This window comes from Sinocyclocheilus anshuiensis, unplaced genomic scaffold (genome assembly GCF_001515605.1).
Source record: "Sinocyclocheilus anshuiensis isolate Anshui unplaced genomic scaffold, SAMN03320099.WGS_v1.1 scaffold936, whole genome shotgun sequence".
NCBI classification, from domain to species: domain Eukaryota; kingdom Metazoa; phylum Chordata; class Actinopteri; order Cypriniformes; family Cyprinidae; genus Sinocyclocheilus; species Sinocyclocheilus anshuiensis.
This window is the reverse complement of record NW_015552621.1, coordinates 1008077-1080165: the sequence shown is the minus strand read 5'-3', so window position 1 is coordinate 1080165 and position 72089 is coordinate 1008077. Positions and strand designations below refer to the sequence as shown.

Genomic DNA, 72089 nt, shown 5'->3' with positions numbered 1-72089 from the left:
CTTGTACTGAGGCCCCGTTCCAACAAAGGTGTGGTTTGTTACAAACTCAAAAAAAAAGAAAAAGATACATGAGAGGGGATTACTGGGTGTTCTCTTGACCCTTCAAGGCCCTGGAGAAGAAAATGTTTTAAATTTTTACCAGCTGGACAAGTCTAGTTCACACACAGGGAGTAAGTGCAAGTGCTGGACATGCTCTAAAAACATGGGAATAACATATGAGTATTACTGCAGTGTGGCCATCGACATGTTTGCAACATTCAGACCATAAATCACTTTCTTTGGATTACACGCCATTATCAGCAGAACAGAAAACCCCCAGACACCATGCATGCATACAGACACTGACCTTAACCAGATTAAATCTATATGCCATGTTAAATCATTTACACTCGAGTCCAAATCAAGATTCGCGATATTGCTTGAAACAGCGTTTTTTCCTATTGAAAGATAGGCTATTTTTCATTTACAGCAGGAGATCGAGAAATGTGGGCTGTGTGCTGTTTGCTAAACATATCATCAAATCTTGTAAAGCCTGCTTAATATTTAAAGTCCTGGCTATCCGGGCTAATGGCACAGGGCAAGAATAAGCTATTAAAAAGTCAATAGTTTTATTAAGACAAATGATGGCATATAGAGAAGAGGTTATTCTGATTAGTGTGGTTCATGCTTTTTAAAGGGGCAGATGTAAAATAGGCTTCTTTATCAGAAGAGCATCAGAAGTGTGCATTTTAATCAGATTTCTCACTTTTGTCTCACTTGACAAACAAATCTCTTTCAAATCAGATCTTCTAAACAATGAAATATCAAGTTAGATGCATTGTATTGTGGGATACCATATCGATCGGTCATCTGGAAATTACATAAATACCAAAAAATGCACAGTTTGTATAGTGGGCATAGTATGCATTGTAGAAGAGCTTTCAAGGGTGCATTTCCGATTTCTCTTCAGAAATACTAGCTTACTACGTACTGGATACTACACAACATATACTGTATTCTGCCTACTATTTATACATTAAAAAAATTATACAAAAGGTAACACATTATATATATATACACTCATAAATTTAATTTGTCTCATCGGAAATGGAAAGTCAAGTCAAGTCAGGAAAGTCAAGACCGATGTAATACTGCACGGTCATCTGGAAATTCCAAACATACATACTATGCATTGTAGAAACGGTAAGACAGGTATGGTAGTACACTATTTCGAACACTGCTGGTCTTCCCAAACTTTAAAAATTTAGGCTGCTAACACACCAACAAGTTCTGAGTATAAGCAAAGTGCAAACAGAGTCGTGCAGACACTTTGGCAGCAATAAAACTGCATTCAGATGAATAATGTGACTTTTAAACACAATAAATTAGTATTTTGACTATGTTTCATGAGTCCATCCAAGCTACTGAGACTAAAAGAGCATGAATCACTCAGCTGTGTCTCCTACAGTGAGCAAGCTTGATTCAACATGTAGCCAAAGCTGTAGACCTAACAGCACATTAGCATCTCCAAAATCTTATGACGATGATGTAGGCGTTAATTGCTTTGACACTCTAAATCTGGCAATAATCCTTATTAAACTCAACTTGCATGTGATTTAAAGAGCACACAAGCACATCTGGCTCACATCAGAGGTCATCATCTGCCAGAAACACAACCGGCTGCTAAAACATGAGGCGTTGCATGAGAATTTCAACACGGCAATCTAGAACACTAAACCAACATACATTTTTCCAAAACGTATTCTTTTTCAGTATATTTAAATCAAAAGTGAATTGACTGATTTAATTCAGAAGCGTTATTTTACCTATTTAATAGAGAAAAGCTATCTATATTAAAGAGAGAATGGTGTCAGATGACTTTCAACACTACAACACTATCCAGGCAGACCACTTTCACTGCACTCTTGTCTTTCTTCACTCTATTTTTGCTGTTTACACAATCTTTATGCAGAGAAAGTCTTGGAGGGCCATTACAAATATTCAAAACAAAACAGGCCTTTCATGTCTTTCTACTTTGGTCTTTTTCCACTGAAATACATGCTCGCATGCACTCTGACACACTGACAGGCGGCAGGAATCAATGCTGTGGTTGACCTCCATGGCCAGTGGTTTGGTTCACTGAGTGTGAGGCTCCACAACAAAGAGTAGTGAACTCAGCAGCCCTGACCTTCCATACCTCTCCTCCTCACATCTGGCCAGCCAAGCAGGCAACACGAAAACACTACAAATAGACACAAAACAACCCACTTTTCACTGACATGAGCACGGCTTTAATTGAGGTAGGGACTACCTGATGTACTCCACAACAGAGTTTTTCAAATTGATATAACAAGAGTCTCTGGAGCAGTGAAGACGCATTGAATTTTAATTATGGAAAAAAAAAATCAAGAAGAATGTCCATATTAAAAATATGCTTTAGGGTTCAAAGATACAGATTAGTACATTCTCATAAAAAAGTGCAAACTAAGGATAAGCATTTTAGTAATCTGTCTATTCAAGTACTCGGCTGATAAATCAAAAACGTAATCAGATCAGATGCCTTACCTAATCCTCAAAGAAGGGAATGGGTATAATATAGAATCATCACCATCAACTAGCATAGCTAATGCTAACATCCTTGAAGAGAAGAAAAAAGTTTCAGATGGCATAGGCTCTTAAGCATGTGTTGACAATAGGAGCTTCGACAGAAATGTGCAGGAATTCCTTCTTAACCTTAAAGTGGATTATTTCTGGCCAGCAAAGAAGTATGAGGCACTCTAGGAAGGCCCACTTGATAAAACTTGAAAGCAATTGAAAAAGACCCATCAAAGAAATACTCAAATGAATCGAGAGGACATGTTCTTTGGAATTTCAATTTAGAGAAACCTTGATGCCTTCAACTCTACTGATTACATGCCTTACTGTTGTTTTGTGTACATAAAAGGTATATCAGCCATGGTGCGCTAAAGTAGACATTGTAACTTTGTAACTTATAAAACAATATAGCTAAGTGGGTCTGTGGTGGATTTGCTCCCATCAGAAAATGATACGATCCCCCTGTAGGCACAGGGCCTAATTTTAAAATAGAAAAAGTACACACGTAACATTTAATCAGTATATTCCCAATAATTACTTACTTTGATGAAAAACAGCATCATTAAGCCATAAAAAATACATTAAAATAATACTTATGGTACAACAAAATTATTCAACAAAAAATAATAATGATGATGACTACATTATTCATAAGTGTTTTTAAAAGGCAACTTGGGCCATGTTCTGTATTTCTGGATCCACTGATGGCCCACATCTGCATGGCTTGTCAGTTCTCTGACGGTCTGTGTGAGGTGGATGAAAGCCATGACCAAATAAACTGACAGAGCCAAACCTTTCCCTCCATTCACCTGCTCTCCTCTCAGCCTGAACCTACAGTCTCTCTCCAGTGTGCCTCTGTTTCAGTGCAAGAGTATTTGTATCAAATCACCAAATACACACATTGAGAAAGACTAGACCTCACAGACAAACTCTCTTGTACTGTCATTTGCTTGGATTCAGACCAGTGCCCAACTGCCCATTAAGACTGGATAGACAGGGGGAAGAATGAAATTAGCACCCATATCCCAATACATTTATATAACCTCACCACTTGTTGGTATACTCAAAAAAGGTACAAAACTGTCACTGGGGCGATACCTTTTCAAAAGGTACATATTTTTTTTTTTTTTTTTTTTTTTTTTTTTTTTTTAATATGGACGTTTTCTGTCTAAATGCTCTATATGCTCACATGTGTATTTTTCTCTTAGTTCCTCTCTATATAAGGCCCCTTGGACTCGTGTAATGGTGTATGGACTTGGTCATAAGGTGCGGCGAAATGAAATTGGTATCTCAAAAGTACATATTAGTACCCTTTGAAAAGGTACCGCCCCAGTGACAGCTTTTGTACTTTTTTTGCGGAAAGTGTAGGGTTGCACGATTAATGAAAATAAAACCATATTTATTATATGGCTTAGTGCAATTATCAAATTGCAAAGGCTGAAATTAAAGTTAAAGTTTAAATTAAAGTTTAGTTTTTCAGAGCTTGATAGTTTAATATTTAAAAATGAAGAAATTAAGATTAAAATTGAGTATTGTCATTTTATAGTTGTACCGTAAAATAAAATTATTATTATTATTATTATTGTCTTATTTTGTATTTATATGTACTTTATATTTAGCTAAATTATTTGTTGTCATTTTGACATATAATTTGCATCGCAAACCAGGAGATAATAATAATAATAATTTTATCAGAAATATATATAAATAAACAAATAAATAAAAGTTTCTCAATAAGATCTCAAATGTGACAATTAAAATAATAATTATAATAATAATTATAACAATGATATTAATAATAATCATCATTCCAGTAGTCTCACATAGTCTCCTCTATAGTTTTATCAAGAGCTCAATGTCTCCAAACTGCAATCTTCAATCAAAATTAAGAGTTTTCAATATGAACTCAAATATATCATCATGCAAGCTATGTTATCAATATTAATTTTGCACCCACTATTATTTTTGCTAGGAATTTTACACAAAAATCCAACATTACGTCATTACATAAACAAGAACTCAGCGCTCTGTAAAGATCTCTATAAAAGCTATGAAAGAGCATCTTCTAAGCAATACAATTTTAAGGTTGCCACATCCTCTGCAGAGAAAGGAAAGACAGAATGAGATTATCGATGTTTGCATTCTTAAGTTTAAAGCAGCTCTTCAATTATACCAACTTAATATGTGTAGCATATGCTACGACATGCCTTAATACCTCTCTGCAACATAAAAACACATCTAGTGCCATTAAAGCGGATTCAGCTGCATACGACCCAGTTTACTGCACAGCCTGCTGTTTTGTAGCATTTCAAACATTCAATTATGCTAATGTGAAGGTGTTAGTGCACAATGCTGAAAACATATCATTATTTAAGCCAACTTGGGTAAAGAGCAGTACTCCTGGATCAGAGAAGCGAATGTCATTTCTCTGACGTAATGAACAAAATGCGCTGGAACACACAGGGTGCTTAGTTTGAAGTAGTTTGAAAGCCTCTTGTATACCAAGTGCATGCATTCACTGTGGGGTTTTTTAATGAGTTCCTCTCCTTTTTTGCTCATTCTGAAGGCACTGACAGGCACTGAATGCGGGCAAAATTGCTCTGGCAGGAGCCGATCCAGCTCTTGCCTTTCGTTCATTATTTGTTTCAGATCAGAGAGAGATGTGGAGAGTCTATAGATCACAGTGTAAGCTCTACATATGCGTCCCTCTATCTCCAAGGCACACAGACACAGAGAGAGAGAGCGCAATTTACTAAGGCTTCTCTGAAGGATCAACATCACTTCAAAGAGGCCCTGGCTGAGTGTGGTTCCGCGTACGCCAGTGTGGGTAAACATGAGGAGATCACAAGCCCTCTAATAGCAGCCTGGATCTGAAGAGGTCCCCACCTTCTGCCTGCCTTTTAAATGTCTTACGAGCTTGAGACACAGAAAGCCTCCGCTCTCAAGTACTTATGTGCACTATTACTCTGAGTGCAGGCAAAATGCTCGTGCAAACACATAAGAATCATTGATAATACATTTTGTTAAACATACATTATGACTTATACGGAGATGAGTCGGCATCGATTTTTCACATACAGGTAAATATATTAAATTGATTAATGGCAACAGTGAGACTTTCAGAATACTGAAAATAATGTATCAGTTTCCACAAAAAATATTAAGCAGTTCAACTGTTATCAACTCTGATAATAAGAAATGTTTCTTAAAAATGATTTTAAAAATATAAGAAATTAAGTAAGAAAATAAAAGTTCTTTAATGGCTGCTGAAAATACAGCTTTGCCATCCCAGGAATAAATTACATTTTAAAATATATTATTTTTATTTATTTATTGTATTTTACATTTTAATAATATTTCACAATATTGCTGTTTTACTTTGTTTTTGATCAAACAAATGCAGTCTTGAGGACCATAGGAAAATTCTTTCAAAAACATTTTTAAAATCTTACAAAAACCAAACTTTTGAACAGTAGTATACAGAATATATGCATTAGTAGTGTATAAATACACTATACATACACGCATACAAAAAAATTTATATTTTCTAGCCTGTATTTCATATGGTGGTATTACATTTTCTACTGAGACATCACCATTTCTACAGTATAATAATCCATAAACTAAATAAAATTACAATCATATTATAGTATATTCCTCTCTCTCAGTTTTCAATTGTGTGCCAGTGATTTACTTTTTTGCATGTTTACAGAGGCCGACCCCTGGCCTATAGGCCTTCTTAAAAAGTCTATTTTCAACAAAATGAGTATATGTTGTAATGTAATGTTTAATAACTGTAGGCCTAATGTTTTTTAAATTTGTTTGGGCAAGTCTATCACAAGTGATTTCCTCACTGATTAGTTTAATTAAACCATCAAACAGTGGCTTAGATGCATATGTTGTGAGAAACAAAACCCTTGCTTGGATTAATAGCTGTAGATGTGATGTTTTTTTTTTTTTTTAATTAATGCCACCTGATGCACTTGATACATCCCTGAAAGGAAGTGTTGTAAATAAACCTCCACTTTAAAGCCAAATAAATACAAAATTTAAGTGGAGAGATTAGTTTAAATCCAGCAAAAACAATGATCTGATAACACTTGCCTTTTGTTTCTTGTGTTATCCTGAGAAGCATTTGGAAATCCTGATTCTTGATGCTCTCAGTTGCACTATAACCTTGTAAGAATCCAAAATGAGATGAACAACAGACCTCAGAGTGGGTAGCAAAGCATCCCTCCATTACATACATCAAGCTTCTCAACACCTAAAGACTCAAGAACACTGACATCTATTGGTTCAGGGGTTTAACTGCATGTGCTTAGGAAAAACACCATCTACATTTCTATCCAGAGACACTTCTTTTTGTTTTTGTGGGGTCACCACCCATACATACATACATTTATTTATTTATTTATTTATTTATTTTTAGTGAATAAGGATGCATTAAACTGATCAAATTTGACAGTTAAAAACAGTTATAATGTTACAAAAAAATTTAAACAAATGTTGTTCTTTTGAAGACAAAAATATTAAGCCGCTCAACTCTTTTTTTACATTGATAATAAGAAGAAATGTTTCTTGACCACCAAAGCCTAACGATTTCTGAAGGATCACGTGACAGTGAAGACTGAATAGGAATAAATTACATTTTAAAATAACTTAAAATGGAAAAGCAGTTATTTTATAATAATGTCACAATATTGCTATTTTTACTGTATTTTTGACCAAATAAAGGCAGCACTGGTAACCATAATAGACTTTGTTCAAACACATTAAATAATCTTACAGCACAAGACTTTGGAACGATGTAACTATGTATCTTTTTTTTTTTTTTTTTTTTTTCAAAATGGAACCTCCATAATCTGGCATAACATTTTACATTCAAAGAAAAAAAATGTGGTGGGACTTGATTTTATTCACTGGGACTTCTCTAGATGAAAAGTGGATACTACAAGAGTGGAGCCAGCTGGTGGAAAAAAGTAAGTGGGATTTGTCAGTTCAGAAAAAAGGATGCCTGAAGTATAGGCTAATGACAAGTACACCAATGACAACTGATATGCATATTTCAGATGCATCCTTCGGTAAAGTAAACCAATATAAACTGCAGATGAAAAATAGGCCCATTCAGAATGAGAAAAAGCAGAATTTACAATTACAGGTTTGTCAGAAGTTTGCTTCATTGACATTGATCTCCATCTGTGGGCTTTTTACACCAGTGGCTCGAAGTGAGGCACTAAAGCCATGGTCGTTCTTGAACATGACACCATCTATCCCTCCCTCCCAGCTGTGAGTGCCCCTCAGTGAGGGTACTATGGCCCTGGCAAAAGCCCCACCAGATGTTCCAGCTCTCCAGGGACTGATGGCAGGGACTCCAATGAGGATAAGCAAATTGTCATTAGAGTCATTATGGCAAACGGGGCTTCATTTCCAAAGGCAGGTCACAAAGTTTGCGCTATGCTTTGTCTCACATGCCCAGAGTGGGCGTTGATGGATCTGTTGCCCATGAAAACAGAAGGCCAAAATGTCCTCCACTGCTGTGCTGGACTCGCTGTGATACTGTATATAGGGCTCTGAACATAAACAAAGCATTGTGAATGCATTTCACACTTTTCCCTTTCTCTTTCACTTACTTTGTTTGTCTTTTTCTAGTTATTGATTAGTCCTTTGCTTATTAGCCTGCCTCACACAGAGTCAGTAACTGAAGCTTTTTTAAAGTCAACATGAAATAAAAATTCACCTTATCTATTTTCTAAATGCATATTATTGGTCTTGTTGTGAAAAATTCATCCCCGGTTATTTTTTTTAATTCATTAATTAATATATTAATATATTTATTTATTTTTTTTACATTTTGACCTCAAAATCCAATCTTCTCTAGTGACTAGTCTGCTTAAAACCCACCCTTGCAAGCTTGCATTTATCTGCCTCCGTTTTTGAGTGCAACACCCACATCTCAACATCCAACCCGCAACTGATCCAATGAACAACCGATTTTTTTTCTTTTTCGATAATCCATTATACTCAGATACACATGAAAGAATGAAAAGTTCTGTTTCTACTTCAGTTTCATCATGATTTTAAGACCAAGTGCAAGACACATGGTCATTGACAATGAAACAACTGATGATAAATCATCCAGATTTCAAATCAGAAATCAGTGTCTAACAAGCACTGACGTCAAGCACATGCTGCAAGTTGGCGACAATTTGGAGCATTTTATAGCAAAATAAAAGCACTAAAATGTAAGATACTTCAGTACTTCTCATGTGAATCGCACAGGAGACTTAACTGACAGTTAACTGGCAGTGTAAATTTGGCAGTAAGGTTTCTGCCTACATTTTGGAACAGCTTTCAAATCTGGAGTGTGTCTTTTGCCAAATTTGACTGCAAAGGTGGCACAGAAGCGATTCTGAAGTGGCATTTAGGTGTCTTTACCCAGACTGTTTAATACTGCTCAGAAGTGGCTTAAATGCATTTACACAATGATTACAACTGTTATACTAGGGGATTATATGTGTCAGAGCAGGCATAATTTAGTCTGGCTTTCATGCAGCATTGCATCCTTACAATGAATTTTGAGCAGGCACAGAGCAGCCTTAACTTAGCTATGTAAAGATACCTTATGATGTCTTAAAATGCTGTCCAGGTAGGCAGCTCACCAGGGTTTGGTAGAGAACTGATGTTTGCTGAATCACCCACCAAAACCATATACTTTCTTTCTCAGACTACTTTAATCTCTTTTTAAGCCATCTGTTGTTGGTTGACAATAGGTTTTTGTTTGTTTGTGTAATATGCTGATTTGGTGCTCAAGAAACATTTCTTATTATCATCATTGTTAAAAACAGTTGTGCTGCTATTTTTGTGATACTTTTTTTTTGGTCAGTTTAATGTGCCCATCCTGAACACAACAAAATAAAATAATTAGGTGTTATCAGCACAGCTCCTCTTCTGTCCTCCCCTGCTCCATCACTCTGCAATCTCTGCATTTATTATCAAAGCACAGCAGATAAGAACAAACACAAAGCAGTTTGTTGCCACCTGACACGGTTTCCAATGGAGGAGATGAGAGGAATACTTATCTTGTGGGCTGGATGAGATAAAAAAGAGAATATTCCTAGAGGAGATCAATAATGGTTATTCAGTCCAGGGTATACCATTGAAAGCAATGACACTGTCCCAAGCCACTGCTGCGGGATATTGATTTCAATTTCTTTTTAACTTAGTGATGGATATGGGACAAGCTGATAGAAAGGTATTGGTTGGATAATTACTAACATCTATTAAATCATCATTGTTAAAAACAGTTGTGCTGCTATTTTTGTGATACTTTTTTTTTGGTCAGTTTAATGTGCCCATCCTGAACACAACAAAATAAAATAAAACCACATGTAAATTATGTGTGAAGTCAAAAGCCAGCAATGTTGTATTAGATACAATATATGACTTAGAAAGATGAGGAACTTAATTAGGCTATCTAAAACAAAAATCTTACTTCTGAATTTCTCCTGTGATGTTCCATGGGGGAAAAAGTCATATAAAGGTTTAATTAATTAATTTATTTATTTTTTTTAAGGATTCCTAATATTCTTGTGTACGAATTTCTTTTAGGATAAATCATATGCCATGCATCTACACCAAAATTCACAATTCCATGCTCGGCGGATTAACTATTTGTTTGTTCTTTTTGTGATGTATTTGGGCAGGTGAGTAGAGGAGCAGCAACAGATGGTGTTTATGAAGATAATCACCGACAGCCTCATCTGAATGCGTGTCAGACCAACACTCGCCTTTTGTGGAGAGAGAAACAGGTAACCATGACTGCTTTGACTGCAGTACATCAGGGACTTGGATAATCAGTCCATCCCCAGCATCATTTTGCATCAGTTAGATAGACGGAGTGAAGCAATCGAGAAGCGATTGGTTCTTGAACGTGAGCATACAGTCGCGCCATTAAAAATAGAAGGTAAAGATCTGCCCTTCAGGAGTGCAACTATCAAACACCTGCCTGTCAAGCAGCTAATCTCCTCGCCTCATTGGCTTGGCTTGGCTGTTAATAATTCAGTAACCGAAAGATTAATTGTTGCTCATTCAATTAACTTAGCCTCTTTTTAGTAGTTTTATCATTCTAGTAAATGCAAATGCACTCCATGACTGAGGGGCACAATGAGCTGCATGCTGAGTTCAATGCAGTCTGTCACAAACAAGTTCCTTGTAGTACTGGTGACAGAACAATGAGTTCATGAATTTGTTTTGTCTGGAGATTGAAGAATTCATTATATCTTATATGCATTTGTTAGAATTTGTGTTTTTACACATCAACCCTCAAAAGTCTCTCTTAACATATCACCATGTTAAACTTTCAGCAACACAGTGAAGATTAACTTAAATCATGAGCTGAACATTATATGCAGATCTAACATATAACAAATGGGTTGATATTCCCTCAAGTTTATATGTTAAAGTTTCACTTATTTATAACCTGTTGTTAAGAACTGGTCTATTTTGTAAACATTCTACAGCATATACATAGAGTCTCTTACTCTATGATACAGCTACATCCTTCATAACCCAATTAAATTCTGACATGAATACATTAGGGTGAATCTCATGAAAACATGCCCTGGTCACATTTCACCCCAAAATGAAGGGGAAAAAATGCATAATTATAGTTGCATAAACAGAGAAAAATGCCTATTTTCAGGACCATTAAGATTTTTTTCATTGTGACATTATTTTCATGACAATTAAGGATTTCTCCCCTCAAATTCCCAGTATGTGTGCAGACATTTTATTTCTGCATTTTTTGTTAATTAATGTATTTATTATAATTCTCATTGTTTTTAAAGGTGATTCTCATTAGATACAATTTACTGTAATACAATTATTTTTGTATTATAATTTATTTGATTAAATCTGCATAAATTGGCAATACAGACAATATTACCATGAGCTTTAAATAACTATATAATACTTATATAATTGTTTTCTTTCTTTCTTTTGACTTTGAGATGAAATATATTCTGGACATATTCATGCTCCCAATTTTTATTTTTTGGGCATATTCTATGGAATTTGTGAGGGTTTAATTGCGGTAATACACTCCAAATACATCAGGATTAATAAAGGCTAATTGTAATGCATGTTTTTATTTATTTATTATTTTTATAATTCCCATTATACTCAAAGGTGATTTTTATTAGATTTTACTGTAATACAATTATTTTTATATTACATTTGATTTGATTGAATCTACATAAATTGTCAGTGCCACAAATATTACCGTGATGTTTAAATAATTATATAATTTCTTATTTTGTTCTTTTAAATTTGGGGTGAAATATGTTCTGTACATATTCATGTTACCACTAATTCTTTTTTATTTTACATATTCTTAAGTATCTGTGAGGGTATAATTGAAGTAATACATTTCAAATATATCAAGATTTATAAAAGCTAATTGTAATGCGTGTTTTTATTTACTTTTATGATTCCCATTATTCTTAATGGTGACTCTCATTAGATTCAATTTGCTGTGATACAATTATTTTTATATTCAATTTGATTTGATTAAATCTGCATAAATTGGCAGTACAGCAAATATTACTTTGATGTTTATATATACTGAAAAAGACTCTTTGAAAATTATGGAAACATTGTAATATGGAAACATACGCTGTGTGTTCATCAAGATACTAGTATGTTTTAGCATGCCTTGCTCATATTCAGTGCCTTAGGAATAAAGTATGCATGTTTACGATGACCTGTCAACAACACATCAGTGGCCTTTTCTGCTACCAGAGAACACCCTGGGATTTTCAAGAGCAAACTTCATTTTCTTACACAGTTTGACAGCGTAATCACTTGATTGAAGAAAATCTCACTTCACTGTGGGTGATGCATAAAATAAGGCACTACAGCTCTCTTTCCTCCCCCTCACATACTGTATTCTGCAGCAGACCCAGTGCAGCCTGAGCGTTGAGGTTTTTTAGGTTTTGGCTTATACGCTTTGGGTATTAAGTTCCAAATTCTATACAGCTGGAGAAGGGAAACCATCTCATCTACCTCCCTTGGTTCCCCCTAAATAACATTAAAAATATCCCACACCACTCCCTGCCTCCACTCCACACACTATTCAGGGCTTAAGCAATCGTCCATCCTGGAAGGTAGAAAAGATTTGGAGGTCATACGGTTAGTATGGCTCTCATAGAGAGTGAAAGCGTGAATGAAAGAAAGAAACTGAACAAGTGGGAACGAGAAAGCATGGAAAAACAAGGGGATAGATTGCAGGCAGGCAGGTGCAATCCACACGCATATGAGGTGGCAATTAGGGAGCGTGGGGCCCTGTGTGGGGCGAGGGGAACATCTGTGCCTGTACCAGCCCACACAAAAGAGGCGGAGGGCCTCTCCACTCTCTCCATTCCCAAAGACCAGCCAGGCCTTCTCCAAATAGGCCAGTCTCAATCACACAGACTAATTTAGAGCACTCAGCCCCACAGCTCATTAGCATCTGAAAACCTGCAAGGCAGAGTGCATCATGGGTAACTCAACAATACACTACATTTGACTATATATGCTGTGTCAAGTCCTCTTTTTCTCAGTCTGTGGTGTATTTTATTATAAAGAAAGAACTACTTTGCAGAACTTGGTCAGTATGTACAGTTTTCACAAACGGTTATGACACGTTTCCACAATTAATAACATCATAAATCTAAAGTTTTTTATATTTAATTTTTTTTTATGAAATATTTATTTATAACTGTCACACCATCATGGACTCTGTTTGTGTTTTGCATTGTTTCCCGCTCCTTTTTAGTTGTCATGGTTATTCATTTGATTTCATCATTATGCTCAGGTGTGTGTTTCTGTTCAGTTTGAGTTCAGTGTCGGGTCTTAAGTTAATGTAGAGTTGTGTTGGACTGGTTCTCTTTGTGGATTCTGCCTTGTGGATTATGAAAGTCTGTTGGAACTTTATCTTCGTCTTTGCGCACTTGATCACCAAACACACTAGTGACAGAAGACCCGACCCAAAAAAGTAAACAAGTAGTGGCGTGCCTTAATCTTGTTTTATTTTGAGGAGCATGTGGATGAATTCCTGGGTCTCGCACATCAGACCACCTTCCCGGACGACTGCCTTTGCTCGTTCCTGCACGCTGGTCTGAATACCGCCACACGAGTGCAGTTGTTCAGGGAGGGTCCTTGAGGGAGATTTTGTAAAAAGTCCCAGTGCTGTTGGACTACAGTGAAACCTACTCTTAACACGATGCTCATCCAATCAGATTCAAATACCGAAACTAACTGTTATGGATGGATGGATGGATAGATAGATATTTCTTAAATGTTATCTTAAATGTACATTTTCTATTCAGAGATCGTGTTTGCTCAGTTCTTCTTGAATTTATGGTGTGTTGGGGGATTCTGTTGTATCACATTTAAAACCAGGGTCCCTTTGTGGAAACCTGAAAAGTAGATAGATCTGATAATCAGTACTGATATATGATGAGAAACACTTAAAATATAACCAGTGCAGTCCACTTGGTTTTTGACATTGAGGTAGATATTTGCAGACATAACAATGCATTATGCATATTTCTCTGGTAATGTGTTCCTAGGGAGAAAGGTTTATGTGGATAGAGGATGAATTCTCTTTTATATATGTAGCCCTTAACAGCATAAAATAGCAAACAGTAACTAAAACATTAAAAAGCTCTTTCAAACTACTGACACCAGAGCACAAAAACAAACAATTATGTAATAAGAATCTAAGGCCTTTATCATAAAACATGCATACATAGATTATGTTACCTAATAAGTCAGAAAAGTAAACTGTAGACTCTATAGTATCACACAACACATCTCATTTGGGAAAACAGTGTCTTTTTTGTATACAAGCTTGTTCGTGTGATTCCAGATGATGACTATTTGCTCTTCCAAATTTTAAAAAACATTAACCAAGATACTGCATTGCATTAGACTACTGTGTATACAGGTGCATCTCAATAAATTAGAATGTCGTGGAAACGAGCCAAAATCATCACAATTAAAAGAACCAAAGACTTAAACTACTTCAGTCTGTGTGCATTGAATTTATTTAATACACGAGTTTCACAATTTGAGTTGAACTACTGAAATAAATTAACTTTTCCACAACATTCTAATTTATTGAGATGCACCTGTATGTAGTGGTTAAAAAGATCAATATGATCAGTTGAAATCAAAATCAATTTGATTGAACTGCATCAATGTGATCGTTTGAAATGTTACAGAATCAGTGTGATTGAACTGCAATATAAAAAAAGAAGAGGAGTTAAAATGTATATGATTTCTGCAATAGAATGGGGTTGGCACAGTTGAGTTTATTGTTGTTCTGAATTCTGCTGATTAACTGGAAATAACATAATTGAAGTGTAATTCAAGGAATGTCCAGTTTGGTGAGATCAAAAGCTGCAAGTAGTAGCTTACACGAACAATGCTGTGCGTCACAGTCAATACAGCTCGAGGCGCAGACAGCAGCATGAGTCCGTGTCTTCTTCACTTTTAGCTCACTGTGACACACACATTGTGACCACACCATGAGAATCATGTGAGGTCATGGTGACATCATTGTGAGATCAAATTGTTGACTGGGTAATGTCTTATTTCCCCCTTTCCAGGGGTGCAACATTTTGGAGGGCCCAGAAAGGATCGATGGTCCCTGGTCCTGCTGATCGATGTAGTGTCATATGGCAACATCCCACCTTGCAACCACGATAGGAGTTCGGTGGTGTGCAGTAGTCTCATAACTGGACAGGCAGAAGTGCGAGTAATCTGAGGTTCCTCACCCAACCAGGAGAGCTGCAAGTTCTTCTCAACCAAGTAGACATTCTGCTTTATACTGACACTGACCACTTATTCACAACCAACATGAACACACTGGAGGACTTGAAATGTGAAGTAGTTGGGACACTTTATACACTCAACAGTGATCATCTGATTGCAGTATGTGACTTTCTAGGTATTGTTGGTATACAAAGTGAAAATGTTTTGGGAAAAAGTCGCTCATTTCTAATTGCACATATTGTAAAGCATAATGAAAGAGAAGAGGCAGATGAACTCGAGGACCAGGGTATGTCTTTTCTCCTTGACCTTAAAGACAAAATCACTGAAATTCAGTTGTCAATTCAAAACACAGTAGAATCACAACAAAAGGAAGTGCATGTAGCTCAGATGTCAAAGCAAGAAAATTTTCGAAAACAGATTAAAGCACTCTAATTAGCTTTACATTTATCATTACAGCCAAAAGAGGGTGAATCAAACCAGGAAGTACAGACAGTGAGTCAAAAAGATCAGACATTTCAGAGCAGTGTCTCAATGAAAGATCTTACCCAATCACTTCTCTGGCAAAGGGAGTTCAAAATATCTGGTCAGATTGGGGAATCGGAGCAGAAAGATAAACTTCGTTTTTCCAGCTTGGCCCATCAAATTGAAAATGGAATAAAGAAGAATGTCCCTGAACAAGAAATAGTCCATGCAGTCATGAAAGCCATGGCACCTGGCATGCAGCTACGCAGCTACCTATAGAGCAAAGCAAACTATTCTATTTGCATCACAGGAAGCTGAGTCTAGTCCCAAATATGACCCCATTCTAGTGCAAAATATGTTTCTGCATACAGTTCTTACCGGCCTGCAGAATGATTACATCAGAGGGGATCTCAAGCCATACCTGCAACAAACAGACACTGTTGTAAGAGAAATTGAACCTTACATGCATGACTGAGACAAAGAGAGACAAAACAAAAAGAAAACTGCAGTCCAGCATCGTCCAATTGTGGTGCATTCAGCAGAATGCAACAATGTCTCAGCTCATGCAGAAAAGAAAGGGAAAACATAACTTCAGGAAAATAAAACTAAACATAACCCTGATTTGCTAAATTAACTCAAAAATCAGACATGGCACTATTAAAAAGCCTCAGCGATGAAGTTTCACAGATCAGAGAGTCGATTCAGTTGCCTCAGGCAGCTGCGGAACAGGGCCTGTCCTCGCCAGGTTTCCGAAACATTGCTTCAGCTACCCAGCCCGAATGCCCATACACTGGGTACTGGCCCAATTAAAGTCCAGGACAGAGAGGGAGAACAGCTCAGTTCCAGCAAGGATTTGCATCACGCGGTCTTTTTACCCAGATGAGGAGTCATCGAAGAAGATGCTTCAACTGTCAGCAGAGTGACACTGACAATTATTGTACCCACTGCTATAAATGTGGAAGCAGTGAGCATTTCTTGCAGGCTGTGGTATGAAGGGAGGTGGCCATAATTTAAGAGTATGCACATCCTGCCGCAAAGCTCTTTATTGCTCCAAGTTATGACAGGTTCGTCACTGGGGTTGCCAGCAGAAAGGGCATAAAGATGTGAAAGAATTAAGTGCCAAAATTAGAACAAATTCAAACAAAACACAAAGTGTGGCCACTTTAGTGGTAAAACAGTGTCTTATTGACTTTGATATCCATGGAGTAAAAACAACAGCGTTGCGGGATACTGGATCTCAAGTTTGTATCATTGACAAGTAGTGGAAAAATTAAATATTACCTTATGTGAGGTTGAGGCTTCTTTCTCAAATAATCAATGCACCTGACACACTTCAGATAGTAGCAGCAAACGAACAAGATATCCCTTATGTTGGGTGGATAGAAGTCACGTTTCGGTTGCCAGGAGAAAACAGTGACAGCATAGATTCTGTCATTCCCATGCTAGCAACAAAGGGGAAACACCTCTCCCATCCCATCATTGGTTACAATGCTATCATAGCGACAAACAGTACAGATGAAAGTGCAGATCCAGCATGTGGGGAACAGTTAAAGAGAATAGTGAATATGGCTTTCCCGAGATTAGAGACAAGTCACATTCAAGCTTTTATAGAACTTGCAAGGGCAGAAAAGTCACATGAATATGTGGTGAGGACTCCCAGAGAAAAGGTATTAATTCCCAAGCATACCTCTCTGCCGGTTGAATGTCGAATAAAGATGAGCCCACTGAAGGAGGACACCACTTTGATGTTTGAACCCGATCTTGATCCCAAATGGGTGGAAGGGTTTCCATTTAAGGAGACACTTGTACTGGTAAAGAGGGGTGCCCCACCGTACACCGTACTTGACACTCGGAACCCAATGGACTGTGACATTGTCCTCTATGGAAAAACAGTCTTAGGAAAAGCACATGGGGTATAAGCTGTTTATCCGTCCATGTCATTTGATCAGCCAAGTCAGTCCATACCTGCATCAGTAAATTCCATTCAAACATGCAGTGTTGAGTTTGCCAGTGATGCCTGGGACCCTCCAGTCGATTTGGGTCATCTGAGTAAACCTGAAAAGGAAATAGTACTCAAGATTTTAAGAGAGGAATGTGCATCATTCTCCAAGTCAGATGATGACATTGGGTGCATAGAAATCCTAACACTGAAAATATCCTTCAAAGACAGTTCCTGTCGCACACTCATACATCTCTGTGCCACTCTACAGGGAAGTAAAAGATTACCTCCATGACATGATTGCTCAGGGTTCGATATCAAAATCACCATCATCTTATGCATCACCTGTTGTTTGTGTTATGAAAAGGAATGGAAGCCTCCGCCATTGTGTAGATTACAGGGAGCTGAATAAGAAGACCCATCCTGATCATCAGCATATTCCCAGAGTCCAAGATATCCTCGACAACCTGAGTGGGAGTTCATGGTTTTGACTATTTTATCAGGGCAAAGCATATCATCAAGGCTTTATGGCGAAGGAGAGTATGCCCCTGACCGCATTTGTAACCCCATAGGGGTCATATGAGTGGATACAAATTCCTTTTAGCTTGATGAATGCTCCAGCTGACTTTCAAAGGTGTATGGAGGAATGTTTGGAGAGTTTGAGAGACTGAATATGTGTGCCATATCTTGTTGATATCTTTGAAGAACAAGTGCACCATGTGGGAGGTAGTGCAGCAGCTTAGATTGTACGGAATAAAATTTAAACCAAGCAAATTTGGAATGCTCAAATGGGAAATCCACTATCCCAGAAGAATTGTTTCAGCTGAAGGTAGCAAAGTGGACCCAGTTGATATGGAGGCTGTGCGAGCTTGGAAGGAAAAGAGACCAAGCACCATCAGGCAGCTGCGAACTGTGATGGGCCTCTTAAGCTACTACCGAAAATATATTAAGGATTTTTCAAAGATTGTTGGACCACTATATAAATTACTCAAGGGCACCCCGAGGGTGGAAAACACTTGCCAAAACCCAAGACAAAGTAGAGTGAAGAATAGAGGAGTGCCATCAAACCAACCAATAGTTTGGAAAGCTGAACACCAAGAGATCTTGGAGAAATTGATCAATCACCTGGTCGAACCACCTATCCTCCCAGACTTTTTGCTGCCCTTTATTCTTCATATGGATGCCTCAATGAGCCTCTTCCTGTGGCTGAAATACAACAGAGTCAAAGGGAGGATCCACACATCAGGTCTGTAATAAAATATAAATTAACTTGTATGTGACCTCATGCCCACCAAATAAAGTATCTTACCCTTCAGAGCCGATGTCTTCTTCATGAATGGGAGAAGCTTAATTTTGACGAGGATAGTATCCTAAAGCAGAAGACAGCCAATAGACACCAACTGGTCTAACCTGAAAGATTCTGGGCAGTGGTAATGAAGAAGTTGCACGACAAGATGGGTCACCAAGGGGTTGATCGTACGGCAACACTGATCAGAGACCATTTGTCCCCATATGCAACAAGAGATTGATTGAACATTACGTTGCAAAAAGCTGTCCTTGCTTGAAGCAAAAGAAGCCTTGTAAAGAGACAAGGGCTCCTCTCACTAATATCATCACAACCCAGCCTTTTTAAGCTTATATCTGTTGACTTTCTTCATTTAGATCAATTCAGGGGGGTATTCGAATACATATTAGTGATAGTCAACCACTTTACCCGGTTTGCGCAGGCATACCCTACAACATCAAAGTCTGCTAAAATGGTAGTTGATCGCCTGTTTATTTACTATGCCCTGTGATTTGGATTTCCAAAACGAATACACTACGACCAAGGTGGTGAATTTGAAAATCAGCTTCTAGGCCACCTGACAAAGAATTGTGGTGTCCTCGGTTCCAGAACAACTGTCCATACTGTCATGAGGCGAATGAAAGATCTCCCAATTTATGAAGTGAAGCCAGAGGTAGGAAAGGGAGGGTCTAGGATCTTATACCGTAAACTCTTGCTGTCATGTGATCACCTGCCAATGGAAGGGCAATCTGACAAAGCTGCTAATTTTCAGAAAAGGAAGACAAAGCAAAAGAGAAGTGATACTGTAAAGGCTAATAAAGACGAAGAAGAGGATGAGGATTAGTTTTTTTTTTCTTTATTAGTCACCAAACCAGCAGCACAGTGGAGAAATGAGTGATGGAGATGCTGATGGGGAAGAAAGGGAGACAAGTGGATTGGCCTGGCAGTCCAAGGATGTTGAGGATGTAGGAGAGAGAGTGGACACAGTTGAGCTTTCACAAGAAGGATGCTCAGGTGAAGACGGTGATGATGAGCTGATTCAAGTTGAAGACCCTTTAATGACGGAACACAGCAAGGAGGAATGTATTCAAGTTGAGCACACAGTATCACCTGAGCCATCCAATAATGAGAGACATTCTAGACCTAAGAGAGAAAGACGAGCCCCTTGACTGTTCACTTATGATCACCTCGGAACCCCCACTTGCAATAATACAAACTGTAGTGAGGTTCAGCAGTATCAGAATATGTCTTACCTTAGACAGCAAACAGATCCACCATGGCCAAGCCCAGGTCCATTTTATAATCTTTACCCATATCTTGCATACGCAGATCAGAGATATACTGTGACATAATACAGGCTAAAACATTGATTTAGTAAAAGCAGCATAGCCCACATGAAACAAAGACTAATGTCATAAAAAAAAATTATTGCAAGATGTCGGGACGCCATCTAATTTTGTGGGGGAGTGTGTAGTGGTTAAAAAGATCAATATGATCGGTTGAAATATTAAAGAATCAGTTTGATTGAACTGCAATATAAAAAAAGAGTTAAAATTGATATGATTTATGCAATAAAACACTGAATGTGGTTGGTACAGTTGAGTTTATTGTTGTTCTGAATTCTGCTGATTAACTGAAAATAACATAATTGAATTGTAATTCAAGGAGTGGAGGGAGATCAAAAGCTGCAGGTAGTAGCTGACATGAACTATGCTGTGCTACAGCAGCACAAGTCTGTGTCTTCTTTTATTATTGTCTTATTTCCCCCTTTCCATGGGTGCAACATATAAACTAACATTATATTTGCGTGAGAGCCATTAAGAAACTGTTCATGTGCAGTAGCTAAGCCAACATAATGCTGAACTGTTAATGATGGGACATGCTAACAGCTAAAGCTAAGATAAATGACTTAGATCTCACAGTATTGACATTTCCGCTTTTCTTTGTCTGTTGCTGTGATGAAAACATACCTCACAGAACACATTGTTATGACCCCAGATTTCCCCCATCATATTCATGGTGGGTTTCTACATCTGTCTTTTATTCTCTCTCACTCATTCTCAAAATGTGTGCGTGTGTGTGTGTTCTCCAAAATATCGATATAAACTGGGCCTAATCCTTCCACTCTGACGGCTTCAATGACAGAGGCACACCATCAGATAAGAGGTCATTGAACTGAAGCCGCCATCCCTTCATTCTGAATGAATGGGGTGCAGAGAGAGTGCACCTTCAGCATGAGCCACACTGCTCTGCTCATAATGAAAACCTAATGCATTTTGGATCCTACGGCTGACTCTTATGGGAATATTGAGCCATGATATTGTCTAGTGACATACACTGCTATAGTTCGTACATCAACTGGAAACTAGCGAAAAATGAAAACATTTTCAGTGCTCATATAAACCCCCACAATGCAACATATTTTTTAGTATTATAGACTACATGAGAAATTAGTTTGTGATCTGTGTCTTGCATAGATAAATGAGAATTATACTGGTGACTGAAGATATGCTCTGATTCAGTGATGCCCTGTGACATCATCAAACACAGATAATTAAATATCGCAGATTACAGTATAATCATCATGTTTTCTCATTCTATGACCACACTTAACAAAACTGAATAATATTAAATACATATATTAGACACCTTAAAGATAACATGTACCAAAAATCTTTGTAATATCTTTCTGTTAACATACTTTACTGGCCTTTTGTTTTGGAGCTTTGATGCAGACATCTTCTTCTCATGGTGCAAACATGAAATAAACTGCTCTGGTCATGTGACAATTTGCACTAACCATGTGACACTAACCATGTGCACATATTTATTTGAGAACCTTTATTTTTTCCATATATGCAGGAAATGCACTAAAACGTCAGTCAGTAAGATTTTTAAAGCTTTATAAATGAAAACCTTCTTTACGGTCATGATTGTGACCGGTGGGATTAAATGGGTTAATAAATATAATGTCTCTTGTGCTCACCAAGGATGGATTTATTAGATCAAAAATGCAGTAAAAACAGTAATATTATTTAAAATAACTGTTTTTAAATAATTTAATATATTTTAAAATGTAATTTATTCCTGTGATGGCAATGTTGAATTTTCAGCAGCCATTACTCCAGTTTTCAGTATATTTTCAAATATACAGATTTGATGCTGAAGAAACATTTTGTATTATTAACACTGAGACACACACACACACACACACAAACACACACACACAAGTTTTACTGCTTTATATTTTTTGTGGAAACCATTTTCTGGATACCTGGATGAATAGAAAATATTAATGTTTTGAATAGTAGTGTATGAATAAATTAATATGTATACATATATGTTATGTAAAACCTTTATATTTAGTCAGACTTGTGCAATGTTTATAGGTTCCAGCCACCCTACATAGGACTAATTTTAGAGGAAACATTTTGGAAAAAATGTTTAAATGTGAAAATAATTGTGATTAGGTTAATTTATAAAACAAGTCTTGCAACTGTGATACATCTGATGTGCTATGAACTTGTGTAAAACTGCCTTGTAACCATTTCTGGTCAAATACCCTGTAAAGTCAACTGAGTGCTATGGGACAACAGGAATGTATTGTGAGCATGCAAAGAATGTGATATGCAGATATGAAATGCAGATATCAATTTAAACTCTCAATGTTTTTGTAAATCAGCTCTGCGAGACATGGCAGCTTTCATCAGTTTTAAAACAGCAGGAGTTCATGATTTTCTGTAACAAGCGCTGGCAAACCTACCAAGTTTAAGGGAAACAAGTGAGGGGTATGTCTTCAGAAATCTGATGAAAGAGTCACTTTTTTGGCATTTCCTGCAGCTAATTCCACTGGGATGACATCAAAAGTTTAGTCATAACATTATGGATGTGGCATGAGGCATAGCTGAAATATGCAGATGATATCATTTGGTTGTGGATGTGGATGCGAGAACCCTTAATGGGAAACAACATTTGATTTACTCATGCATGGTGTCAGTCGGCATGGAGTATCACAACAAGGAACTTGGTCATGCGCTCCTTGAATGAGCGTCTGTTGCTAGGCAATTACTGGAATCAAGAGACAGGATTTGTAAGAGGAAAGCATGTTTACCTTGGTATAGAACTTTTAAACAAAGCATGCCGCTTTGAACATTCCACTCAATATTGTTTATAAAAGTTAATCTGGATCAGCTTCAGACTGATTTGTAGTGCATCTGAACTACATCAACATCCCACTGAACACAAAGAGCAATATAGGAACTTGAATACAACATTTTGTCACAATTAGAGAGTATTAAAACATGTAACTCAATAAATTAATAAATACATTTAAAAATATATATATATTGATGGACCCATTACTGGGGTTCTTAGAAGCAGAAGTTGGCAACTTCTGTAGTGGTGAACAGAACAAATATTAATTTTGCATTCCCATTTGCTCCAATAGCAAAAGGAGGAGAATAATCCATGATAGTGTTTCTATGACTTTAAAAAGGGGAAAAAAATATTGCGAGATTAATTACATTGGTCAGAAGAGAGAAAGATGTCAAATTTGCTGTCACTCCCTCAGCTTCTAGAAACACACACAGTCACTAGTTTTCTGTAATTTAATACTAAGATAACATAACAACATATAGTGTTATAAATGTACATTATTATTTTATATATATATATATATATATATATATATACTGTATAATAAATGTTTAAAAAAATAAAGTGGTGTGACAAATCCCACACATCCCTCAAACTTGTGTAACTAAATAACTTTAATGTGCAACATTTTGGTCAACAGATCTTCCTCAGAAATGCATCATCACAGTGAAAAGGGTCTATTGTCTAAAATATTTATTTTCAAATAAAGTCAACTTTAATAAAGGTATAAAAGTACAGAGCTACTGTATAATATTCATGTAGAGAACATTTAATGGAGTACGCTTAATTTGGACTCACTTATTTTAATCTTAAAAACGATTCTGTTTTCCATCAAAAAATATTATAGAATAGAAATATTGCATTGAAAATGGAGTGAGAAGGTGGGTGTTTTTGTACGTCACACTTTAGTAAATACGTTTGTCACCAACCCATCAAGATAATTCAAATTGCAGGTTGTGGGCCAAACTTTTAAATGAAACTTTTAAATCCTAGTTCAAAATGGGTTATTGTTGTATGACTATTTGTGCTGATAGAGGCAATCAGAACGAGCTAGCTTGAGTGTGATGGATGTTTTGGTTTGGGCGACAGCACAAGGCACAGAAAAGGCAGTTTGGCTTTGGACGTGCAATCACTCAGCTGAGACTTTACTTACAGATCAATACATTCAAGCTGGAGGTCATCAGAGGTATTGCTGTTAGCCTGACCGCAAATGCAACACAGTCAAGGGAGGCAACAACAATTAGTCCCCCCACCCCCCTTCAGATGATCTACAGTCCAATTTCTTTTTCCTCTCACAGCATTTCATCATATGGGTGGTCTCATAGAATGTGGCACTCATTTAAAGATCAGCCCTTTAGTTTACTAAATGTGTAGGATATAAAGGATGAAAAATATTTTTAAATGTACACTCACATGAGGTGAAGAATTCAGTAGGGGGGGCGGTTATTGCAAATATACATAACTACAATAACTTTGTCTAGTGCTCTTATGAAAGTTTATAGCATGATTTGTGAAAATTTAACTATACTGAATGAAATGGCATAGACTTCTTCATGGCTAGTTTTTGCGTATTTGATTTCATTCTGTAACCTACTTGTTCTACAGATCTGTGTGTACTAGTGTTAAATGCTACTGTTTTTGACAGCGTTGATAACGTTTATGGCAGATAATATAATGATAATTTTTGCATTTCCCTTACCAAATGTCGTATCCTGTCAGCAAAAACCTGTCCATGGGCTTTTTTGATTGCTTTCAGTTTAAGTGCGGGCGATGCAGTGTTGCCAGATATTGATACTAAAACAAACAAAAAATAAATAAAAAATATAAACCGAAATTATTTTACAACTCTCTCAAACCTTGTTCACTCCGCCAGCGTCTCGCAGCGATCATTTTCAAACCAGGGAAAGAACAAATTTTATTTTTGAACATGAAAAATTTCATAGCTGGTTACGGGCCTGCATAGTACAAGAAATGATGTCTGGTGAGCCGCAGTTACAAACTAAGGTGATCATCAGTAGACAAAACAAAACCACATATGTGCTAAAGGTCATCCATTCATTGGACAGAAATTCTCAAGCATAGCCTACCAGAGTTCGTTTGGAACCGGACCAAGACCACCTCTTCAACTTGGTCTCGGTGCAGTTGTTTGGTCCGCACCCGAGTGCGATTGCTGTATTCACACCTGCCCAAAAGATCCGCACCAGGGGGGGAAACGAACTTGAGTTCGATTCAATCGAACCAAACAAGACTATTAAGCTATTTGTCATAAAATGTGTCCCCACTTGGCAGCAGATATGTTGAGATCACCTGACCAGCTGAATACTTCTCACTCTATCTCCACATCCAATTATTAGACACTTTCGTTCGCTGAATAAATGAATCATGGCTTATGGTGAATGCTACATTTCTACGCAACATCAGAAACTGAACACGTTTGCCTTTGCATCTAAATCTGAACCCTTAGGTGTCAGTATAAGTTCATAGGTGCGCCATTAAACTAGTTGCTTATGAGTCTTAAAACCTGGGAACAAGTTAGATTTTTTTGCACTCCTTTTTCATCATCCCAAAGTGAGATGGTTTTTTGAATGGGTTTTTCGTTGAACACCTCAAATAAGGTTTGTGGTTTACACAAGCTCAAGATATGTTCACGTTTTATTCTACAACATAACACATATCAGTAATTCCACACTTGTGATTTTTTTAATCTTTTACATGTCTTGAAAAAGGTGAATGCTAACAAGTGGCTAAATGGGACTAAAGAGGTTGTCGAGGACATTCAACTTCTGCTGATTGTATTTAAGTTTCAAAATGAATAGAAGTTATGTTCATTTGTGAAGATTATCAAGATGGACAACTATTGAAGAATCATAAACTTTTGTTGCTCACATAGCTTATTTTCTGCAATAATCAAAAAGCTAATGGAAAAAAAATGGCTTTTTACCAGGGTGATGCTAAGTTAACATTTGGCCTACAGAAATACTTCATCCCTGCAGCACTGTATTGAAATTCTTTCAGAAATAAAGTTGAACCCTAAACAAGTAAAAATTGTGAAACTTTTAAAACAGATGTATTTAAATGTACTGTTTTTGTTGGTTTGTTTTTTACACCATAGATACCTAATTGACATTTTAGCATTGGCAACTATTTTTGTATTTGTTCTATACATGTTGTTATACATTCTTGTAGACATGTAAATGTGAACAAAATGTGATTTTGAAGGAGAAAGAAGAGATAATCCCCACCCGAGACCCAACAAAGTCTGTGGGATAGATAGACGGAGAACAAATAATTGCCCACAAATAAAAACGTAAAGTAGCTTGCTTCTCTTTACAAATGCTGTCTATGGTATACAGAATAACTATGCAAACATGGAGGGAAGTCATCTGTTTTTTGTTTTTTTTTATCTTGTATTCAGCACAATAACAGCCTGATATTGCTTTTGGCAGCATTTTTGTTTCCCTTCCCTACTCTACATCCACTGTGCAGTTTTGTTAGCTTGGAGATATAACGCTGACAGCATGGCCCGTCTGCACCTCATTCTGCATATTTTCTAGCTTCACTAATTAATAGGAAAGCCTGGGATTACAGGAATGATAGATGGCACAGTTTTGCAGCAGAACTCCTGTTGTAAATAGAAGTGGTTCAAACACCCTTGGGAAAGATGGAAAAGTAGGGTAACATTCCAATTTGATCTTTCCAAAAAATCCTCCTGTTTCCAAGGAGAAAAATGATACAAGAGAATGATTCCAAAACACATTCACAGAGTCAAAAGAACACACAATAACTCAAAGTCGAACAATGTTTTATGTATATACATAATTTCACATAGCCTGACCGGAAACCCTGTGTGCATTCAAATAAATTTGTCTAATAGCACCCATATCAAGTGCATTTCTGTCTTTGTTTCAAGCTGTTCAAATGTGGGAACCAGAAATTCCCTGTCTTTTATTCTGGGCACAAACCTTACTTTCATGATCCAGGCGGCAGTGGAAGGTCTTGACCCCACTTCCACAGCCCTCATCTCCTCAATACCTGACGCTTGGCTTGCCGCCGCGTGGATTATTGCAACACTCCATGCAGGCACTTTGATGTAATAACTATGTGTAACTTGAAGGCAGAATGAAATCTCAACTGATGGAACATGGAATAGACAGAAGCGTGGAACATTTCAGCATCACCACAATACCTGCAACCATCATGCAAAAGCCGTTTGCTTTGTTTCCAGAATATAGCAGATCACGCAAAGCATCATTTTCATTTCTTTGTCTTTGTTGTATGGTACGTGTCAAAACAACAAAGTAATTGTGTGTAGTTTTTCATGTTAAATTCGATTTATGACATTTAGAAAAATCATGGATGAATCAGATTGTGACAAACAGTGTTTCTAACTGGATGTTTTCTAGCTACCAATGCTATACTAAAGTAAAGGTTAGGGTTATGGGTTAGCAGTTGTTTCAGCATTGTGTAGGCTATAGACAATATGACTGAAATGACCAATGAAATCTTAAGAATCAACTGTGGGGCAGGGTTTGTCAATATAGTTTGAGGGAAAAAATATAAAATTATTTTTTAAATAAATACATAAAAAATAAATATTTAAATATTTGAACACAATTATTTCATTATGTCATAGTAGATGTTTTAGTAGGACTCTTAAAATGTTAAATGAACTGTATTTTATATTGTAGCTGGGTAATTTTGACAATGTTGCCTGCTTGCGAAACGTTTCAAAAACGCAAAAGAAAGACTTTTCTGTTTTAGTACATTTTTGTTGTGTAAAAGTACCCTGAAAAGTATGGTGTTGAATGGATGTGACATATATTGCTTTACCTTTGTCTTTTTAAGCGTGCATGTGTTAGCATCCAGCCACCTGGACTTTTGTCATCTTAAGAACTTACCATTATACAAGAAAGTAGTGGGTTTACTGAGAGGAAAAAGAAACCAGATGAAGACGGTAAGAAAAAAGTAAAGCTTTCTTCTTGATGGAACACTGCATTCTGAACTCTCCCGAAGCACACAATTTACTTTGAGATCATTTTTTTCTTTTGTCTAAAATGGGTAAAAACCACATCACTGGTGACACAGAGCAAGTCCACATGTATTTGTGTGCCTTTGGAGGTTTTTTAGCACTAAATAATATTTGACTTCTCTTCTGTGGAAACTTCTAATAGAGGTAATTCTCCAGTCAACCTCATTGGAGCCGAGTATAAACCCTGGCTTTGGTGTATTGATCCCTTACAACTATCAATACAGTAAATTAGGTAATTTTGTTCGGAAATGCACAAAGAGGGTAGTGTTGTCTTTAACAACTTCATCTTTACAACAGGCAATTAATGTTAGCTGTCCTAGCAGCCTACACTTACACATCCTGATCTGTTACGAGTGTCTATGTGTCGCTTACTGATGGATTAGATTTAGCTGATGGTGGCTACAAACAAATGGATGAACACAAAGTCTGAAGACGATGGGTAATTTGCTAAGAATGGATTGCAACGACTGATAGCACCATTTATTTGCACCAAATCCACTAAGGGAATTAACCCCAATGCAAATCAACCTGATATGTTGTACTTAAAGGGGTCCTATTATGCTCTTTTACAAAGTCTTGATTTTGTTTTGGGGGTGTACTAGAACATGCTCTCATGCTTGGTGTTTCGAAAAACGCATAATTTTCACATAATTTACATTAATACAATCCATTTCTCCCCAGCCAGGCACAATCGGCTCGATTAGTTCCGGCTTTTGATGAAGGTCCGCCTTCCGAAAAACAAAATGTGTTGTGATTGGTTAGCTGTCCCAGTGCGTTGTGATTGGCGAACAGCTTAGACAGTGTTTCATTACTGCTGCGCCCCTTGCTCCGTCTTTCAACAAAACTTTTGGGTGAATCCGGCACTGTACTCCCTCCTGTTGTGGAAGCTGTCCTAAAAAAACAGCGTTTCAGGCGGTCGCACACCGGACGAGAAGTGCACCGTCGCGTCGTGCCACGTCTTTAAAATTCAAATACATTATTTTCTTTGAGTGTAGGCACTCACCGTTCGGCGTCTGTCCGCGGCGCCCAGCTACGTCGTGTTGTACTTGTAAGAATTGTTCTAGACATGCCGAAATTTTGACTCTTCAGCACAGCAGCTCTTCTTCTTGGTTTTCTCTGATGCACTAACTCTGAAAATTCATTTTAAGCTTTATAAAATATGACTTGCTCTTGGTCTGCCATCACAGCAACTGCACTAGAAAGTTGAATTTATTGAAGTGCAGTCATCTTTGCATGAAAAGAACCCATAAACACCTTTGAAATCAGTTGTCTTGAAAATGATGCAGGTGGCGTATTAGGGCTCCTTAAATGGAGTCCAGAAAGAGTCCTGAACAGCCAAATACCACTTGGGAAATAAACATCTTGAAATAGGCATGGGGCCAGGAAATGGATTTCATTGCAGAACTAATCAACACAGGGCCGTTTTAGAAGGGAACAATTTAGATTTGGATTGGATCTTTACTGACATTGGAGTTATCAATGTGTCTCATGCCAGCCATAATTTGGATCATTTGATCCTCGATGTCCACACCAAAGCCTGACAGATGTCAGCGACTCGAGCTAGGACTTGTGCTGCGAGTTGGCGTGGTATTAAGCAGACTAACTAGAGTTAGTCATCGCATCTATCCACTGATGTGGTTTGATTGGAATTCAGATGATCTTTCACTAGTATCATAGGCAATCTGTCAGCACATACTCAGGCTACAAACACGTGAAGCTGGATACTGTTTAGGCTTCTTCAAGAAGTAGAAACTTAAGCCATTTATTCCACTGGAAGATAAAGAGAATCATGCCTCTCATAAAGCCGCTGCAGTCCAAACGAGACGTTCGTTGTAGTTCTTGAAAAGGGATTTTTAAAAAACGAAATATCTCCCTTTGGAGTGGACTTTGAGATTTGTAACTTTCTAGATCTTTTTTATGCCCAAACATACACGCTACACACTGACTAAAATTTAAATAATAGGACCCCTTTAACATCATTTGCAAAGTTTCCAATTTTGCTGCTCACTTCTGAGCACTCAGTAATAGAAGACGCAGCAGACTAGCATGATCCTATATAATTTACTAAGGCCATACAGAATCACCCCATTGTGATCCCAACACCCGAATGGCACTTTAAATGCTTAAAGTGTGCTCAACTAGGCCTTGTATCTGAATATATAAGTCTGGTTATAATGCTCATATAGATTTGCTATATGATCAATAAAAATGTACACAAATATGTAGCAATAGAGTTACATTTTAAGGCAAAATATATAATGAGCCTATACTGACAAAGAAAGGAGGCATGTTTGAGCTGAAGAAAATGACAATGACTTAATTTAAATTCTAGGCAATTTTAGCACCTGGTTATTCAGTGCACCTGGTGGTCAGAGACTAATATGCAGGTTTTGTGCTGAAATACTACTACTACTACAAAAAAAGTGCAACTGTACATTTGCACATGTAGCACATGATTTTAATAACAATAATAATAATAACAATAAACACTATGTACAATACCATCTAATAGTTCAATTTTGTATTTTTTTTTTTTAAAGGAGCCTCTTATGCTCACCAAGGCTGTATTTAGTTGATTAAAAATACAATACACCCAGTAATATTGTGCAAAAAAAAAATATTGAAATTTAAAATAACTGCTTTCTATTTTAATATATCTTAAATTGTAATTTATTCCTGTAATGGCAAAGCTGAATTTTCAACATCCATTACTCCAAATTTGAGTGTCACATGATCCTTCAGAAATCATTTTAATATGCAGAAAAAAATAACTTATCAATGTTGAAAACCACACACACTTATAACATTTCAGTTTTAATAATATGTCAGAACACATTATGCTTCTGTCAAAAGAAAAAAAGAAACATTTGTCATGCCTTTATATAATATATTAATAAACCTTTGTCGTTTATTAATATATTATTTTAATATTTATATATGATATATTATATGCTAATCCTATTTTACTAAAGTAAACACAAACAGTCCGATGCTGTGTGATTTTTACACTTCACAGCTTTAGATTCCTAGATTCATTTGACTTAAGGATCAATAAAATTCATTTTAAGCTTTATAAAATATGACTTGCTCTTGGTCTGCCATCACAGCAACTGCACTAGAAAGTTGAATTTATTGAAGTGCAGTCATCTTTGCATGAAAAGAACCCATAAACACCTTTGAAATCAGTTGTCTTGAAAATGATGCAGGTGGCGTATTAGGGCTCCTTAAATGGAGTCCAGAAAGAGTCCTGAACAGCCAAATACCACTTGGGAAATAAACATCTTGAAATAGGCATGGGGCCAGGAAATGGATTTCATTGCAGAACTAATCAACACAGGACCGTTATAGAAGGGAACAATTTAGATTTGGATTGGATCTTTACTGACATTGGAGTTATCAATGTGTCTCATGCCAGCCATAATTTGGATCATTTGATCCTCGATGTCCACACCAAAGCCTGACAGATGTCAGCGACTCGAGCTAGGACTTGTGCTGCGAGTTGGCGTGGTATTAAGCAGACTAACTAGAGTTAGTCATCGCATCTATCCACTGATGTGGTTTGATTGGAATTCAGATGATCTTTCACTAGTATCATAGGCAATCTGTCAGCACATACTCAGGCTACAAACACGTGAAGCTGGATACTGTTTAGGCTTCTTCAAGAAGTAGAAACTTAAGCCATTTATTCCACTGGAAGATAAAGAGAATCATGCCTCTCATAAAGCCGCTGCATCAAAAAAAAAAAAAAAAAGGTATATCCCATAGTGTGCAAGTAAATCAGTAAACTGAATTTGGGTAGATCTGAAGACTTAGACGCATACATGTCTTGCCAGTATGTGTCAAACTTTAAGACTGTCCCATGATGTTACAATCTCAAGGCTTTTCTCTCTGCCATCGTTTGTCATTGTGCAATCTCTCAGATTTGTATCTGTGCAGCTGAGACACAAAGAAATATGAATTATCCGTCTCACCTTTTAAAAGTTATTGTATGACTTCAAAAAACTTGGAATAGAGTTAGAATTACCATGATCATATTTGCTACTATACTGTTTTCTATACATATATATAGTATACAGTATATAAACATTCAAAAATGTTTGAAAGAAGCATAAGTTTCCACAAAAAATATTAATCTGAGAAACCAAAGATGTAAAAATAATGCAGCATCTAACAATTTTATATTATCATAATATAAAATTATATTATCATATATAAAATAAGAATTATATATATTTTTAATATTACATAATATTAGAATTTAATATTATATAATATTAGAATGATTTCTGAAGGATCATGTGACACTGAAGACTGGAGTAATGATGCTGAAAATTCAGTTTTAACATCTCAGGAAAAAGTTACAAATTAAATTAAATTAAATTAAAAATTAAATTTAAATATTGAATATGCTATCTGATTATATCATTTGTCACTTGGTACAATAACAATGAGGGTTTTGAATGAACAATTGTGTGAACACATTAAACGAACTTGCAAATTAAACATAATATGCTAACCCTATAAAGACTACTAAAACCTAGAATAAACCCTAATTTATTTGACCAATTTTAAAACATAGCAGTGAACAGCAGTTTAAATAATATTCCTCTATAACAAAGGCCAACATACAGACAAGATCTAAAACCAGCACATATGGATCTTGTGCTTTATTTCTCCATTCAGAGATTTTTTTTTGACTGATCTCGCATTCACGTGTCTGCTTTATTTCAGCAATCACACGTAATCAAAGAGTTTCATTGCATTCAGCATCTGGTCTTTTGGCAGCCGTAGCTGAATCCGAACCTCATGTTGGACTTTCCTCAAGTTGGCGTGAAAAGTGTCAGCGTTTACTGTTATCATGGCACATCACAGTTACTTTAAGCTCATAATACAATTGATCATTCATAGACTTAGATTTGAAGACTCAGTCAGACAGAACAGCATGATATTCTCATTATTCACACATTTCTGTACATTTAAAGGAAAACTAATGTTTTCAATAGATTATTTGAGAGAATGGGGGCAGGTGCACATTGAAACTCCTCATGTTTTATGCTGGCTTGACAAAGAAAATAGCCCAAATGTCCTGTTGTACTGAGATCAAGAGCAGTACTTTTTAATGTGCCACATTCTAATCTTATTTATGCAGCGGCCAAGATCTCCTGATGCCAAATACCATCAAAACCAGCGGCTTTGATGCTTGAGCCAAAGCATTAAAAATATTGGAATGTGGTAGTGCCTGCAAGTGCCAGGTGTATATCACCCTGTAATTAGGCCTGAAATGAATTAAATCAGGGTATAAAACACTGTGTGAATATTAAGCTCATATTTGTAATGCCAGCATCACAAGTTTCATAATGTACCAGAGCTGTCTGACCAGAGCAACTATATGAAAAACAACATTTTATGGACCGGTGTAAATCATGATTCTCAGATGCTTTTTCTCCAGATCAAAAAGAGCACTTTAAACCTCTTACCCCTTGCAGGCGATCCCTGAGAATAAAAGACACACTTTTATCATCCGCACATGTTCTGGTGTGTCAAAGTATCCCATTTTCTTCCACTGTGTAATAAGTTGACAGTGTGTTTGGCACTCAGCAGGAACAGCTCTGAGGAACATGAAAATGACCTTATTATTTTCTCTCCAATGACATCATTGCTCATCTGCAAGGTGTTCATTTGAATTTGCGGGAGTTTGTGAGACTGAGCAATTTCCTTAGAATTAGTTTCACTGTTCTTAGGCTTGTTTCCTCTGTTATAACAGGCCTTATCTTGAAAACAGACGATCCATCTTAACTAGAATTTGCAAAGCAAAAAGAAAAATAATTACAAAACACCAGATTTAATTGGCCTCATGTCAGTATGACAATGGAAAAACAAAATATTAATCTTTGAAGTGATGGAACGCAGATAATTACAACCTTTGTGATGTGAAAATGTAATTGCAACATTCAACATTAAAAGCTCTCATTAATGACAACATTTGATATATTAATACTGTGCAATTACATTGAAAGAAAGAAAGAAAGAAAAAAAAAGTGTTGCCTACTTTACATGCTATGAAATAATCATTGTTTGCAGCCTTAAGGAGGGCTGTCAGAATAAAACCCTTTAGAGAATGATGCTTCATCTTATGCTCACAAGTCATTCAAAGCTGGGCAGAACACAAAAAGAGAAGACCCATAAGGCACACAAAAAAGCCTAATATTCATTCTGCATTATTAAGGTGGATTTATATTAAATATTAAAAGGATCATATGCTGCTTTAATATTCATAGAACTGAACTTTTACTGAAATATTGGTGAAATGCTTTTATGTGCGCTTGGCTAGAGAGCTGATCTGATTAAATTTCATTGTTTGATCACTGTCTTGTGCTCTGAGGGTGAATGAGCTGAACCGAGTCCAGGTCTCTGTTTCCAAACAAGCTGGCATTTGACCATAATTCTAAAAGTTTTTTTTTTTTTTTTATGTTTATACTATGATTTTCTGTGTATACAACCTTGTGTTAAATCTTGATTTAGACTGATCAAGCAATATGGGCACATGCTGTTCATATTGTGAGTCTGACACCTTCATACAAAAGTTTGATAAATAAGAATTGTTTTACATTTTTATACAGTATTGCCAGTTGGCTTTGTCTATTTTATTTTCACAACAAAATAGTTCCATAGCTTCCAAAGGCCGCCAGATCAGTCCACCTCGAATGTCTCTGAGCAACACACAGTAGTGACGTTTTGATTTCGGAAAGAGTTTTGATAGCTTTGATTGAGTGAACAATTCAATGACTCACTGATAAAGACTTGAAGTTTGAAAATTCCTAAATGAATTAGCATTTTGAATTAATTGGATGAATGCATGATTCAATTAATCACTCATAGAGACAGTCACTTGTCACCATCTACTGGCATAACAATGTAATGTGTAGAGACAAAATCCTGACCATTAATATTTTGGACTAAATATCAGCACATACTCTTATAAAAACATCACATCTTTGAATCATGGTGCTTGATGTGCTTCTTAAGCTTTAGATTCAGATTTGTGATTTGCTAAATGAATCCTTGCAGTCACAGAGGTAAAGAAAAGGTCTGGAGAAACGTATCGGGGTAGAGGTGTTAATTTTCTCTTTAAAATGAAATGAAGTACACAGTAAACATCAAAAATATTTATACTAAAATAGAGATATTCCAAAAACTTCAAAGAAAAAGTTCTAGAGTTAAAATGTTAACATTAAAATTAATGTTTTTCTTTTTCACAAAAACAGTCAGAATTTAGTTGTTGTTGTTTTTTTCAAAATGACCATTTTCCACTCCCTCTCTCTCTCTCTCTGACCCTTAGAATTCATCCACTCATTATTAGTGTTGGGATTGCACTTGGATATGTAGAGAAGATATGTACAAAAAAAAATAAAAAAAAAACACTTTCAAAATAATAATAATTATAATAATAATATCTTTATTTTATATAGCACCTTTAAAAGTTGCTCTTTAAGGCAAAACACAGGCAAAAGGCTCTGTTTTTATGTTGTAACAAGTACCAACACGAAGACTTGTGCACAACACCTCTGTGTTGTAACTGCTCTAGTAAAGCTCAAGGGAAAAGCCTTTTTCTTTCTCTTTCTTTCTTCCTTTCTTTTTTTATTGTGCTTATCACAAGAAGCCTTTCATCAAGCCAGTGTGTTCACAAAATAACTTTTGCATTCAGAAAGAGTGGACCTCTGTTTTGGGGCTTGAGAGAGAGCTCTAATTGGATTAAAGCTGGGGTTGAATCCCGCTTTATTGCCTCTTTTGTGGGTCCTTTAGAGCGGAATGAAGCTTAGGACTCACTGCTGGGCTACAGCTATGTCTGGATTACTGTGAAACACCTTGACCAATTAGAACAAGGGCAGGTATCATGCTGGTTCTTTTCAAAAAAAATAAAAAATTGGGTACTGCTCTTGGCATTTGACTAATACACCCTCATTAACTGACAGCGACTCTCATTTACCACAGAGCAAACTCTTTTGTTCTTCATTCCCTCCTAAAGGTAACGTGATCTGCCTTACCTTGACCTCTGCTCCACTGAGAGCTAATCAGGCTCACCTGTGTGCTCTCCCCAGTGGCTGAGAGCGCTAACTCATCAACACCTGATAAGGTTTCGATCCCTCAGGTAAATACCAGAGGCCAAGGACCCTCCTCACGATAGTCTTGCAGCCTGAGTGAAGCTTTTGGGATGCAGCGAGAAGAGCTGTTGTTCTGCTCTCTTGCTCATGAACGACCCAGAAGAACATTAGATATGCTGTCTAACATATATACTGTTGTCTAATGCAACTGAAAGGAACTAGTATGGGTTACTGATGAAGAAAGAAACCCAATGGTGGAATCCAGATCATCGTAGTTAACAGGCCTTAACAAACTTTCATTGTAACATATTTGATGCATACGTCAATAAGAAATAAGAGTGTCTAAGATAATGAAAAGGAAACATCTTTTAGAAATCTATTTTCTGTTTATATTTATATTTACATATTATGAAATGAAATGTTAGTGTTCGCAAAATGCACAAGAAATCAATTAACTTAAAATATTTGTTAGTTTATATCAACTGATGTCCCAAGATGGACTATGCTATCTTTGATCCAGGGTGAGATTTTTTATTAAATAGAAATAAATATAAAAAGAAAAAGAAAAAAGAAAATATTTTTTTTTTTTTTTTTTTTTTTTTTGTGATAAAATAATAAAGGCCTTGTATTTGTTGTCATACTTTATTGGCCAGAGAAACTTAAAAGAAATATCAAGTGACTAACAAATAAATTTTTACTATTGGAATAACAAAAGTTGAGGACTACATAAATTATAATTCTTATTTTTAGGTGTTCATGGCACATGTTGTCACATAAAGCTGATCAGACTGTATTAATCATAATAACATTTTGTTTAAATACTTTGTCCTGTTCTAGTTATTCTAATATGCAAATAAAACTAAAACACATTGGCTGACTTACCAACCAATGGCGTGAGTTTAGGGGCGGGACTGCCAGTTTGTTCAAACAATTTACCCTTTGCAAAAACCCACCCCCCATAGTTGCTGTTGCTATCACACTACACATCATATTCTCACGCAGTGAAAAATACATTGCGGAGCAAAGAGGACACTGACAGCGTGCCGACAGAGAAGACAGAGCAGGATGCTTTTGGTATGAAACAAAGTCTCAGCTTTCAAATTTTGTCCTTTTTTTTTTTTTTTTAAGAAATTCAAACAATAAATACCATTTTGTGGCTCTTTAATGTGTCATGACAGATCGCTGTAGCGCTTCAGTTCAAGCGGCAAATGAACCGATCATCTCTTCCTCTTTACTAGTTATAGCACAAAATAAACATGAAACAGCATCAGAAGGTATCTTGTTTCAACCGCGGAAATACATCAATGCACACCATTTTCATGCAAAAACCCACCCCCCATAGTTGCTGTTGCTATCACACTACACATCATATTCTCACGCAGTGAAAAATACATTGCGGAGCAAAGAGGACACTGACAGCGTGCCGACAGAGAAGACAGAGCAGGATGCTTTTGGTATGAAACAAAGTCTCAGCTTTCAAATTTTGTCCTTTTTTTTTTTTTTTTAAGAAATTCAAACAATAAATACCATTTTGTGGCTCTTTAATGTGTCATGACAGATCGCTGTAGCGCTTCAGTTCAAGCGGCAAATGAACCGATCATCTCTTCCTCTTTACTAGTTATAGCACAAAATAAACATGAAACAACATCAGAAGGTATCTTGTTTCAACCGCGGAAATACATCAATGCACACCATTTTCAAGTTCAAGTCCACCAACTTTAATCTACTCTCCTGTCTGGTTTGTTTATCAGACAAAATGGCAGATTCTGCGTTATGACTAGTCAGATCGCCTGTCAATCAAACTCCCAGCGAAGGGTCAATTGAAGATAGTGGGCGTGTTTGATTAAATTGTTTGGAAGTCAATGGCTGGATTCAACATTGCATGCTATTCTTACTATTTCTGTCATATCTTACTGTGGCTGAAATAATAAGAATAGTTGTGTGCTATTCCGAATTCGACCAATATTTTGTAACTTTGCTTTTCTGCTGCTATAGCACATAAATCACACACTTCACCTTTAAGCGTCAGGGGAGACCGGCCTGACAAGGACAATTTGCAATACTGTACATTACCAGTACAATGCTCTCCTGAGAGGGGTTTCTTGGCCTATTTTTCAAAAAACAATAATGATAATGACTTTCTTCTGATTTTGAGATGTTAAATAATTATGATTTTGCCAAAGGTCAATAATAACACAACTGCTGACATTCTCATTTGGTACATTATAAATTGTTAAACATTGATATATGGTTTAATATTTGCCATCCAATAGGGACGACAAAGGTTTCTTTTCTTCTTTTTTTTTTGACAGAGAACCATAATGTGTTCTGACATACAAGTGATTATTTAAATAAGGAGCGACAGTAAATGCATATATGAGCATAGAAAATGGGGCTTAGCCAGTTGAGATGAATTGCTAGATTAGGAGTCACAATGGGAGCGAATGAGAGAGAACATGAATAATATCGATGCAGAATTAGGGAGATGCACCCATCAAAGTAGTTATGAGGTTACATAAGAAAGCTAATTTACAATATGGCTGCCAGAGAAATTGAATACAGAGGAAATAGTAAATTATGATACCAAAGGTGAATGCATTTGCTCAGTGAAAGAAATGAAACAACTTCAACCTGCTGTTTAATGTGAGAACATATCCGCAATATATATAGATGAGAAAGCTAACGGGGAATGTATTGCACATTAAAAAAGATGCTAATGGCAATGCATTATAAAACTGGATGCCTTTTCTGTGCCTAACACAGTCTTAATGTTGTATTAAACTCTGAAAAGTGCTGTATTTCTCAACAATTAAAATTTTAAGTGTATTAAGCGTAATGGATTTCCCATAATGCATTGCCGAAGGAATGCGAGGTCAGATCATGGGAACTCTGAGTCACTTTCCATTAAGATGAAAGAGAAGACATGCTTTGGCCATAGTACCCACAATCCCACCTGCTTCTCCTCTGTACTCAAAAGCTGTTGTTTTGTCACCGAGCCATGGTATCCCAGCATTCCCTAATGAGATTAGATGGCCACTAATGAGTTCTACAGTGGGTAAAATCAGCTGTGTTGTGAAGGTCAAAAATTTCACCACATATTGTGCTGTTGGACTTCAAGAATCATTAACTAATAAAAAAACAAATGATTTATGAGGGAAGCAGAATTTTTGTTGGCCTTTCCCTTTCTTCATCCTATTTTTAATGAGCATGAAAATATGGAAGTGATACTAAGACCTGATACAATAACATGCAGTGAGTTTTATTGAAGAAATGTGCTATTTTTTTGGCTTATGTTCACATGACATCCATTTAGATTGACTAGTTTGGGCCTGGATTCACCTTGAGTAAGTAAATGTTTAACTATATAAGGCAAACACGTTACCTGTTATGATAAAGAACTTCTATTATCCTGTTTTGTTTTGTTTTTTTAACAATGGGAAATATAATATTTGCATTTCCAGACTGATCCTTCCAGTTCAGCAACTCAAAAGAGGTCTGCAGTGACAGTGTGTACATTGTCGATGTGAGGTCATACCATTTTTTACTACGGGATGGAAATGCAGTGAACCATTGACCTATATTGGATTCAAGACAAGAATTCATCTCAGATTTTCCCCTGCTCAAACACTCATGTTTAACCCCCACTGACCTTTCATGAAGAAAAAATAATTTTCTTTATTTGTCACAGGGAAAAAGTTTAAACATTTTACCAGCAATGCAACAAGCATCAGCATTTTCTTATATTGACATGCATTTTTGATTCTGTAAGAGTCTCGCATTATATGTAATCCCCTGTTAACCAGTAACCTCACAGCGCAATTTCAGTGAGATATAATCAACATGTAATTTGCTAAGTGGACAGAACTATAATTTTTGTTAAGTGTATTAGCAAGGCAAATATTGCTTGGCGCAGTGTTTCAACCGAAAGCGTCCAATACATCTTCCTATCAGAGCTAAACGATGCTTGTCACAGCAACTGCTGCTTGAGTGAGCCCATGGAAATTTTATGTAAAAGCTAAGACAGTGCGACATCTATGGTCTTTTATATCAAACAGTTTGGTCTTAGATAAGACAGTTGACAAAGATGACATCCATATTGACATGCATAACTGAAATGGTTACTAATTAGCAATGCTTTGCCTTGGAGAAGAAAAAACATAGGTAAATGTGGTAGTACAGTTATAAGGGAATGCTAAATAATGAGCAATTTGTGTTGCATATTGTATCGACACACTACTATAAACATTTTTAACTTAATGTCTCTCACATTCTCTCATATGCTGTACACAATCTGGAGTCCAGGCAACAAGTGGGTGCTAGAGAATCTACAGAAAATTTAAGAAAAAACATTTAGTTTACCGATAGTTTTTTAAAAAACATTTAATGAATTTGATACTATTACTGTTTCATTTTGCTTCTTAAAGACTGGTCAGGAATAAGGAGATATAATATCTATATTATTATAATACAGATATATTATATTATAATATATTATATCTATGTTATATATTATAGTTATTCTCAATTATTCTATTAACATCCCTAACTTTAAAATAAAATATTAATATTCAAAGGAAATATTATAAATTATCAATATTAAGTTTTAATTCATATTTATATTAATTATTAGTTTTTAAATCATATTATTAGTTAACCTATTAATATAAAATACATTTTCTACAGATAATAATATTAGAAACAAAATTCAATAATTGGCTTTTATGAGACAGAAAAAAAAAACGTGGCCAAAATTGTTGGATAGTCTGCAGTCTCAAAAAATTGAGATGTGTGTTGACTAATGATTCAGCTTATTTAATCTTGAGTCTGCTGTTTGAATGCTACTTTGACCGCATGCATTTTTTAACAGATTTTTTGTTTTACTTCTTTATTCAATCACTATCCAACTCACACACAGATTATCAAGTGTGTATCCATTTAGCTCCAGGTTCAAAGCATCCCATGAAACAAAATTAGCTTCAAACACTGGATGCTGGCCTTTAAGATGTGTTTCATGGGGTTGCTAAGACTTACAGCTTTTCCTCTCACTTAGAGAACTTTGACGTATGGGTTGTGCCATGTTTTGTGAAGCTAATGAAATTATGGGCTCCTCTATTAACTTTGGAGAGGAAAGGGGAGGTAGTTTGATGCATTCAGATTGGCAATAGCCAATATTTCACCACGACAGGCATTACCAATTAATAATTAAGTGTTTAATATAATGTTCGTGAAGAGAGGGAGATAAAGGAGGGTAGCAGGGGAAAGGGGAATGATTAAACTGTAATTGATTATACTTAAAACCAATGCACTATTACAGAGTTCTCGATAGCGAAAGTGTTTGTGTGTGTTTGTGTTCAGAAAAATGGCTTTTTGATGGCACTGTCAGGGCAGTTGCAGTCATTAGCTTTGAAAACTCTTCAATGATGGAATTCAGAGGCCTGGCGTGTTGAGATCATGAAAATTTAAGAGGGAAATTTATACCAGAGAGACCGCTACCGTGGCAGTGACTCGTGAATGCCCGGGGACACATGTTTTCACAGGGCGTAACACTGGACTGATGTGGCTGGTGATAAATAGTTAAGAAACTAGGGTTGTTTGCACTCTGACAGCTGCAAAAGTGCTTCTGAGAGGCATCTCATACTTGAAAATGCAGTTTGAAGATAAGATGAATTCATATTCATTTACAAGCATGGACTAAATCAGTGTAGTGTGCCATTATGGGTGGTACTACCAAATGAATTATTTATTTTTTCAAGAGATTCAATACCTATGTTTACAAAGCTTTGTGTGCTATTTTAAAATTTACAATTTGAACCTCTAAGAAAAAAAGGAAGAAGTTGATACTTTTTGTGGAACACATTAAGAACAGATGTCATGTCCCCGGATATTAAAAATGAATGCTAGATGTTAAACATTTCAAGAATGTTAGATTATAATTTTGATTATTTATGACCGCTCTTCAACATATTATGTCACATATGCAGTTTAGTAAAGGATATTTCATTAATTAAGAAAATAAAATCTTGTCTCAGATTAAACATCAGCTTTGACTTCTGTGATTTTACATGGTAATTTAAAACATATGTGGTCTATTACAGCTAAACCAGCCTAAAAATATCGACAGGTTCCCTGCTAGGAATCAGTCCACAGTTTCAGAGAATATATGTCCTCATAAAGACAGAGGTTAGCAATTTCCATACCTCAATTTACTGACCTATGGCTTCCTGTCTTGCAAATATGTCCTTCTTGTTAACCAGCAGACAGATGTTCATGCATATTCATAGATGCATATGGTCTGCCAGAATGAAAGCCGTCTCATCTCCTGATTCCACCGCGTAGCAATGTATGAAGACACTTTGTTAATGGATGCACCAAAAGAAGCGTTGTCTTCTTTTTCTTGCTTTTGTGTTTGCATAAATTCCAAAGGCTGATGAGAATGTATGCTGTGAAAAATAAATGTAATCATTATTTTTGTTGTTTTACATTAAAAAAGAAAAAAATCCAAAAATTCTTAAAACAACATATATTATACTGAGAAACCAAAGAGTTAATTGACTTACATGATTTTAGAAAATATATTATGCATTTAAAAAAATCTCACTAAATTTTGATTTAGGCTAAGGTCAAAGGGGGGGGTCTGAATTTCTAATGCAACATTGATTTTAATGTAAACTGATCTTGTTTAAGGTTGTTTTGATATTGTTAGTGAAATAAATAAATAAATAAATAATTCCTTCAAACACAGAGAGAAAAAAGCATGACAGGTAACAGCTGGGCTGAATGGAAAGCACATGTGAGAATGCCAATCTGCTAAGACATGTTACTTTATTTCCTCAGGGCTAATCAGACATAGTACATAATCATTCAGTAAAGACAAGGCAAGATGCCGCAAACTAATTGTGCTGTTGTATTTTTGGAATGCAGGGCTGTCTGGGAATTATAGAGAAGATGCTGAGTGGCATAGAAAGATGCGTTTATCCACAAGTCTTTACCCCGTGATGACTGATAACTGATAATGAACAGGCTGTGCATGGGCTGCTTGATATACACGAACAGCCTTAATGTATATCAGGTTGTTAATGTTGTCAGCACTGATATTTTAAGCAATCTTTTGATGTTATACTAGTATATGATGTCTTCTGAGTCAAATAAATTAATGTGAGATGTTCACATGCAAAAAAAACCAAAAAACTGTACATCGCCTACTATTTGCAAGCATTATAAAGGCGCAGTAACATTAGTGAAGAAGGTCTATTCTAAATTGTGTACATTGCATGAAGCACCATTGGTGACTTACAAATTAAGTTCAGTTCAGAGTTCAGTGTTCAGAGTTTAACAAACCTGAATATTATGCAAATTCATGTGAAATTCCAGATTAGAGATGACTGCATTCTTCTGTGGAACACAACAGGAGAAATTTCAATACTCATACAGTAGTCACTCTTGTCCATACAATTACAATAAATGTTGACCAAAGCTTCAAAAAAACATGCAAAAACACTGTAAAATATCATAAAAGACATTTCTATAACTTGTGCATTACATTTCAAGTTGTTGAAAGCTATAATTCAGTTATGCACAGAGCCCCCTAAAGGGCCAGGGGAGCAAAAATATATAGTTCAATGATTTTACGTTCCCTAAGAAACTTTGTGTTCACATGCAAAACTTTTGCATTATCAAACCTCTTACAATAACCATCATGGCAGCTGCAGTTTGCTGTTATGTGTCCTCCTAGTGACTAGTCTCACACAGGCCTCAGTGACGGATATTTATGGCTCTATAACTGATTCTCTCCACCTACCGAGTTACCTGAGACAGGTTCAAAACCTGTTTGACCAAGGTCACGAACTGTGTCATTCCCGTGCTCAAGGTCCAGGAAACCATTCTAGAGCACATATGTGCTTGTCTCTGGCATCGCCGCCTTCATCTTGTCGCGGTCACATTCAGCATGCACTGCGATGAGTTCCTCTGCCAAACAGGTGTTCCACCCTGGCTAGGCCATCAATCTGCCCACGGCCCATCTCCGTAGGATTCAGGGTTAATTATCATCAAATAAGCCATTAGAAAGAGTGATGAAAGGGAAGGGTAAGGATCCTAGGTTTGATAGGAAACAATGGTGTACTATAGATAAGTGGAGATAGATATTACTCCATGTTGTGGTGTTAACTGGATCAAGAGCTAATGTGGTTCTCGGGAAGAAAAATGATAGGATCTTCTAGCCCTTTCTTAAATGGATCTCATCCATTAAAGGTAATTGCAGTTCAAATAAAAGCACATAAGACATTTCCCAGTGCCTTCTTCCAGATCTTGACACGAGGTCTTATCATTCTCATTCCAAACAACTTCACAATCTGTAACTGGTAAATGCCTTTATGATTCTTTAATGTGCTTAATGTATTAATTGGCATTAGCGTTACATGAAGATCGCGTAGTAAATTATTCCGTGGCATTAGATGACACCTGACCTATTGTAAATTTTACACTGTGCTTAGGACTTCATTTATCTATGCAGTATCCCTGTGAATATTTCAAGCACCCAATTAAATACCAACTGACCTGAAGGTCTAAAGCAGCCCTAGAAATTGAGCTGCCTGGCGGGTTTGGGCTCAGCAGTGCTTGTGTTTAATCATGGTGGTCTTTGGAAGTTGTTTTTTAGGAGCTTGTTAGGTGTTCTGGTCTTTTAATTCCATCAAAACAATTCTCTCACTGTCATAGGGTTCACTTAAAAGTACAGATCACTAAAAAATAGATTGTTTACTCACCCCCATGTTGTTCCAAACCTGTATGACTTTCTTCTGCAGAACACAAAAGAAATGTGTTTTTATTTTAGTTTTTTCCATGCAATTAAAGTCAACAGAAACCATTGTGTTAATCCCTACTGACTTTCATTGTATGGACAACAACAGCTGAAACATTCTTCAATTCTTCTTTTGTGTTGTGAAGAAAAACGTTTTGTTTTCAAGAAAGGTATGTTGAATAAAACCGTTTGTTACTGATTGTTACTAACTAATAATATGATTTCAGTTAATTTCTTGATTTTATAAGTTTTAAGTCATTTTATTTGATTAATATTTACTATTATTTTATTAATATTAATATATGTGTCATACATTTAAATAATTGTAAGTCACCCTGTGGTCTCCTTGAAGGATGGTTGAGAGCCTCTGCTTTAAAGCTTCACCTCTTCAGTTAATTTGAGGGTTTTATGATAAATTCTACATTAATATAAAACAGTATGTGGGTTGGGCCCCATGATTATCTCTCTCCCGTGTTTTTCGCCATCCACGGCTTTACTTCACTGTTAAAAGCATGCCATTTTACAAGACAGATTCCTTTGTGCCATTCTCATTAAAGAAATTATATGCCTACTTCCTAAAGAAATGTGCTATTTGTGTAAATCTCAGCTCATAAATACACTTGCATGTAGTCATAATGAAGAACGACTATAACCTCCTGTCTAGCTTTAAAAATATATCAAAGGGTAACAAGTCGCTGTGAATTAATGTTGAATAAAACCGTTTGTTACTGATTGTTACTAACTAATAATATGATTTCAGTTAATTTCTTGATTTTATAAGTTTTAAGTCATTTTATTTGATTAATATTTACTATTATTTTATTAATATTAATATATGTGTCATACATTTAAATAATTGTAAGTCACCCTGTGGTCTCCTTGAAGGATGGTTGAGAGCCTCTGCTTTAAAGCTTCACCTCTTCAGTTAATTTGAGGGTTTTATGATAAATTCTACATTAATATAAAACAGTATGTGGGTTGGGCCCCATGATTATCTCTCTCCCGTGTTTTTCGCCATCCACGGCTTTACTTCACTGTTAAAAGCATGCCATTTTACAAGACAGATTCCTTTGTGCCATTCTCATTAAAGAAATTATATGCCTACTTCCTAAAGAAATGTGCTATTTGTGTAAATCTCAGCTCATAAATACACTTGCATGTAGTCATAATGAAGAACGGCTATAACCTCCCGTCTAGCTTTAAAAATATATCAAAGGGTAACAAGTCGCTGTGAATTATACAGGTCACCCTGCATTGTATGAGATACAATAAAAATAAATCAAAGCATTTATGTTTAATCACCACTTGTAGTAATGCAATACCTGCTTCATGGATGCTAATTTTAGCCATCAAGAAAGTGCACGTTAGCTATTCACTATATGTGAGTGCTGAGAAAACAGCATTTGAAATCTCCCAATCACAACGTTTCAAATTCATGCCAAACATTATCATTCAGTGGCCGGCTCTCGTGGTGAATTCGATTACCTTAAACCTCTAAAGAACACAAGGAGTGATTTAGAGCAAAACATTTTTGCAAATTGTACAGGACTTCGCATGCGCTCGGCCAATAGACTGCCGTTCACCCTCCTTTCAAATCAGGCCCACTTCCAAGTTTCCAGTTATGAAAAATGCCTGGGTAGGGGACTATCATTACAGCAATCATTCCTGTCTGTTGTATCCATTTTGCTTTAAATGTATCTCTAAAGCTCATACAGACATTTCCAAAATTTCTATCATTTCAGTCAGACTGTGATCTCCACTGGCAATCTGCATTTTGTTGAACGTGTGTGGAGGGAATAGAAACCAGACACCTGTCTCTCCACAGTGGGATATTAACAGAGAGAGAAAAAAAGAAAAAAGCCACACTAAGTTCTCCGACCAGCCGAGCATATCAAAGCAGTGTGCACTCAGACCTCAGATTGCAATAGGGATATCATTTCAAAAAAGGGGGACAAACCATGCCTTGCAGGCCTCAGGGCCTAATAATCATCATTTCACCCATCGCTGTGGTCTGCAACAGTAATCTTACTTTCAGTTGATTGGCTGATGCAATGACAGCTTTTCCACGACTGACATGTGGACAAACACAATATGGCTATGAAACAGAGAGCTGTTAGTGAGCTGTTTGGCAGGGTAATGTTTTTTTGAAATAGATCTGAACCAGAAGTTTCAAGCTAATTTTCAAATAGAAGCTTTGAAAGTCACCCAAGCTTATACTCAACCTTCTGAAGTGGTATAAATGTCTATAAATTATTTAAATTATATCTTGAAAAGAAAAAGAAAAAAAGAATGTCTTAGTGGTCAACTGCTTTCTTTTGATGTATAGACTGAGCTCTATGTGTTAAGTTGGAGACATTTGGACATTCTTACTATAATTCATCTTAAAATTATAGCTGGATCTTGATAAATGGGTAGCTGATGTGAAATGCTTTCGGAAAGTCGACATATCATGTGGTGTGACATGAAACTAATTCTTTTGTAATTATTATGCATGGCCTCGTTTTAATTGAGAGACATGAAATATGTTGTTTTAAAAATGCATTTGTCACACTGCAAGAGCATGTAGATGGATACTTCAGTCAAACATCTAATTTCTGTCATCATTGCCTTGCATTTTTCCTCTATTACTTATATCAAACTATTCTTTAAAAGATTATTAAAAATTGTGAAAAATATATATAATAAGTTTTATTAAAATAAAAAAAAACTTTCTCTTACCAAATGTACACTACATTTCAAAAGTTTGGGAAAGTTATTTGTTTTAAAGACTCTTATGTTCAAAAATACAGTAAAATAGTAATATCGTGAAGTATTATAATTTAAATTCGATTTTTTTATATTTTAAAATGTAATTCATTCCTGTGGCAAAGCTGAATTTTCAGTAACCAGTACTCCAGCCTTCAGTGTCACATGATCTTTCAGATATCATTTTATTATGGTGATTTGGTGCTTAAGAAACATTTTAAAAACAGTTGTGATAAAAAAATATTAATTTCTTGCCCAAAATATCTTTCTGACCCCAAATGTTTTTGTGTCCATTCATATATAAAAATAAATATTCATTCACTGACACAAACATTCATGGATATGTTCCTATCCAAATATAAAAAGTCAGTGAGATTATGTGATTAACTCATTAGAGACTTATTTAAAACAACACTCACGCTCACAAGCCCACAGTGTTCAGTCATTCCATGAAGCTGTAGCTTTATCCATCTGGCTGTTTGTCATTGCTTCTCGATTAGAGAGCGTCTATGAGCTCCCGTCACCGAGCTCAAGCTTGGGAATTCATAAGAAGTGTTCAGAGGATAGCCAAAACATGAAGTCTACAGCTCGACAGCCAACAAAGTTCACGGACGTGCTGTGAGTTTTGTGTGGCCACATTCTCCCAAGAAACCACTAAACTAGAGGGAAATATGAGGTATAAACCTTGCTGATACTCCCGGAGAGAGCATAGCTCGTGTGAGATTTTAAGACGACTTCATTTTCAAGGTCTTGCTATTATATGGGTACATAATTAACATTTCCCCATCAGTTACAGTGGAGTGGAAGCACAGGGATCCAGGCGGATATGCTTAAATCTGCCTTGAATTACTCTCCACTAACTTCCTAATTCAGCTGAATTCTGATGAGCCTGTCTGGTCATTTATTCAACAGAGCACTTGTTTTGAGTGCAACCTGGCTATAGCCACATGAAGGAAACCTTTGATCAGGGTCCTTGTTGCTTATGATGGTCAATGCTTGCAGCGTATGTAATATGTCTTTTTAATTTCTCTAATCTGATTGAGTCATAATTAGTCTGTGACAGAAGAACCAGATGATCAAGAAAATGACATGGCATGTTTCTGAATTTTCTTTTGTAACCGGTTACTAGATAGTGCCTAGTTTTAAAGTGAAATGTGCAGCCAACCCCCTCTAGTGGTTGCTTGTGCATTATATGTACTGTAGCAATTCCCAAATTTAAGATATCGTCAATCATTTACTCTTTGGATACATCAAGGAGTCAAGTAAAGATGCCCATAGGGATTGTTTTATCCTTGTCTCACTAAATCTCTGTCTGTTTCTTCTCATCAATGTCCTGAAAACACGTCAGGGCATTTGCCGGGGCTAATAAGAGAGCATGTGTGATTGGCTGAAAGGTCTTGCGTTCTGCAAACAAGCAGGAAGTGACTGAAACTGCATCTAAACCATCAAGCCATGCTTAGAGCTGTGATGAATCCCATTTATAGTTTTGAATTCAATTTCATTCTGTTTCTCATCCATTTTAAAGAATAATGTAGCTGGATACTGATGCTGGCAATGTGTGTGGGCTGACCCAGCTCCAGTTTGATCATTTTATCTGATTGTGAGGAAAACAGTTGGGTGATGGATAATATCTCATTACGATGGGAAAGTGAGAGTTTAATTTCCTGTACATGCTCCATCTTTATTAATGTCAGGAACAGCGGGTTGTCAATTGCATTAGGGCTCTGTTCTTGTGCTAGGCATTGTGCATGACACAAACAATGTCTTCACACTGAGCTTTGACAACTGCAAAGCTCAGACAAAATATGTCACGAAAAATCGTGACATATTTTACCATTAGTTGTAGAAACAACTGATTTGCTTTTACTGCAAACCTCTTCTTACTAGATCTCAGTAGAGCTGAACACCTACGACTGACCTGTAAGTATCTTCAGCAATATGAGGGGTTATTAAATTATTTATTATTAATGCACTATTTACAATATTATTAATAAATGCTGATTACTGATTAAAAAATAAAAATAATGATCTAATCCAGCCCAAGCTTTTTGCTATACAAAAACAAACTTGATTAAAAGTAAATGTTGTATTATATCCAACTATATTATGTTAAACCAAAAAGATAAATTATAAATGATATGCTTCAGTGGCATATTTTTCCTTCCTTCCCCCCAAAAAAATCATTTTGTTAACCTTAAGATACATTTGAATTTAAAAGAGATAGTTCATTCAAAAAATAAAATATTTTCACAATATACTCACTTTAACATCATCCCAAATCCGTATGGTGTTCGATTCCTGCAGAACGCAAAAAAAAAGAAGAAAATTTAGTAACACTTTACTTTAAGGACCAATTCTCATTAACTAGTTGCTTAGTAGCATGCATGTTACTAGAATATTGGCTGTTTATTATTAGGCACATATTAATGCCTTATTCTGCATGACCATATTCTAGATCCCTTAACTCGACCCAATACCTAAACTTAACAACTACCTTACTAACTATTAATAAGCATCAAATTTACTAAGGAAAAACTCTTAGTTAAGAGTGAATATGTGTTCTAATTTAAAGTGTTATGGAAAATGTATTTATTTATTATACATTTAATATATTCTAGTCCCTCTATTCCATACAATGAATTGTGAGGCTTTCATGCTTCAAAAAATATAAATAAAAGTATCATAAGCATGTCTTTTTACACCATGCAATAGCTTTCTGTTGGAAAACACACAACATTTATGCCTTAACTGGCAAAAATCTTGCTCTTCATTTAAATGACTACAAATATCATGTAAAACTGGGTAGTAGCAAAACCATGGTTAATTTGTGGTTACTATCGTTTAACTATAGTAACCATGATTTGTTGGTTTTATTTGTAGTAAAAACCATGGTTAATTTTCATAAGGGCACAGAAACGCTAAATGCGAATGCTAAACATGACCTCAGTGTGCAATGCTCTGTTTTTCTTGTTTTGTGAGACTTAAAGTGTGGCAGTATGGGACAGGATTAAGTACATAAGAGACTGAAAGCGTGAATGAGAAAATTAGAGAGAACGAAAGAGAGGGCTGAGTAGCAGTAGTTGTTCTCCTTCACTGGCTGTCTGCAGCAGCTTGTATCAGGGGCTCGGGGGGCCTGCAGAACTATACCCAGAGTGCCTGATTATTACCATGCTAAATTTATATTGATTGCTGTAGCTTAAGAGCTAAATTCAAGATTTTCCCTAGACGCAGTCACAATATATGGTCTGAAGTGATCTGGTAATCCAACTACAAGATGAGCAATGTGTTTGTTATGCAATAAACTCAGCTACAGTCCCAAACCTCAGTCTCCCTCAGAATCCTCAAGATCTCAGGTGTTTTCGTCATCCATGTGCCAGATGGCAGTCGGGATGGGCCGAGGGAGGTAAGTTTTCCTCAGCGCTTGAGGTGAAGTTGTAACTGCCCTCCTGCAGGCACTTTTCATCACTTCTATGCATATGTGTTTGCCCTTGACATTATCAGCAGATTTATGAGGCCCTGAGGTAGCGAAATAGTGCTGAGAAAGTGAAGACAGTGGCCTGCAGTTGTCCGTTGGCTATATTTGCACCCGTAGAGGAAGGAAAAAGCTCTGTAAATCGAGCCTCACAGAGCAGGCCCCTGGGGAAAGCCCCTAATTAAACAGTGATTAAATTAAGGGCCAATGCGAGTGAAATGCGCATTGATTGACAGGCTGCTCCTCTCACATTCACTTTCTCCTGGGTTTAGATAAAGCATGCGGACTCGTCGATGACTTCTCTGGCTTTGGTCTCTGAAGACGTCCAATTAATCCATTTTAGCATATAAATGTGCATGACTGCGACTCTTTGACAGTGTTTTCAACCTGTTTGGGACTGAAACTCATTAACATATCTGAAAGAAATATTTCCAGGTCATCTTTATGCATGCTTGAGGCAAGTCACACAACCAATGTGTGGAAATCACCTCTAAAATCTCATTTAGCAAAAAATAAATAAATAAAATTATTAAAAAAAACAACAACTGTGGCCTTGAAATTGGTTTAGGAGTCAAACAAGTGCCCAGTATTCGTGGTAAACTCTCCCTTAATTTGTACACAGATTTAGATATTTCATAAAGCAAACATGCTGCTATTAAAAGTGAGACATGTTTGCCCTTGAACAACGTTTTAAGTTGTATAATGGTAAGAAGGTCCTGTACAGGTGTAATCTAAATTCAAATTTATAGACATGGATAGCAGCTTTGTCTGAGAATGGCTGTTACTTGCGATATGACAGGTATTGAGCTCAACAAGTGCTGACTTACCAAACAGCTCATCTGCACTGCTCATAAAAGAATAATGCCCAGGTCTTACACAGAGTTACATTTACAATGTCTAAAATTGAAAATGGGTCATAGTACACTTGCACACTTATAGTCCTGGGCTCTCAAAAGCTGGAGGAACAAATATGATTTGAGAAACTGTTTGGGTTCTGGGGGAAAAGTATATATCAAGGTGTTTATTATTTAACACTAAAACGCACGATTTTTGTAGATCATTAAATAAAATTGCCTTTTTTTATTTGACTGTAGTTCATTTACTTAAAGTTTTGACTGAACGTCTGAGTCATGGCAAGATGCCAAGACATAAAAATTGTCATTGTTTTAACTACTTTCATTACCATTAAAAAGTTTTGGGTCAGCAAGATTTTTTATTAAATAAAGTAATAATTTTATTCAGCAACAATGCATTAAATTGATCAAAAGTATATTTTGTAATGTTACAAAACTTTATTTCAAATAAATGCTGTTCTTTTGAACTCTCGATTCATCAAAAAATCATAACAAATGTATCATAAAAACATTAAGCAGCACAACTGTTTTTAACATGATAATAATAAGAAGAAATGTTTCTTGAGTACCAAATCAGTATATTAGAATGATTTCTGAACAATCATGTGGCACTGAAGACTGCCATCACAAGAATAAATTACTTTTTAAAAACTTATTAAAATAGAAAACATTAAAATATTTTAAATTGTAATAATATTTCACAATATTACTCCTTTTTTACTGTATTTTTGATTAAATAAATGCAGCCTTGGTGAGCATAATGTACAAACAGATGTTTTAAAATCATACCAACTCCAAACTTGTAAACAGAAAAAGTGTATTTAGATGAAATAATTTATAGGTCAACAAAACATGTCATTTTAAAAATAGCTTAATGCAAATTGCCTTTATTTACTGCCTTAATTGTCAATATTTTGTGCTTGATTTCATTTATATTTTAAATAGCAATGTGTCATGATCAAACAAAGCTAGTGTAGGCCTATCATAAAATTGCATGAATCCAACTCGCTGTGCCTGTTAGTTTAAATCCCAAAAAAATCAGAGTATGCCATAACACAAATGCTGCATTGAGATTTATTATGTGCTCCTGAAAGCTGAAATTTAGAACAGTAAAAAGTAAACAAAACACAATCTAGTATGCCTAGCTATATACTGCAGACTTGCTCCCTTCTTCTATGCTGATGTTAGAGGATAAACGCGCATATCCCAGAAGATTGCAAAGGAAATGAATCTAATATTCCTCAAACTCAGGAAGCACTCTAAAAACTGAATTGCTGATGCAGCGTGCACTGCAGCGGGGAGCATAAGACACTGCTTTGCATGGGCTGGCGTAATGGTGAGAGTGATGCCAGGCCTACTGACCTCATCAACCATGACATTTACTACAGCGTCTACCGCTGCGTTCCTCCTTCCTCCCACAGCGCATAGCAAACAAGAGCAACTAGCCTGATATCCATGTTCGCATCATGTACGGGACCCAGCCATTAATGCCTGAGACTTTGAGTGCAGGTGGTGAAAAAAAGCGACCTGTGCAGAATGCAATCTAGCCGCGAAGCTGAAAGCTAATCTCTAAGGAAGGCTGTCAAGTCTGCGTGCATAACGCTCTAGTGGAATTGAGGCTTAAATTCTTCATAAAGCTTTCATAAATATGCAATCGGTGGGCTAATAGCTGTTGCTAAAACCTGCCTCAGCCCTCATTATCCACTGGGAGCCCGTTGGGAGCCTCTGTGGTGTAAGGTACAGGGGAATATGTTTTGCATTTGCCCCTGCTGAATTCAGCTCCCCTTAACAAATTCCTTTTGATCTGGTACCCAAGTCATAGCAAGAGGAGACGTATTTTCAAGAAACTGTGCCAGTTACGATGAAACACTGCAAGACTTACACTTTTAATATATAAAAATAAGTTCAGTATACAGTTACTCACAAGACAGTTGTAATTTAACTGTATTTTATTACATGGGTCCCTGAAATGCTTGATTCTGATTGCTTAGTTGCGACATTCTGCAGTAATAATGATTGTTAAACTGTATAAATGGTAAAGCAACTGTAGAAAGCTGCTTTTTGGGTTCAGATGGTGTAGTTCCTATTTGTACCAGCAGGGTATAACTAGGCCAGGCTGCTAACTAGGCAAACATGGAGGCCTTGTGATATTATAAAATATTGCAATCAGTGCAACTGGTGCTTTTTTAAGACTGGGGAAGCACGGAAAACATATAAGGGCTAAGTATTTAGTCAAATTGAGATCTACAGCATTTTGTAAAATTACTTCAGTACACACTACATGATTTAAAATCTGAACAGATTTGGAAACACTACGTCATTCTATTTGATGTACCAGTTTACAGTACATTTGCTGACTTAGTAAAAGGTTACAGAGGAAAATGGGCAACAGACTTTCATGTCGTTCCAAACGCAACAAACTCACAAAGAAACATGTGCCTTGTTGCTGGGAGACGCATGACCAATGAAAACACGTTTGATATCTTCCAACTGCATAAAATCATAGTCTAAAACTAAAATAAAATCAGAGTCTGTACATACACATGAAATCTCAACTCAGCCTGCCCAAAATCTGCAGACTGACTCTGACTTTTGGCAACTAACGCTGACTTCTCTAGACTGCATAGTGTAGTGTATTCCAGCCTAAATTTCTAACAAAAATAATTACACTTACAACAAAGGCAATATGTAAGAAACATGATTATAAACAAGAAACTAAAAGCTGAATTATAGGTTGCAGCAGAGTTTCATTACCTGTTTGTCTGTTTTGGAGCACTCAACAGTTCAATTACTGGCCATGTGTTACAAAGCTCCGCCCATTTGAAAGCTCACCCAATCATATAAAGAAGGCAGACCAAACAATGATTGATAGCCAGCTGTTTTTAATGCAAATACTGCTTTTATGCTCCTACAGCACTATTACATCTGAGCAGGACCCAAAATGACGTGTTTAGAGCCTGTTGTCCAATGAACATTGATCTTTGCTTCATTCAAATCAATAGAGTTACTCAGTGAAACACAACTTCATTGCAGTGGGGCTGTACTGGCCGTGCATCAATGGAATATTGCACACAGAATCGAGTAGAACATTTTTCATGTGAACAGAAGTCTTCATAAATATATAAATGCATATAGGCAGGTAGTGAGAATTTGTCTGAAGTATTTAATTTTTATTATTATTTCCAAATAACTAATTTGATGGAATTTTGTTCTTTGTAAAATTGCAACATTTATATGAATGGTTATTTCAATATGTATGCAAATAGTCCTATACTAATAATTTTATTCTATATAAAATCCTGATGTAAATTTAGGAAAGACATAAAAGCAATATGCCCGACCCTCAATATAAATTCCATTTTTACTGTAAACTGGTACATCAAATATAATGATATTATTGGACATTTTAATCTGCTGTGAATAAGAATAAAACATGGGTATAAGAATAGTACCTTGGCTCTTGTATCATCCGACAGTAGATCAGCGTGCCCTTGGTACCCAGCGAGTAATGCTCATCCATAAACCTTAAGTCTCATACACAATGAGAAACAGCGAGGTATAGGTTGAGAGACCATTTCTCTTGACATTCACAATGGCAGGCTCATCAGTCATGCTGTCAGAGGCTAGTTTGGAATTTATGAGGAATAACGATGGGTTGAAAATAGATGAAAGCCTTGCCCATACTTTTGTATGGTGTGTTGTATGCTTTGCTTGACCCGGTCTGAAACTCTATTTCTTTCTGTCGCTGACCCCCTTGGGCTGATTTTTCATTCAGAGTGATTCCAGAGTTCGGAGTCATATTAAAGTTATAGGTTTGTGCATGGCAGTCGGGTCTGGCAGTTGTCGTCCGCTAAAGGTTGAGACATTTCACAGGGTGATTTAGAAAACATTTTTACTTAAAATTGCACACAGACATAAAATATAGCATACAATGGACAGACAGAAGCAAACAGATAATTGTCAATATTGTTTCTGAGAATGTCTATGGTAATTTCAAGCCTTTATGCCAGTGCTGGCCTAAAGATGAATGAATGAATTAAAATAATACAAAACACATTTAAATCAGCCTAAGTAGCTAAACGTTAATATATTTATTTTATATAGCCTGTATATATATATATATATATATATATATATATATATTTCTAGACCTGGAAAAGTCACGAAAATTAATAAAATACCTCAATGGGCATTTCTCTAAAGCTCTAAAATATTATAAATGTATAAATCCTTCTCCTTAGTCGTTATCCAGAAAATCACACACAGATGAAAAATGTATGGGCTATTATTGGGGACAACTGGGTGTCTTGGAGTCAAAAGGTTGAGAGATACTCGCCACGAGACCTTTTGATTAATGTGAAAATTGAAGCTTGTTGCATTGTGAGCGATAATCAGTTGTGACACCAATCCAGTGCACAGATGATGACTACATCTATTGCGTTTTGTTCTACTGTAAGTTTAAGAGTGATAAGAATTAAGATATAGCTGAAGGGCAAAAATTGTACTCCCCATCCAATTGCCTAGTTTAGACTTTATTGCAGAGAGATGGAGATTTACTTCCACTGTTTTTTTCTAACAACGAAATAGTGAACATTCAAGTGAAACTGAGATTGATGGACCAGTGCCATAGACATGATGGAGGACTTGTCATATGTTCCAATAAGAACTCACTGTGCAAATGCCCCTCCAGAAGCCCTGCAATTTGCTTCTGCTGTAGTTGTTTTTCTCCTGTTATTTTCTCTAGAGTTCAGGGACACTACATTGTCTGGTCGCAAACAAACCTTAATGTAGACAGAGCCAAGTCGGCAATTCTCAGTGAGTACACACAGCCAGACCCCCCTCGCCTTTTCAGCTGGAAGTACACAGGAGAGCGAGGCATTTTTCAATGCATTTAGATGAGACCTTTAACAAAGGTCTCTAATGCAGATATCAATGATCCCTGAGAGAGGCTATTGGAGTGAAATTGGTCGACGGGGATGTCACTGCATGCATGAAAAATGATGGGTCCAATTTGTCCGCTTCTCTGCTCTCTTCCTGAAGCCTTGGTGCAAGGCTACAAGAACAGGAGGAAGAGAACCAATAACGTGGCCTGTAGAGTTGTCTAACAAGTTAACTACTTGAATTACCACTTTACCTCCAATTTAATCCGGCTGTCAAAGAGACCGTAGCGGAATATGACAAGACAATGATCGCATCCATGGAAATAATAACAGCCTTTGGTTTCAGCCAGACACCAGAGGAAGTGTTTCCCTCAGTGCAAACAAATCATTTCTCATAATATTGCTGGAAAGAAACACTCTGCGCCCTAAAACACTATCTCTTAAACTCCTATAACAGGTCCGGAAGGGGTTTGACGATGACAAGGGATTATTTTAATTGAGTGACTTCAGAAAGCCCAGTGATATAGTGCTCAGCATTGCGCCCTTGAGGGGAAAGGTAAATTTGTGAAGTTATCACTTAATGAGGCCAATTAAACATGGAGAGCTCAGGTGTAATGAGTGCCACCTCTGAGCCTGCAGCAAATGAGTCTGATTTCTCTCTCTGGGCAAGTGGACGACAGCAGGGTCTTCTCTGTTATCTGCCCCACAACCAAGAATGGCCCACTTAGGTCATTCAAATAAAGGTCCTAAGCACCAGTAATAGGATATGCCAGTGTGTTTTGTGCAAGTATGGGCCTTCAGGCCACAAAATCAGGCATAAAACAGCAACACATGGTTATCATCACTCAAACTCCAGTATTTTGAAAGAAATGTGCTGAATACTAGCATTAGGCTAACTTTAAAATCTAAACAAAAACAAACTTTTTCAAGTTTAACTACGTCATATCATTCTGCCTTGCTATGCTGTATTTTATGTAAGGATTAAATATTTATGTACATTATATTTATTGTAAATCTATGCGTCAAATTGGATTTAGGGCATGACAACAAAGATTTAGCCTCAAGCTTGTAGGCTAAGGCTAACAGCACTTAAATATTTTTTCCGTTTCCTTCACAAAAAGTACTATGAATTTACCATGGTACAATTATCAGATGGTAATGTCACAATTTTAATAAATGGTGATTAATGTTTACCATGATACAAACATGTATTATCACGGTGCCATGTCCAAAAAAACTATATGGCATGTTTTAATACTCTTTTGCTAGTGATTTTTCTAAAAAAAAAAAAAGAAAAACGTATGCTGTGCCCCAAATCACATACTTTCCAGTAGGTACCACATTTGCTTTAAAAAGGTTTTCTATATAGTATGAATGTGTGTATTATGAATGAAATTCAGATGTACTACACCCACCATGCTGTTACAGTCGTGAGACCTACGGCTTCAATTGAATACTATGAATTTTGAATTGTTTATAAATTCAGACTACTCGGCTCACATACTGTTTTTCGTGTGGAAGTAGGCATAATCGGACACAGGGATAGCCTTCCAAAAGATTATATGCATGCTGCTAATTATATAATTTATATTTAGTATAAGCTACTTTGGCTATTATTTATTGTATTGTATGATCCCAATCAGTACATTTTTATAAAGATGAAAAAAACCTTAAGTGAGTCACCACAAAATAAGTAATCTGATGCAAATAGGTTAAAATAACCCCTGCCCTCATTCACCCCGTATGCATTGCAAATAGAGAGGGTTTTTCATCTGATGATAATACACCTCTTCATAAAATGGCAGGTGACTGTGTATTGTAAGGCTGTGATTAAAATACATCTTTGATTTACACTTATTCCATTATTAGCCTGTCTTTGAAGTGACCCGAGAGCACTTGCTAACTCTCCTCATAACGCAGACAGAAATTAAGCTCTATAGCCGCAGAGGACTTTGATGTTTCCCGACACCCGTGAACCTGCGAGCAAAACATTGTACTCTCTTACATCAGATACAGTGTTCGTCCCTTGGGGCAGTACATTCATTAAATGTGATATGAACAGATAAAAGACAATGTCCTTCCCCTTGTCAAGATTAGGTTGAGGCATTGGGTGATGTTGCGGGGCAACTAAGACGTATTTGGTATTTTACGGACCAAAGCATACAAAGCATACCCTAAGTAGATTTACATATGCATAAGTAAAGTACATGCCACACTTATTGACATCGCTGCTGTCTGATGAGATTTATGTGATTTCCTTGATTCTGACAGATCTCGGAAACAGGGCAGTATGCATGGCAGGTAAATGATGGCCTTCATAAAACATTATATTACTGCAATGAAATGGCATAAATCTTTCATAACAAGGGTCATCGTTATATGCAAAACAGATTTCACTCTGGCAGGATGTTCAGAGGAAGGGCAGGACATGGACATGTAGAGACATCAGCCTGTACTAAATGCGCTAAAGTTAAAGTATGTCCTTTTTGCAATGTTAAATATGGACAGATAATTATAAATCACCTGTTTGTGGGTTGATTCTCTGAAAAGTATAAACATTTCAGCTCTGTCACTTTCAAGATATTTCTCCGTTTAAATGGGGATCCTGACCAGCCCAAAAATTTTGTTACGAAGTTACAATTTGGGACAAACAACAAAAGAAAAGAAAACAAATAAATAAATAAAGCTTGAAAAAAATAAAATTACAACAATAAAACAAACCGAAAAACAAACAAAACAATATAAATACAAAACAAAAAAGATAAAAAAACAAAAACAAATACAACAATAAAACAAAACAAACAGAAAAATGTGTAACAAAATACAATTCAAACAATAAAACAAACAAAAATGAAACAAATCGAAAACAATAATAAAAAAAATTAAAAACAACTTCTAAACAAAAAAACCTATACAAACACAATAAAACAAACATACAAACAAACAAACAAACAAAAAAACAAATATAAAATGCCTCAATATTTAGAAACAATGACAGGATAAGATAATTGTCAACAATAGTAGGTAACACTTTCGATAAGGTTCATTAGTTAACATTAGATAACAACTTTAGTTAAAATGAACTAAAAATGAACAATACTTCTACAGTATTTATTAATCTTAGTTCATTTCAACATTTATTAATGCATTATTAAAGGGGTCATATGATGTTGCTAAAAATTGGGCGGCGTTATGCAAATCTTCCCAGATAGTGACATAGGTATGTGGGGGCGTGTTAGAACAAGCCGTTTTAGGTAGGTGTGGCTGACTCTTAACTTTTATAAAGAATATTGGATTTGAGACTTTAGTCTTTGCAACTTTACAGATCTTTATGCACCAAGAGCTTGTAACACTCCAAACAGAAAGGAAAAATTGAAATCGCATCATATGACCCCTTTAAAATCGAAAGCTGTGCTTGTTAACACTAGTTAATGCACTGTGAATTAACATGAACTAACAATGAACAACTGTATTTTCATTAACTAACATTAACAAAGATTAATAAATACTGTAATAAATGTATTGTTCATTGTTAATTCATGTAAGTTAAAACATTAACTAACATTAACTAATGGACCCTTATTGTAAAGTGTTTCCGGGATTTTTTAAGCAAAGAGTCAGAGTACTGGATGCTGTTCGGGTGATTTTACATGTCACTGCTTGCGATGCATACAGTTCTCGAAATCTGTTGAAGTAATCAGCAAAATGTTCACATTTCAAATCAGTATCAACACTGCACTGTATTCCATTAAAATTATATGCTAGCATTTGTAATAGCACTTAAAACTTTAGGATTTAAAAGGCATAAACAATCAAATTAGTAGAATGCATCAAAATGCTTGTTCCTATAGGAAAACTCTATTAAAAGCAGTCCTGAGGGTTACACTCCGACACATGTTTGTGTTCAGGATTCACCCTCTGACATTAAGCATGAGAAGCAGTGTGGCCATCCATGCAGCTAAGCTGTAAAGCTCAAATGCAAATGGCACAACACTCTGCTCCAGTGCTGCCTCATCAGTTCTGACACCCTGCTGGAGTGGTAATCTGTGAGCCATATGCATAGCAAAGCATCATGGCCATCTGCCCTGGGAAAACACGCATCCATCTTCCTGAGGATACAGGTTTGTATATGTAGGTCCGGAGCATGTTTGGAGGGTGAGAAAGACAAAACAGGAGTGATTTTGAATACCACTGGCTCCCTCTACTGTGCTAAATACTGTTCACTAATAACAATTAACAATCAAAGCCAGGAATTAAAGGTTCAGTTCAAAATAAAATTCTGTCATTATTTACACACTCACATGTCGTTCCAAACCCGTATGACTTTTCATTCTTCTGTGGAGCACAACATTAGACAAGCTGAAGAAGATATCAAGAGTTAAAGACATATAAACACTAAAGCGCTAGAAAAAGTGGTCCATACGACTTGTGCACTTTATGGCAAGTATTTGGAAGCCATAAGGTGGCTTTGTTAGACTTAACAAATTATTCAATCTGATTTGTGAATCAAATCTAAAGAGTGACTCTCAACTGGCCCAAAATAATGACTTGTTTACTCATCCAGTCAAGTTTAACTCATGGACTCGATTCAAAGAGAGATACCAAGCACCATTTGCAGCCTATACAAGCAGTTTTTCTCAAGTTTAGAGCAAGTTGAGGTTAAATAAATAATTACAACATAATTGTTTTGTTTTTTTGTTTTGTTTTTTGAGTATTCGCTTAATAAAAATGGTGCACGTTAGAATCCATCTACCCATTTTTTCCCCATAATTTCACAAACAGGCCAAAAACAGTCAAAATAAAAAATACTACAATTATATAAATATTTATTAAAATGATTTTAATAAATTCATTTTTTAAGAGTGTTAACATGTTCCATACCTAATGTCTACTTGAGAATGATGCAGTAACATTACCAGACCAAGCTAAGAATGATATCACCACAGACCAATCTGTTCTCTTTTATTTTTAGAATATTTCCTCAGAGCATCTAATCAGTGCACAAACCCCAGCAACACCAACGTCTCCCTGCCTGGCATCTTATCATATACTAGGGGCTTTTATCCCTTCTTCCAGTCATTAACAAGAAATAAGTGGATGGCCGTCTGGAAAAAAACAAAGCCATAGTGGTTCTGCATGATGTCAGTGCTAAAAAGCATTTTCAGGGAGAGAGAGACTTGTACGTTTCCAACAGTCCCGAGACTCATGGTATTTCAATCAAGAAAGGAGATTCTGTTAACCAAAGGAACAGGGTGCTTTCAGTTCAGCCGGATCAATTTAAGGACTTGCATAACTCTAAAATGTCTGCATTACTAGTTTCAAAGACTCTGCTCAAGGTGAAGGAACATAAACTGGGTTTTGATACTTTTAGTTAGGCATTTAAATAATTGAAAGTGAAGCTGTAAAGTAGGTTTAAGATGACTGCTACACAATGCTCTGAGACAGGTTGCCTGAACTCTTGCTAGTAAGTGGCGAATATATCCCAATGGTGTTTGACATGATCCTGTACCATCTGGCAGTCATCATAATAAAACTTTTAGGCAAACTAATGAAATGAAGACTCCTTTTTTATGAACCAAGGTAGAATTCTGAAATGCCAGGTATTTTATTATTTCATTACTGACAACATTTTTAGTCAAATATTAGGGTTACTTATGAATGGCCATCAATGGAGAAAGATGTTTTTGCTGCCAGATGGTGTAGTATGACATTTACCAACAAGGGCTAACAAGGCCATGCTAACATGCCACACCTTCAACTTTTGATTTGGCCAGCCTGTCATAACATTAGTTCAACCAATGGCATAAGTTTGGAGTGGGAGTGTGACATAATTTATGCATCTTTGCTAAATAAATTAAAAAACTTTAAAAAAATTTAAAAAAATTGTACTGACCACAATGGTAGTGTACAGAATACATACTTTAAATATAATATTTATCAAATACAGAACTGCATGAGCTGTATTTTATTTTTATGATCTACAAAGACACATTTTGCAAGCATAGATTTAATTTTACTACTTATTGATTTTTTTCAATTGGTAATAAAAAGACATTTCTTTTGTTCAAATATTTATTACTTAAACATACTAAAATAATCATTAATTGAACCACTAAGGAACTGGAATCATTAAAGAGGAATCCGATTCAGAACCAGAAATGAATCATTAAATCTCTTTATGATTCCCATCCCTACACATTTCGGCTTAAAATAGTACATTATCTGAGAGCATCATGGTATGATCCAGCTTATCTTAGTGCAGCTGATGTTCAAAACTAGAGATGCACCGATCGATGGGCCAGGGATTGGAATCGGCCGATTTTCCTCGTGATCGGCCCGGATCGGTGATCGGTCGGTCAGTCTCACTTCTCTCCGATTCCGAGCCGATCCGTTTTGTTACCAGCGGCACAGGCGATAACATCAGCCGCGCTTTCTCGCTCTCTTCTCTCCGACGACCCCTTCTCTCTCACACACGTAAAAACTTACTTAACCTGAAAAACTTAGTTTCATAGCTCTCTTTATTCTATTGCATTTATTTGTGCTGTTGTTTGCCATTTTTTTATTTGTTCTTATTTTATTACTGACTTTTTACTTGTGTATTTTTATGAAAATAAAATTTTGCGTTGAAGAAAAGTAGATTTTTGTTTGTATATGCTGTCAATTATAGTTCTTAGAAAGAAAAGCGGAATCGGCAGATCACACTAACGAAAAATCGGAAATCGGAATCGGCCAAGAAAATTGCAATTTTCAATCTCTAGTCTCTAGTCAAAACACAAAAATAAATAAATAAATAAAAATAAAAGCCAGATAACTTAAAACAGATAACAGACCAATCCCTTAATGTGAAAGCTATTTTTGTGTCTTGAAGACCCAAGCATTTTTTAAGGCATGCACATCAAGTTAAATGAAATATGTCTTTGTGCATTATGATATCATACTCAATAACCACTTATCTTAGAGCAGAGGGCAGACTATAGCGTGTGACATAAAAATAAGGTATGTTGTCCTTGCAATGCCAATGCAGAGCTTGTATGATGTCATCGGCCACTCTGACAATGATGTGTCGCTATGTTTTATCAATCACAGAGTAAGTTATCTATACGCCCATTTCACAAATGAACAAAGCGAATTAAACCTCAGCACCTGGTCCATTAACACAGGGGTGAACCCAAGGTTTTAGGAAGGATGCGTGTCCCTACACTTCATCAAAGTGCTTTTAATAAGAGTATTCGGTTGAAGGCCAAGCATTGTCCTTCTAAAAGTGCCACATTTACATATTGTACAATTACAAAGCCAAGGCGGCCTGAGAAATTATTTTGCATTTCCCATTGTGAACAAAGATATAAACCATGACCTGCAGGTCAATCATAAGTCCCTGTTCTATACTTGTCTGATACTTTGCAAGCCGGATGTTTAATTTGTTGATTCATAGCATCGTGGCAGTCCATCCAAGGGATTAAAACCTCAAGCAAGAACTCTGTTACTAAAATATTGGTTTCATAGACGTATAACCTCCCAACAACTCTGTTATTAAAATATTGGTTTCATAGACTTATAACCTCCCAACCTCCACAAAAAGTTCATGCAATTAAAAACTAATTGCATAAAATAATTTATCAAAAGCGCCACAATGGTTCCCACTCAAGACCTTTGCTTCTTAATTATTAATTCCTGCAGTTAGGCAGCTTACTATGTACTGAGTGTGAGGGCCCATGCAATATTAATAGCAATGCATAATTATGTAATACATTCCAGACATAAGAAACCATATATCCACAGTGTTTTTTGCTTTATAAGATTGTTTCATCTCCAAGAGGGTCTTGGTGGATAAAAGAGCCACAACTGCAGGGGTTTTAGTGACCTCCCATATTAATTCTATCAAACATAAGACACACGAACATTAGGAAAGTGTTCAACACAACATGCAGACTTGCTATCAAAGTGCACAGAATGCATCAAAGGCATACCTTAAAGAAAAAAAATGGATGAACCACAGAGTCTGTCAACAAGGGAACAAATAGGGCCTCTGAATTAGGCTGTAGAACAGTGCATTGTGTGATAAATTATATATTGTTCATGCCAGTATTGGAAGATTATTGAAGGTCTTTATGGTGCCTGAAGCAAATATGGAACCCCATCTACAATGGACTAGCTGGAGAAGTTTGGCTTTCATCTCGAGATACGCTTCAAAGCTTGCATCGAACAGAGCAATGAAACTGGCAATGAAAATAATGTTGTGCACTTCACAATCCCCATCGTCAGATCAGCAGCTGAGATCACACAGAGACAGCGCCGTCTCCTCATCCACATGTTCCGAACATTTCCATGTTAAGCTATGGCGAGATGCTTTGAAAATCTTTAATGTCTTGCTTGTGGCATGCGAGTGAACTTCCTCATCGACCAGAAATCCCCATATACATGAATAAAACAGAAAGCTTCAGTATGCTTCTGCTTCTTGTTCAAATCTTCATCTTGGATTTCTAATTTGAAGGGACAGCACAGAACTCTTTGATAATACTTTGTGTTCATATCTAAGCTCAAATTAAATACAATGAACCAATATACTTCTAAATGTTCAACAACTTTTATTTAATTACATACCTGTTACTTAAATGCCATTAGGTCCACAGTTCAAGGTTACTTTTTTTCTTTTCGGAATAAATGCAAAAAATGTGACATAAATTACAAAATACAATAGTATTCATTCAGAGCAACAACTTCAGAGTGAGCTTGACTCCACAGGCTACTGCTATGACTAAAAGTGCATTATTTATTCATTTATTTAAAAACAAAAAAAAAAGTATTAATTTATATACAGTAAGTGTGAAACATTTTAAGGCAAGACACCCGAGGTGAATAGAGTAAAGAATTTAACTTTTTTTTTTGTATTACAAGTTTTCTAAACTTTTGTTTAAATATGCAAATCTATCTAATTAAATATGCACTAATCTGCATCAATTTCCAGAACAGAAATCTGAACATTGGATAAAGCAAGGTATACAAAAGATATACAAACAAACCCTCTGTAAATACCAAACTTTGAATAAAACTGCAAAGTTTGGTGTAGGTGCTACTGAAGTGGATATTTGTGGCTCAGTCCAGGAGAAAAAATAAAATTAAAAAAATGATATATATATATATATATATATATGAGAAATGCTCCTTTAAAGATATGGATTGTAATTGAAATATACAGATGCAAAGATAAAGTGCAATAAAACAAACTGCTGTATTTTGGATGTTTTCTTCACTAGTTTGAAACAACATGTTATGTAAAGCCAGATAGCCCAAAATCTCAAATCTGAAACAATGCCTAGTGCCTTGCCTTATATCGGAATAAAAAAGTAGGTTAAGCCCTTCAAAAATCTTTTTGTGGGAACTGTTTGATATAGGACATTGAAAGAGACACCATAAGATATGATACACCCACACATTACATGACTACTGCATACTACATGACTGGTGTTCATTATTCCTGTTGTATGAAAGAAGATACAAAGTGTGGTACACATTGCAGATCATGTAACAGTACACTAAATGAGCGCTAGGCCCCAGCCCCAATCAAAATCCAAAGAAAACTTGGATGTACTTTTACATCTGTGAAGAGTTTCCTGTTTCCAATGGGCACTGGAGGGCTGCCATCTACTTTGAGGGCTGTTATGGATTAGACATTCTGATATTAAACAGGCATGTTTCAGAAGTCTTCCTCTTGAGTAGAATACTAGATTTTAGTTTAGCTTGGGGGGAAAAATCTAAAAGCTTCTTTAGGTAGGTGTGGTTGACTCTTAACTTTTATAAAGAATATCTCTTTGGATTTGAGACTTTAGTCTTTGCAACTTTACAGATCTTCTTTATGCACCAAGAGCTTGTAACATTCCAAAGAGAAAGGAAAAATTGAAATCGCATCATATGACCCCTTCAAGTATTTTGTGTGTGTGTGTGTGTGTGTGTATTACTTATTTGTTCATCTAAAAAAATCTTTTTTTCAGCCCCAGTCCTCATTCATATTATTATGGAAAAGAATGACCAGAATATTCTCCTAAAATATACTTTTGTGTACTACTGGAAAGAAAAAGGTGTGAAACTTGTTTGGGTGAACTATTCCTTTAAAAAAAAAGACTACAGTATGTGAAATACCAGAAATCACAGCTGTTAAATGCAGAGCACAAACAAAATATCTCGCCTCTATAGTGTCATTCAGATTTTTACGCCCTCATATCTAGTGCAGAACTTGCCATGACAACATCTAAATGACTTTATCTCTCCCAGTTGTTGCATGAGAGATAAAGCTAAGAGAATGGGAAACAAATGGAAGCTTTAAAGGCTAAATTTACATAGAGAGTAAAGAAAGCATGCTGAGATAGTGTTTGGTGTCCATCATATGCAGGATAATGGTGTGGTTATATTCACCCAGGAGGCCATGCCTGCATTTGTTAAGCTTATGGCTTCAACCTATACAATTCTGGTATGGAACTGGTCGAGTTTGATGGCTCCTCAGCTCCAATGGACTTATGGGATAGCAAAGTGTCTATACTGGGATGTCGTCCCAGCAGATGCAGCATGTCATCATAGTATCGTTTAATACTGAGTTTTTGAACACCCTACTTAATTGAGGTACTGCTCACTGTATACTGTATATAGAAGTACACATATTTACAGTGTTACTGTCCAATGCAAAGGTAGTTGTAAATTATTAAATATATTCAAGGAAGATGATCAATCACAATTCAATATGCAAACAGATGTAAACAAAGAGCAAACAAGTGTTATTTTAGTTTCAATGAGGTATTATTATAGTTTTATTAATACCGGTAGTTTAAATTAGTTTTTATTTTTACATTTTCTCATTTTAATTGTAGTAACTGTATTTTTATTATTTTTTTATATTTATTATTTTATTTCAGTTAAGGTTTATTTTATTTCAAGTATTGTTATATATTTTTTTTTATGACTAGTTTGGTAAACGTCACAATGACATCGATGTTGGGTACATTCTGAATGTAAATATTCAATTAATATTCACTGTGATGATCTGATATGGTATCAGTAGCTGGATAGTGTCTAACCTATTATTTTGTAATCAAAAACAGTGATATATGAAGAATGTTAGTACTGTGCAGTGTATTAGTGGTCTCTTTATATAATGTACACTTGCATCCCAGGAATTTTGGTTTTACCAGGCATTTAGGAACTTACCCTTTAAAAACGTAGACATTTCCGATCGTATTCCACACTTCTTTGAGGACATCTCCTCCCCCTTGGTGTCCTGAAAACATAAATCAGAATCTCATCCTTTGATCTAATTACATTTCAAACCAGTACGATCCTCATTAAGTGAAGCTGTCAAGTTACACCTTAAAATGATATATTAAAGTCAAGCTAATGCCTCTTTTGAAGTAAAAAGAAAGAAATATGGCTTTTACTCATGCACTAACACATGAGTACTATATAAATGATAATGAGCTCAATTAGGATGCTCAACAAAAACAAGTTTGTGTTTCTTCTATTTGGATTGCATTTTATGAATGCATTAGGACAAGATCTTTAGAGATTAAGTGTAGATCTAAGTATATATTATATGCTTGTAACTAAAATTAAATGAGTTAAAGGAATAGTTCACCCAAAAAATTTAAAATCTGCTGAAATCTACTCCCCCTTAAGCCATTCAAGATGAAGATGAGTTTATTTGTTCTTCGGAACAGATTTGGAGAAATCTAACATCACTTGCTCACCAACGGATCCTCTACAGTGAATGGGTGCCATCAGAATGAGAGTCCAAACAGTTGATAAAAGCATCACAGTAAATCCACAAGTAATCCAAAAGGCTCCAGTCCATCAGTTAATGTAATAAACCTATCATTAAGATGTTTTTAACTTCATTGCTTCCAGCTAAAATATGAGTCATCTATCCATAATATTGTTTTCTCCAGTGAAGTAAACTTTCACCAAATTGTCTTTTTTGGTTGATCTATTCCTTTAAGATCCTTTTCACAACTACTGAAAGTCACTTTGTGTACTTAGTTGACATGTTAAAGGGATAGTTCACCTATAAATCAAAATTCTGTCATTATGTACATAACCTCATGTTGTTCCAAAACTGTATGGCTTTCTTTTTTCCTGTGAAAGTTTTGATGAATGTTCCCAATGCCTTTTCCATGTAATCAAAATGCATGTGGATCAGTGGACAAGCTACAACAATGGCAAAACAATACATATTATTATAAAAAGTATTATAAAAGAAGCTTTGTGTGATAACAGACTGAAATTGAGGTCACTATTAACGGAAAATGTTGCTTGACAGCTATGATCACCATTCACGTTCATTGCATGGAAAGGAGCAGCTTGAACATTCTTCAAAACATCTTTGTGACGAGTGACAGTCTTCTTTTATGTTTTACGCAATAAAGAAACATACAGGTTTCAAAAGACATTAGGGTGAATAAATAGTGAAAGAACCCGGAGAAACTTGTGAAAAAGTGTGGCAACATTTCAGTATTTCTGTAAGAGGGTCTCAAGATAGAAAAGCAGTATTTTCTTAAGTGGTCCAACAAGCCCATTGGACAAAACCTGTGCATCTCCATCTGATTAATGACTATCCACTGTCTAATAAACAGTAATTGAATGGTCTACTGCAGAGGCCCTGAAAGCCTGGGAGAGCTGCTCACAGCCCATGCTATCGTCTGGGGTTGATTATGGTTGACCTTGTGTGAAGCGCACTTTGAAACAGTGAGTCTAAGCTGGGGAACTGTAGCCAGAGAGCAAAGCAGAAGATAAATGAACAGATATTGTATTGACACTGCAAAAGGAGATCGATAATATGATCAATATCTATTTGATTTTTATCACAAAACTCTGTGGAGGAGGAAGACGATTGATCAAACGTGCCAGGACACATCGGCATATCTAACAATATTAATTAAGAAAAACTGCTTAGGTGACTGATTGCTAAATCAGTCAATATTGTTAAAATCAAAACCAACGATTTCTGCATTCAGATGTATAGCCTAATTCTTTCTCAGGATGGATTTACTGTAAGCCTTGTACTAGTTGTCTTATGCTAAATGAGTCCTTAGGCATAGTTATTATGATAAGAGTTAACAGAAGTTATAATCATTATTTTAATTTTATTATTCTACAAATTATTGTGACTAGGTCAAGTCAAAGTATTTTATTGTTTGTTCCTAAACAAACACATTTGATTATGAAAATTAAGAGATTCTAAATGAAAGCACAATTATATAGTGCAAAACCAAAGCGTTTCACACCTAGTGTTGTTACTGATAAATAAAACTTTATTTCGCTAATTGAAATAAAGCTGAAATCAAATAAAATATAAATATTAGAATGAAAAAACTAAACTTAAAACATGTACATTAGAAATATTGCCTTGGCAACTAAAAGAAATACATAAGTAGAAGTTAAGTAAGTTGAAAATTAAATTACTAATACTAAAACTGAAATCAAATAGATTAAAAATAAAAGAAATCTAAATATTGAAAAATGAAACTAATAAAAATGACAAATTACTAAACAAAATTACTAAAACTTACATTTAAAATGAAAACTAAAAATATAAAAGAAAAGGCTAATTCAAGATATTAATAAATACAACAGTAGTATAAAACTAAAATAACTGTTCACATCCATAGAAAAGTAAATATATCATTAAAATTATATAGTTAATATAATTATTAATTTAATAACAGGGACTGATTTTTTCCCATTTTAACCGGTCACCAAACATACTTCAGCAGATTTATTTGTGATTTATCTGTGAGTCAATTGTACATAATCATTGCACATGCTTTGCTATTACTGTAAACAATCTTTGTGACAGTTTAGCTTGTCTTTTATCTATAGGCTGGGGTTCAGTGGGTGTTAATGCATATCAAAAATGGTATCATTTCTGTTAAGAAGGCTGTTCTGACTAAAACACTATCATATAATTGAATCTGTTCATCAATAAAACGCACAACTCTAGTAACAGTAGCAGGCGATATAATTCAGTGGTGTGTCAACGATGAGGTAATATTTATTTTGAGGCATGACTCAAATATAGTGAATTAAATGCTTTAAGAAGCTTTCAAATCGATCATGCTTTTAAGAAGCCTTCTTAAATTACATGCTTTTAAACATCAGAGGGTCTATGGATATGAGCACTTTCTCACCAAAGCAGCATTTTTACATTATGATTGCTTGCTTACTTAGCTCAGGTTCTAGTGCAACAACATATTTGTTATACTTTGTTCTCATGCGAAAACAATACGGCTGCAGTTGTAAAATATATCAACTCCTTGACAGCAGATTAAAACCGTCACGTCGATATGAAATGCACAGCAGCTTCATAATAACTCATTATCACAAAATATATATGCCATAATATACACGTTACTGTCAGAAATAGATCTGTTCGAGGGTCATAATCAAGCGTTACGATGCCGGATAATAAGCACGGCTGGACAGGGAAAGAACAGTGTGTCGCAGCTATGTGTGCAATGGGAATACAAGCCTTCAGTGTGCGAATATTTATTGGACATTGTTGAGTGCTGGGGAACATGGTTAATGGTTAACATTACGCAATGCTTCTGAGCAAGTCCTGCAAGATTAGCACTTACATGTCTTTAGTGCCGACACTGTGAATGGTCATAAAAAGGACCCCTCATCTGCTCTTGTAAATCAAATCATGTTTTGAGCGGTGATGATGATTCTGCCAATTAGTTGAGGCTAGACTGGTGAGAATCACTACTCACTATTACACATGGTCCATTCCCGAGATCTATAGCCACCCATCTCCATACAGGACTAAATGTGATAAGAAATGAATTATACTATTGATGAGGTCCTTAACAAGGTAATAACCGCACTCCCCAGTCAATAATTATTCCGATAAGAATATCTTTATTATGAAAATGCCGACTACAGCAGAAAGTCACTGCACCAAAACAATACCCAGTGGTGTAATTGCCTTTGTCTGAAATTATA

The 72089-nt window shown here is 36.0% G+C and overlaps 1 long non-coding RNA gene across 1 annotated transcript; it reads right to left on the bottom strand.

Annotated features, from left to right (window-relative positions):
- Window positions 1-42433: 42433 nt before the first annotated feature.
- LOC107666247 (uncharacterized) lies at window positions 42434-55038 on the bottom strand. The gene is made up of 5 exons (XR_001631649.1): window positions 54982-55038; window positions 50164-50199; window positions 45122-45154; window positions 43701-43754; window positions 42434-42802 (listed from the first exon to the last, which is right to left on the bottom strand). It is a non-coding gene; the product is annotated as an uncharacterized LOC107666247 (long non-coding RNA).
- Between the last annotated feature and the right edge of the window lie 17051 nt (window positions 55039-72089).